This window comes from Notamacropus eugenii, chromosome 1 (assembly GCF_028372415.1).
Source record: "Notamacropus eugenii isolate mMacEug1 chromosome 1, mMacEug1.pri_v2, whole genome shotgun sequence".
NCBI classification, from domain to species: Eukaryota; Metazoa; Chordata; class Mammalia; order Diprotodontia; family Macropodidae; genus Notamacropus; species Notamacropus eugenii.
Window position 1 is genome coordinate 149,410,891 of NC_092872.1, and position 72,089 is coordinate 149,482,979.

Sequence of the window (72,089 nt, forward strand, 5' to 3'; positions counted from 1 at the left end):
TATTTTCTAAATAAAATTTCTTGTCCATAAGGCCTCTCTCTCTGCATCCCTGATTTCCAGGCTTGTGGGCAGTTAGGGCCCTCCTTCCCCTCCCTTCCCTCTGTGAGAGTGCTACCTGAGCACTGGTATTTTTACCAAATAAGAACAAAATGGACTGTAGTTGAAACTTGGAAGTTAATCAAATCTGTCTTTGTTTGATAGCTCCCTCTTCTCTCCCTCCCCTCTTCCCCTCCCTTCCTTTTTAGTTAGTTTAGTTGTAGAATAGCCACATCAGCAGTTAGTTATGTATTAGATAAGGAAGTGTGTCTTGTCTAGTTTTTCCGAGCTTAGTCTTTAAACCTGCCTCCCAGCCAATGGAGAGGTGGTATATTGGGGGGGGGGGGGGGGGGAGAGGGGAGGAATTCTCTGCATTACAGTTTATGATGGTGCCTTGTTCTCTGTAAACTGCCTCCTTCCACTAGTCCGGTTCTGGTGGAAGAGATGTCCCTTTCTCGCAAGAACTGAATAAAACATTTTCTATTCTTACCTCAAGAAGTCTCTTTATTTTCTAAAATTTTGGGAAAGGGTCTTGTACCTTACATAGTCCCATCTGGAGTTTTCTTGGCAAAGATACTCCAGTGGTTTGAGAAACTGAGGTAAACAGGATTAAGTGACTTGTCCAGAGTCAGACAATCAGTAAATGTCAGAAGTCAGATTTGAACTCAAGAAACTAAGTCTTCCTGACTCCAGACTTGGTTCTCTATCTGATGAGGTACAGGCCCTTTGAATCTTCCCACTTCATCTGGAGTTCGCCTGAGGCCATAAGCCTTTCATTAATGCTTTGTCCAATTGCTTCAGGCTACTTCCCACCTTTGATCCTATCAAAATCCCACTCTGTTGGTTCTGACCTCTAGTTACCCTAGTCCCATCAAGATCCTCCTTAGATTCCTCCTCAAGACCCTCTCTAAACCCCTCCTCTAGTTACCCCAGACTACTTGGCCAACCCTAGATACTTCCCACAATCTTTATGTATGTAAGATCCATCCTACCTCCATGAAGGCACTCAGATTCAATCTAGATGAGATTCAATCTGGCTCACTTGTCAATACAAGCTTCACAAATGCTCAGATTCCTTAGGAGTCTATTCATTGATGAGATTCCTTAAGAGTCTACCCAATATGGCAAATCTTTAATAAACTTTGTTTTTGTTTGACTGAAAGAAGACTTGAGTCGAATTCATTTGGGCAGGACCTGGTGTGTCAGTATTTTGGGGTCCTAAGCACCCCTAAACCCCAACATATCCATTGGGCCACCTAGCTGCCCCCATTTCTAACATTGTGAAATCCTGTAAAGTCCATTGGAAGTATCCTTTAAATGCTAGAGATGGAAGGGAACTTAATTATCATTAAGTCCAGCACCCTCATTTTACAGATAAAGAAACTAAGGTACAGAGAGGTCATTCTTGTGTTATACACCTTAACTTTACTTCAGCCATATATAGGAATGTTTTTAACCTTGATCTCACTGGCATGAGAGCTCTACTTTCATGATTCAGAGCTCTGATAACCTTCTGTTTAGCCACAAACTCCTATCTTTCAACTCACCTGATTCACTTCTTCTCCAGAAGAAGTCTTCACATGCTTGGGGTAGACACCACCCCACCCCACCCCCGCCTCATCAATAGGTTTGAGACTCCTTGGTTACCCTCAACTAGGTTTGGCCTTTCTGCTGAAACAGTTTATTGGGGTGTTGCCACTGCACATGCTGCAGCTTCTTGGAGCCACAGGTGAGAGTTGGGTGGAACAGGTGGACACCAAAGGTGGAAAGCAGCCCTGCAAAGAGCTTGACAGCCATCACACCAAAGGTACTGGTCCTCCCTGATTCCGAGCTTATATTGGTCTGGTCAACCACCGTTGGACATATTGAAACTTGAGTTTATGATGGTGATGTCATTTTGGTCCTCTTCAAGAAAGAAGGACCAACCAACCAACCAACCAATTCATTCCTTCTAAGCCTATTTTTCTTCATTGCAACTTCCAATAATTCCACCTCTCTCTCTTTCCCAGTCCACCTCTCTCTCTTTTCCCAGTCCATTACTCCTTCTCTGGCTTCTTTGTTACTTTAATGATACTGATCTTTTCATTTTTAGTTTTTTATTAGAATGTCAAGTAAAATCTGGGAAGTTGTTGGTATAGGAGGAGCTGGCAATCTCCACTATGTCCTTCCTTATCCCCAACTTGCTATGTTAGAAGCTCTGGGAAGTTTCCCCTTTGGATGAGATCTGGTACTCTATCTCTCTTGGTTGAGTTGAATTACCTCAGTCCCAATGGGAGAGTTCCTTCTTTTTGTATTGTCTGATATATTCTCACATGTATACTTTCTCTGTTTTCTGTTTTGCTATCAATTTGGAAAAATGGATTTCTTTCCTAAAAATAAAATCAGTTGGAGTTAGAAAACTATCTCTGCAAGAAATTAAAAACTCTAGAGAAATGCTGCCACTTAAGATAGATGTTCTACTGTTCTACTGATGCAGTTTAGTGTTGCTGGGAACCCTGACAACATGGTTTGGGGTTGCTGGGCACCCTGAAATGCCAGGGTACAGGGTGAGTCTGCCTGGAAAGAATTCAAGCACTCAAGCTTTTAGTCAAGGTAGCAAGGTTTATTGTAAACCTTGGGGGATCTGGATGAATTTGAAGTGTGGGGGAGGGCAGAGAATGATGCTTTTTAGTCCAAGCATTCAGTTTGGCTTCCAGCAGTCCCATAGTAACCTCCCTCATTGTAAAGCCAGCTGAGTGATGCTCTCTCTAGTTAGTTTTCTGTCCAGGAGTGTGATTGGTGAAGACAGAAGGACAGTCTGCCCCTGCTCCCACTGCCCCTACATCCCAAGGAGCCTTACACTGGTACAGAAGTTTCATGTAGTGGATTGAGAAGGTAGAAATCAGCTACTAAAAATGATTTTGCCCCACTGAGATCTAGGGAGACAGCTAGCAAGCCCTGTGACAGTATTATTATTTTTCTTTGGGCATGCACTCATGTTTCTGTGGATTTGTTTGTGTAGTGGTGCTCAGAAACTCTAAAATGGACAATGCACAGTAAGACAGTAGCTATCCAGAGCCTGGCTGGCTGGGAAGAGCTCTCCTTTGTGGGCCTGCAGAGCTCTGAGCACCATCCCTGAGGGAGTCGGGATGGGGGGACAGCATGAGGGCCTTCCACTCTGTGAGGCCCAGAGTAAGTGCCAAGGATAATCATGGAATGTAAGGTTTGTCTAACACCACTAAGGGATTTGTTTGGGGTCACTTCTGAACCCAACCTAGAACCAGTTCATGCTCATTTAGTTACTACTTGGAGAACAACATTGTAGGATACAGGAAGGCTCCTCTACACAGGTGTATACAGTGAACAACTGTAAAATGTAAGATGTAAAATATTCAACATTCCCTTTTATTTATCTTGTATTTTCCTTCACATTACCCTCATTTTTAATCAATAAAGAACAAATTGGAAAAAACGGGGGGTGGGGGGGGGCAGCTAGGTGGTGTAGTGGATAGACCAACAGTCTTGAAGTCAGAGGACCTGAGTTCAAATGTGACCTCAAACACTTACTAGCTGTGTGATCCCTGGGCAAGTCACTTAACCCCCATTGCCTCCAAATTAAAATCTTAAAGGGGGGGGGGGGGCGCAGCTAGGTGGTGCAGTGAATACAGCACCAACCCTGGAGTCAGGAGGATCTGAGTTCAAATGTGACCTTGACACTAGCTGTATGACCTTGGGCAAGTCACTTAACCCCAACTGCCTTGTCTTCACACCTCCAAAAAAAAACCAACAACAACAAAAAACCCTTAAATGCCAACAGGAGCCAGGTGAGATTCTTAGTGAATCTTCACCTGGATGGAGATGAGATATTTATATTAAAAAAAGGACACAGAAGATTTGGATGGGATTCAGGAGAGATAAACAGCAGGGGTAGTCCCGGTGTAACCTTGAAAGGATCTTGATGACATTAAGGAGTGTTAAATAGCCTGAGGTGGGCCAAAAGGGAAAATGAAAGCATTATCAAGTAAATTTATTAAGTGATCTAGGTGGGCTGGGGTGGCTCAGATTGGGGAGTGGGGGGGGGGTGCTTGTGATTTGGGCCACTGAAATGTACGAGTTGCTTTCAAAGACATGGTCTTTTTCTTTTAGGTGGCCAGGTCCCATCACCCCATTTCTTCCATGTGCCAAGTACTATATTAATCACTGGGAATAAAAGACCAAAAAAAAAAAGTAATTCCTGCGCAAAATACCTAACATTCTAACAGGATATATACACACATATGTGTGATCATAGACACATATACTACATACATGTATGCATATATATATATAGAATAAATACACATAGCACAAATACAAGGAAGTTGAGGGGAGGACACTACAAGTTGGACACTACAGTGTAGAAGGTAGCCCTTGAGTTGTATCTTGAAGGAAATGAGGGATTTGATGAGGCTGAAGTAAATACATGCATTTGGAACAACCAGGGAAAAGGCACAGACATGTGAAATGCAGTACTGTAAAGAGAGGCCGGTTTGGCTAGACCATAAGATTCAGGAAAGGGGGGTAGCAATGGACAATGAGACTAAAAAGATAGATTGGCACCAGATTATAAATGACTTTTTAAAAAGTTTATACTAGCAGTAATAGGATTTATTGAATAGAGGAGGGGCATGATTAGATCACGTGAGGAAAATCACTTTGGCAATTGGACAGTGGATTGGAGTTGAGGGACTTGAGTCAAGGATACTAATTAGAAGGCTTTTGTAATAGTCCACATGATAGCATAGGAGCAATGAAGGGATAGGGCCAACATAAATGTCTATGAGAGAACAGGTGGTCAGAGAAGGGGGCTAATCACCTAGTTTTCATATAATTCCACAGGAGCCATGGGAGTAGTAGACTGTCATGCCCTTTATAATAGCCAATGTTTATTTGATTATAAATCAGTGAGAAAGAGATTAAAAGCGGGGTGGGTTATGCTGCCTGCAACCAGTGCCAGCATCGGAAAGACAAGGGTGGGTGGAGTACTGGGGCAGAGTCGTTTAAAAGAAGAAAGGCTGAGTTACTCATCCTAGGTAGACGTAGTTCTTTAAGAAGATGGTCTCCATGAATTCGTGAGTGGGTGTGAGCTTTGCTGGAAGGTCAGGGTGAATCAGTTGGGTCTTGGTTCAGAGACTGGTGGCCTTGTGAGAGTAGAGAGTTGGCAGAGCAGAAGTCAAATTCCTGATCCCCTGACAGTTACACAGGGGTCAGGGCGGCCCTGGCATCAAGCTGAAGAGGTTCTCTATTTCTTCTCAGTCTTTAGAAAAACAAAATAAAACAAAACCCCTTGTTCTTTCTTTTCTCCTTCCTTTTTTCTTAAAACAAAACAAAACACCACCTGAATCCTCTCAGTAGCAGTTTTTAGACTTAGATTGAGGATGGCAGGGTCTTATCTTAGTTTATACTTTCTTACACACCTAGGTAAGAGTTTGGGCTCAGAGGATTTTTTTTTTTTTAATAAGAGCTTTTGTTTACTGACATTATGAGTAACAGCTGACATCACTTGATGGTTTGAAAACTGTTTTATCTGTACTATCCCATTAAAGATTTAAACCAAGTAAGTGGAGGACTTAAGAGTTAGACCTTACCTTAAAAGACTTATACTTCAACCCCTCCATTTTATATAAAAGAAAATGGAAAGTCAGCAAGATTAAGCAACTTCCCCAAGGGATACATAATACCTAGCAAGTGTTCCTGAAGGAGATGGCATTTGAAATGGACTTTGAAGAATGAGGAGGAATTAAGGAGGTCAATCAATCAATAAACACTTCTTCATCGACTACTATGTGGCAGGACACAAGGTTCAAGGTCTCCCCCATCTGGGGCTGTCTCCAGTCATCCTATTCCGTATCTGGGCATTGGACCCAGATGGCTCCGGAGGAGACAGTGAAGCCGGTGACGCTGCACAGCCTCCCTCGCTTCAATCCAATTCACAGGCAGTCATGGCATCACCTCCCTGATGCCACCCTCCTCTTCCACAACACAGGACAAACCCCTGTGCCAGGCACCGTGCTGCGGGCTGCGCTATAGAGAGTCCAAAGAAGGCTGGGGAACTGGAAGGGCTTACAAGACAATGGGTGACTGGCGCTGATAGAGCTCCGCGCCCGGAGCCAGAAGTACTGGGTACGAATCGGACCTCAGACACCTCCCGTGTGACCTTGGACAAGTCACTCCACCTCTTCCTGCCTCAGTTTCCTCATCTGTCAAATGGATAGATTAACAGCACCTAACTCCCTGGGTTCTTGAGAAGACAAAATATATATACTTTTAAAAACAACAGTTTTTGCAAAATGCTCTGCAAACCTTCAAGTGCTGTTTTATTCAAAGGTGACCGTGAATTTAGTGATGACCGTGGTAATTTAATGTCCAAGGGGAAGGCTCGGAGGGGTAGAGTTTAGGCTTCTAGGAAACCAAGCGGTCTGGTTCCAAGTCTGCAGAAATGGGGAATTTGGGGGGAGATTTTGGTCAAGCAGCCACAGTCCCCACTTTCAGTAGGGCAGCAGCCGCCGAGGAGAATCCCTCGAGAGGACTGCGCGTGCGCAAAGCTTCTCCCCAGCTACCCTGGCGACGGGACGAGCGCCGCGTCTCGGTGTCAGCGCGCATGCGCAAGGTCGGGCGGGCGTTGCAGGGGTGGGGTTTCCTCTCGTTTCCTTCCTTCCTTCCTTTAAGCCGGGCGCCGCGGCCCCTCTCCGCTAATTTGTGTCACCCCACCCCGGGCGAGGGAAGCGGAGCGATGTTGTCACTTCCGTCGAGGCCCCCATCTACATCCAGGTCAGCGCTCTTGCCGCTGCCGCTGCGGCTGGGGGACCTGGCTGGGGTCTCCGCCGCCGACCTAGGGGCTCTGGGGGAGCCCCGCGCAGGGCCCAGCTCCAGGCCGGTCCGCCCGGCTTCGCCGGCCTGGAGGGGCGAAGGGGACGAGGAACCGGAACCGGAGCCGGAGCCGGAGCCGGAGGCTGCCTCCCGGGTAGGTGCGGGATCTCGGCGGGGCCGGGGCGGGGAGGAGCTGCCCACCCCGGCGACTCCGGACGGGGTCGGGCCGGGCCTGGAGAGTGCGGCGGGCGGGGCCGGTCCGCCGACGCTCGGCGGCCGGATCATTGCTGCCCGGGCTCTCTTAGGGTGTTACCTGTCCCTTCCGTTGGCCCTGGGGCTGGGGGCAGCGGCGGAAGAGCAGCGCGTCGGGGCTGCGCAGCCCGGGTCCTTCCTGCCGTGGCCGGGCTGTGGCTTCCCAGGGCCATTTCCCGAGTTTCCTAGGCGCCTTGTGCCCTTAGGGAGTAGCTTCGGAAGAGGCGTTTGTAATAAGTGTGAGAAGCAGGGGATAATGAACGAGGGCCTTTTCTGGGAGCTCACCTGGCTGCCCCCTTTGTGGCCTCCTTAACCTTACGGAAAACACGTTCCCGAGAGGAGCCGCGGGGCTCCTGGAGAAAGTGCTTTGGGGATAGAGCTTTTCAACAGTTAAATTGACTCAAGTAGAGACCCACCTGGGCCGGAAGGCTCAGACGCTGAATCACCTCTTCTGTCCTTTTTGTGTCAGAACCTTCCTAGTCTGTAAGAGTCAGTTTCAAGCTGTTAGTACAGAGTTACAACCTAAGCTACTATGTAGCCCTTTATGTCGATTACAAGTCTCTTCCTCCTGTCCTTTGCGGCAGCTGGTGGGCTTACAGCTAGTTAGAAAGACGACTTCAAATGCAGATTCAGACATTTAATAGCTGCGTGTGACCCTAAGGAAGTAAACGTTTGCTTGCCTCAGTTTCCTCAACTGTAAAATAAGGATAACATAAACACCTACAGCCAAGGGTTGTTGGGGGTCTCTAAGGAGATATTTGTAAAAAGTGCTTATTGGTTCAGTGCCTGGCATGTAGTAGGTGCTGTGTAAAGTTTTATTCTTTCTCTCCTTAATTTAATAAATTGAAACCCCCAGAGAAGCCTGGTAATTCCGTTTTACAGAGGCAAAACTTAATGCTAGATTCTTTACTTCTACCTATTCTTAGTGATTAATCATTACTTGGCCTACAATGAACCTAAGCCTACAATTTTATTACTGCTGGTATTTCTTTTAAAATTGCCAATATACAAAATTAGCGTTTTATTTTACAGCCAAAATGTTTACATTTACTATTATACAACTAGATGTTAGAAAAGTAGTTGCTAAAAGTTATTACCCATTTTTTTCATGTATACCAGCAGTAGGGCTTTTAAGTCCTGCTGTTTCTTAGGTATTATACATTTTTTTCTTTTAATTGTACTATAATTAGTATATTTAGATTTCCAACAATTAAGCAACATCTTTGACTTTAAAGTTTTTGATTAGAGACTCCTTAATTTACTTTTCAACAACTGGAATTTTTTTTGCTATTTTTCCCTTGCCATGTAAGTGGGCATCATGTCAGGAAAGCATTTAAGATTTATCTTGGTGATTATGTGGTAATGTCCTATAATGTTACCAAAATTGTTGACTTTAAGGTGGGGAAATCTGAAAACATTTAAAAGGAGATAATGACACTCTTGTCTGAACATATCCTGTCTACCCACCATGTAATTTATTTAAACATACAGTACTATTATCAAAGTCTATTCTAGCAGTTATGACTAGACCTTGGTAAGAATGGATTTCAGTTTGAGCAATCCTGAATATACAAACTTACACTTTTGTCAGTTTTATTAATGGGGCTAACCTGTAGCAATTGCAGTATAGTTCAGAACTAAAATGAAATTGTAGGCATTATCCCACCTTCCCTCTCCCTTACCCCACATATCCAAATTATTTGAAAAGTCTTGATTCTGCCTCCTAGTCAGCTGGCACTTATTAGCACTTAGTGTGTGCTGAGCACTATGTGAAGTTCTAGGAAGTGCTAGGAATACAAAGGAAGGAAAAAACAACTCCTACCCTTGAGGAGCATTCGTTCTAATAGGGGGTATTACATGCAAACAATTATGTAAGTACAAGGTATGTACACAGTGATTGGAGGTAATCTCTGAGGAAAACACATCAGTATTGAGAGGTACTAGGAAAGGCCTCTGTTGGGAGGTGGGATTTGACCTGACACCTGAGGGAAGCCAGGAAGTAAAAGTATTCTAAGTAGGGGAGACATTAAATGAAAAGGCATTAATAGATTGTCCAGTACCTTGAGGGGTACAAATTATAAGAGTGGATAAGTAGGAAGGGGCCAGGTTGTAAAAGACTTTAAAAGTCAAATAGGATTTTATATTTGATCATGAAAGTAACAAGGAGCCAGTGGAGTTTACTGAGTAGGATGGTGACATAATTAGACTTGCGTTTAGGAAGATAACTTTGGCAACTGAATATAGGATGGACTGAAGTGGTGAGAGACTTAAAGCAGGGAGACCAACCAGAGCACTTTTGAAGTAGCCCAGGAGTGAAGTAATAAGAGACTAATCCAAGCTGTTTCCAAGGAGGAGAAGGGAGTATAGCCAAGAGGTTTTGTGAAGGTAGAATCAACAGGACTTTGCTATAGGGGTTCTGGTTGTTCAGCCATGTCCTGCCTCTTAGTGACGCCATGGAACATAGCATGCCAGGCCCTTCTATCTTCCACTGTCTCTGCAAAATCTGTCCAAGTTCATGTTCTTTGTTTCCATAATATTTTCTGTGTATCTCATCCTCTGTCCTTCCCTTTTCCTTTTGTCTTCAGTCTTTCTCAACATCAGGGTTTTTTTCCAAGGAGTCCTAGCTTCTTATCTGACCAAAGTATTTTAAGCTTCAGCTTCAATATTTGACCTTCCAGCAAATAGCCTGAAGTAATTTAAGTATTACTGACTTGATCTCCTTGTGGTCCAGAGGATTCTCAAAAGTCTTCTTGAGCACCAAAATTTGAAAATATCTATTCTACTGTGTTCATCTCAGCTCTCAGTCATGTATTGCTACTGGAAAAATCATAGCCAGCTATACAGATATTTGTCAGCAAGGTGATGTCTCTGCTTTTTAGTATGCTGTCCAGATTTGTCATAGCTTTCCTTCCAACATGCAAACTTTTTCATTTCATGGTTGCAGTTGCTGTCTGCAATGATCTTCGAGCCCAAGAATATAAAATCTGCTACCATTTCTTCTCCTTCTATTTGCCAGGAAGTGATGGCACCAGTTGCCAAGATCTTAGTTTGATATAAAGCTTCAAACTACCTTTTACCACTCTCCTCTTTGATCCCCATCAAGAGGCTTCTTAATTTCTCTTCATTTTCTTCCATCAGAATGATATTAATCGGTATCAGCCCTCCCTTACTCAAAATCAAGTGCAAGTCATGTCATTATTTCTCTGATGGCATGGTCTTCAGCAACGAAGGACGAACATATTAATCTGTATAGCTATTTCTCCTAGCAGTCTTAATTCTGGCTTTTGATTCATCCATTTTGGCATTTTCCATGATGTTCTCTACATATAAGTTAAATAAAGTGATAATATACAACTTTGTTTTACTTTTGTAGACTTAAGCCAGTTAGTTGTTCCATGTTCAGTTCTAACTGTTGCTTCTTGGCCAGAATACAGGTTCCTCAGGAAACAATGAAGGTAATCTGGTACTCCCATCTCTGAGGACTTGCCACATTTGGTTGTAATCCACACAGTCAAAGGCTTTACTGTAGTCAATGAAGCAGAAGTAGATGTTTTTCTGGAACTCCTTTGCCTTCTCCATAATCCAGTGAATGTTGGCAATTTGATCTTTAGTTCCTCTTTGAAAACTAGTCAGCTGATAATTCTTGGTTCACATTGCTGAAGCCTAACTTGCAGAATCTTAAGCACAACCTTGCTGGTGTGTAAAATAAGTGAAGTTGTTCAGTAATTTGAACATACCTTTTTTTAGGATTGGGACATAAACTGATCTTTTCCAATCCAGTAGTTGCTATTGTGTTTTACAAATTTGCTGGTATATTGAGTGCAGCACTTTAACAGAATCAGGGTTTTAAATAACTCATCTGGAATCCCATCACCTCCATAAACTTTATTGTTAGCTATGTTTCCTAAAACTCACTTGACTTTATTCTCCAGGATATCTGACTCTGGATCAGTAGCCACATCATTGTGGTTATATAATTCTTTTTGTGTATTCTTGCCATGTCTTAATCTCTTCTGCTTGTAGTATATCCCTACCATTTTTTTTCTTTTATCATGTCCATTTTTGCATGAAACTTTACCTTTATGTTCCTGTGGAGGGTGGGGGAGGTGATGTATTTGAATGATGACTGAAGGATAAACCTAAATTGAAGTGTGACTAAGAAGGGAAGGTTTGAACTGAAAGATGTTAGTTCACTTTTGGACATAATGAGTTTAATCTACAGCAGTAATGTCAAACTCAGGTAAGATAGGAACTACATTTTAATCTGATTCAGGCTGTACTTGGAGTGTTGTGAGCCATGTTTGACATGTCTGGTCTACAGGACATCCATTTCAAGATGTCCAAAGCCTTTGTTGATGCAGGACTAGAAACAGAAATAGGAAATAAGTTAGGGCTAGATAAAGAAATCTGAAGATCATCTGCCTAGAGATGATAATCCTTGGAGGCTGATGAGATTACCAAGTGAAAGAGTAAAAAAGGCAAAGGGGGCCCAGGTCAGAGCCTTGAGGGACAGGACACCTGTGATCTAAATAAAATATCCAACATAGACTGAGAAGGAGCAATCAGATAGGTAGGAGGAAAACTAGAAGAAGCAGTGTCACAATAATACAGAGAAAAGAGAATCAAGAAGAGGATGAAAGGAGAAGCTGGTGTCCAGAGACAGCCATTAGAGTTGGCAATTAAGGGATTGTTGGTAACTTCTCTCATTGGAAAGAAATTTCCATTGAATGATGAGATTAGAACACAGACTACAGAGTTGAGAATAAGAGCTTAGTTTAATAGGGGAAATCACATGAAAACTGTGTACAAACAAGATAAATTGGAGAGAGGTGATAGAGAGGGGAAGTCACTAGCATGGGAGGAGGGGTGTTGCAAGAAAGATTTGTCACAGAAAATGAGATTTTAGCTTTGACAAGAGAGGAGGAGAGAAAGTATTCCAGGCATGAGGGATAGCCAATGAAAATGCCTAAGTTGGTGAATGGGGGGAGTGTCTTCTGTGAAAAACTCTGGGGCCAGAAAGTATAAGGAGTGGGGAGTAAGGCATTTGAAAACTAGAAAGGTACAGGGATTCAGATTTTAAAGGAATTTGAATGCCAAGTGGGATTTTATATTTGATCTTGGAGGTGATAGCCAATGGAATTTTTAAATGATGTGGGGAACAATTGTTGACATGATCACATGTATTTTAGAAAGACGTTTTTGACCGCTGAATAGAGGGTGGACTGGAGTGGGGAAAGACTTGAGATGGGGAGATTAACCAGAAAACTATAGCAATATTCCAGGTGACAGGTGTTAGGACCAGATTAGTAGTGGTCGTGTCAGAGGATAAAAGGGGTGCATATACTAACAGGCTTTTATAATAATTTAGGCATGTTAGGAAGGGAGGGGTAACAGAGTGAGGAGCTGAGAATAACACCTGGGTTTTCAACCTAGATGACTGGGAGGATGGTGGTATCCTTAATAAGAGGGAAGTTTAGAAGGGGGGAGGGTTTGAGGGTGAAGATAATGAATTCAGTTTTGGATATATTGAATTAAAGATGTCTATGGGACATCCTCTTTGAGAGATATAATAGGTAGTTGGAGAGTTGAGACTTTGGGAGGTTTGTAGATAGATTAGGGTTGGCTAAGTAGATCTAAGAATCATCAGCATGTAGATTATAATTGAAACCATGGGAAGCTGATGAGATCTCCAAGTGTAATATAAATGGAGAAGAGGACCTAAGACAGACCTCTGAGGAACGCCTGGTGGTTAGTGGGTGTTACCTACAAAGATTCAACTAATAGAGACCCAGAAGGAGCAGTCAGACAAGTAGGAAGAGAGGATAGAGTAATGTCATGAAAATGTAGAGAGAAGAGGGTGATTGACAGTGTTGCCAGCTGCACAGAGATCAAAAAGGATGAAAATGAGGGGAGGACACTATTAGATTTGGCACTTATGAGAAAGATATGGGAAGAGAACTTGTAAATTTTATCCAGTGGGTTTTTTTTTTTTTAAAGGGGCAGATATGGTTAATGTTTTTTATGCAGCAGGAAAGCAGGCAGTAAAAGGGAGAGATTAGGATTAGTTAGTGGGATGATAATAGAGTCAGTCTGATGGAGAGTATGGACTGAGATCATGGGTGCTTGTAAAAGGGGTAGATTTGGCAAATCAAAGGATCAACTCTTCATTTGAGACAGTAGTGAAGAAGATAGTAGGGGGAAGGCATTTTTGAGTGATTTGAATTGAGGAGGGGAGAAAAGGGAGCTCTTGAGAATTGTCATATTTTCACAGTATCTTTCATCTATCACCTTCACTGCTTCTACTTCCCTAGTTCAGGTATTTATCACTTCCTTCTTTGACTTTCGGTAGCCTCCTAAATGGTCTTGTTTCAAGTCTCTTCTCCACTGCAGTCCATCCTCCACACAGTTGCCAAAATGATATTCCTAAAGCATTGGTCTAGCTAAGTTACTCTTCTACTTAATAAACTCCATTACCCCTAGAGTTAAAGTAAAAATCTTCTGTCATTTTGAGCCTGTCATAACCTTTCTCTATGCTATCTTTCCTGGCTTTATTATGCAGGACACTGTGGTCATACTGACTTACATAGCTGTTCCTGAATGTACTTCCTCTTGACCTTTGTCTCCTAGAATTTCTAGTTTCCTTCAGTGCTTCCCTCATATTCTACTTCTTACATGAAGCTTTTCCTGATCATCCCAGCTATTATCTTGTATATGTTTACATAGGTCGGTTTTGTTCCCTACACTAGAATGTAAGCTTGAGAGCAGTTTCATTTGTCTTTGTATGCCCGGCATGGTGTAAGAATACAAACTTCAAAAGCACTTGTTGGTAGAGGAATAATTTGTAAATATGTTAAGGTCTTACTGTGTGACCCTGGTCAATCACGTAACCTGTCAGCCTCAGCTTCTTAATTTGTAAAATAAGGATAATAATGGCATCTACCTTTCAGGGTTGTCAGGATTAAAATGAGATATTTATAAAGCACTTTGCAAACCTTACAATACCATATAAATGCTGGATATTATTACTGTAGTCTGACTTGGTCAGACCTTATCAGTGATATTAGATTTAGTTTAGTGTTACCCTTTGTGTAGATTATGGTCCATCTGGACTGGTTTTTTTGCCTCTCACACCTTTGCTCAGGCTATTCTTGTCCTTGTCCTTGAAATGTCCTCTTGGGCATTTGAATTCCTATATATTCTTGAAAACCCATTTCAAACAATGTCTCTTTCAGAAAGCCTTTCTTGATTCCCCTGGTCAGTAATGACTTCCAGTCCCATATTACCTAATGCCGTGAGTACAGTATGTACTCTGGCTATTTTTAAAGTGATGCCTTTTTTGTTTTAAAATCATGCTCATTTCCAAATATATCCCTTCCTTGCCTACTAAGTTTTCCCACGGAATAGATTTTAAAACACAAGTTCCACAAATGGATTGTGATAGTTTATTCTATATATGTAGTCCCTCACTTCTGCATAAAGGGAAGAACATTTTCTTATTTCTCTCTGAGGCCAAGCTTCATCAATTTTCCTGTTTCTTTGAATTTTTCATGTCTGTAATTTCTTAGGGCATAGTAATTTTAGTTTATATTATATACCACAATTTGTTTATCCGTTATCCATTCACTGGTACTCATCATCCTTTACAATCACAAAAAAGACTACTATGACCATTTTGGTATGTTTGAGACCTTTCTATATTTGACCTCCTTGGAGATACATGGTAAGAAGAGGGAGAAAATTGGAACACTAATGCATTGTTGGTAGAGTTGTGAATTGATCCAACCATTCTGGAGAGCATTAAGGGCTATACAAATGTTCAGACCCTTTGATCCATCAATACCACTGCTAGACCTATATCCCAAAGAGATCATTAAACAGGGGAAAGGACCCACACATACAAAAATATGGCAGCTCTTTTTGTGGTGGCAAAGAACTAGAAATTGAGAGGCTGCCCATCAATTGGGGAATGGCTGAACAAGTTGTAGTATATGAATGTTATAATACTATTGTGCTATAAGAAACAATGAGCAGATGGATTTCAGAAAAAAGATTTAATATGACCTGATGCTAAGTGAAGTGAGCAGAACCAGGAGAACATTGTACACAATAACTGCAACATTGTGTGATAATCAGCTTTGATAGACTTGGCTCCTCTCAATAATACAGTGATCTAAGACATTTCCAAAAGACTCAATGGAAAATGCTATCCACACCCAGAGAAAGAGCTATGCAGTCTGAATACAAATCAAAGCATAATATTTTCACTTTTTTTCTTTCTCATGATTTTTCCCTTTTGTTCTGACTAATGTGGAAATATTTCCACATGATTGTACATGTATAACCTACGTCAGATTGCTTGGCATCTTGGGGAGGGCGGAAGGGAAAAAAATTTAGAACTCAAAATCTTATAAAAATGAAAGTTGAAAACTTAGGATCTTTATATAGCCATTCTAAGAGTGACAGTTTCCACTCTTATCCATCTTCCCCAGTTTGCTATAGAAAGCAAAACCTCACAGTTGTGTTGGTTGCATTTCTCTTACCCATTTGGAGTCTTTCTTTTGATTACAACTTAATGTGTTTTGACCACTTAGCCATTTAAGAATGATACTTGGTCCCCTGAGCTTCCTCTTCTCCTCTTTTCCTCATCTCCTGTTACTCAGGTGCCGCCTGCCACTATCTGCTCCTTCACCTCACATAATGAAGTGGCCTTACTCCTTACCAAGGCTAACCCCTCTACCTGGTCAAACAATCCCATTCTGTCCTATCCTGTCTCCTCCAGCATGTTGCCCCCATAGTCATCTCCACTTTTTCATGTATTTTCAGTTTTTCACCATTTACTGGCCCATCCTTTGCTGCCTACAAACATTCTCATATCTCTGTTCTCCTGAAAACTCTCATTTTGATCCTTCTACCACACTAACCGGCATCCTGTATTTTTTCTGCCCCTTGTAGCTAGACTCCTTGAAAAGGCCTGCAGTAAGGGCCTCCATTTGCTCTCTTCCCACTCTTTTCTTAATCCCTTATAGTCTTGCTTCTAACCTTATCATTCCACAGTAAGTTCCCTCCCCAAAGTTGCCAGTGATATCTTAGTTGCCAGCCTCACTGTCTTCTTCTCATTCGTCATTCTTCTTAACCTCTGCAGCCTTTGACAGTGTTGTTCACCTTCTCTTACGTGACTCTTCTCTCTTGGTTTTTGGGGCAACACAATGCATTCCCCTCAGCCTCATAACCTAGGAGACATCCTCTACTCCTCACCATCTCTTATTCCCTCCTCCCATATCTAATCTGTTGCCAAGGCCTGTTGATTTCACCTTTGCAGCATCTCTTGGATGAAACCATCTCTTGGTGAAACCTTTCTCTCCCCTGACCCTGCCACCACAATAGTGTACAGGCCCTTATTACTTCATACCTGGACTGTTGCAATAGCCTACTGGTAGGTCTGCCTGCTTCAAATCTCTCCATACTTCAAAGCTGTCCTCCATTCAGCTACCAAAGTGATTTTCCCAAAGCCCAGGTCTAACCATGTTACCTTTGCTTAAAAAAAAAAGTACCAAGCAAACCAAAAAACTCCAGTGGTTCCTTGTCACCTCCAGAATCAAATATAAAATCCTCTAGAGCTCAAAACCCTTCATAACTTAGTTCCCGTTTTCCTTTTCCAGTCTTCTTACACTGTTGTCCCTGCTATATAGTCTTCTATACAGTGACACTGGCCTTCTTGCTGTTCCATGAACAAGAGATAGACATTCCATCTCAGCATGGGACATTTTCTCTGGCTGTTGTTTCAAATGTGATCCTCCTTTCTGTCTACTAACTTCCTTCACTTCCTTTAAGTCACATCAAAAATTCCATCCTTTACAGGAAGCCTTTTCCAACCTTTCCTAATTCCATTACCTTCACTTTGTTAATATTTCCTATTTATCCCATATATAGATTTCTTCAGTATGTTTATTTTCATTGTTTTCTCCCCATTTTTGCCTTTGTGACCCTAGCACCTAGTGCAATGCCTGGCACATAGTAAGCATTTAATTAATGTTGACTGTTTTTGTCCTACATATTTGTGGTAGTTTCCAAATATCTTGAACATTAGACAAAGGATTTTTAAAAAATATTATTGTTATCTTTAATTTTTATACCAGCTAAATTTCCCTTTATTTTACAGTGCCTAAATTTCCCTATTTTATATTACTTCCCTTTTGCCCTCCCAGAAAGCCATCTCATAGAACAAATAATTTTTTCAAAGATAACTGATGTAAAAATTTTATCACAGCTATTTTGTACAGTTTTATCCTCTTGCCAGACTGTAGACCACGAGAGGGGAAGGACCAGGTCTTCTCTCAGTGTTTTATTTTTAGTAAAGCACCATGCTTTACACACGAGAGGCTTAAATATTCTGCTTTGTCTAACCCATCATGTGCTGTCCGACAGAATCCATCATCTCCTTTCCCATTGCAGTCATCAGTCTGTTGTTTGTCTCCCTTTCAGTCTAGAACAAAGCTGTATTTTTTGACTCTACTTTTCTCTTTTCCCACATATTAAACCTTCTGTAGTCTAGCCTTTGACTACTACTTTGACTTCTAACCACTCTAGTAAAATTTTTCCCTTCCAGAGAATTATCTCTTGATAATTAAACAGTTTTTCTCTTGACTGCTGAATCTTGCATTTTATCTCAGTCTTCATTCTCCTTCACCTCTGCATTCTTTGACACTTGACTATACTCTTAAAGCTTATTCTCTGCTCCTGTCTTGAGACTTCTCGGTCCTTTTTGCTGGATCCTCATCCTTTTCTTATTTTTGCCCCGGAACACTGTTCTGTGCCTTCCTTTTCAATACCCACAGGCTTTAGAGAATGTAGTTAGAACCTTTTGGTGAGAGGCAGATTTTGACCTAGCATGAAGAACTTTTTAGTTAATGGTGTCCAAAAAATAGAAAGGGCTTCCTAAATACCTACTGTGTGCAATCATTGGAGATAGACAAAATAAAAACCTGTTCTTTTCTTCAAGGAATGTGCATTCTACTCAGGTGATAATATAAAACACAAATAAGTAGGGAATGATAAGTAATAACATTTATATTAAGTACTTTATAAATATTACCCTGTAAGGTAGGTGCTATCATTATCCTGATTTTTTTTTTACAGATGAGGAACTGGGCCTGGAGGAGGGAAGACCTCAAGTGAGTTGGAATGTGGCCTCAGACACTTAGTAGCTATGTGTCCCTGGGCAAGTCACTTTAACCGTTTGCCTCAGTTTTTCATCTGTCAAATAGTCTAGAGAAGAAAATAGCAAACCATTCCAATATCTTTGCCAAGAAGACTCCTAATGGAGTCATGAAGAGTCAGGAAAGACTGAAACAACTTAGTACTGCTAGCACCAGCACCACAGAAGAGGAAATAGGTTGAGAAGGTTATGTTTAGAGGTAAGAGAAAACATGGAGGTAGGAAGAATGGGGAAAAGGTTTTGCAAAGTGACCCTGGAGCAGACCCTTGCAAGAAGATAATTATATTATAAGAGACAGTGGAGGGAAGAAGTACATTTGAGGAGAGTGTCTGTGTGTCTGTGTGTGTGTAACCTTAGTGGGCTGCTGCTCCTCGCTCTGGTTTCTTCATCTCCACTGGATTCATCAAGTTATCCTCTACAGAAGCAGTATCTGGGAGGAAATCCTTAATTTATTGGATTATAAACTTAAGACATTTCTACTCTTATTCCTGTAGTGCTTTATTTATTTCTAGGCATCTCGTTTGCCTGAGCAGAGGGAGTCAAATTTTTCTCAACTACTCCCTTAATATAAATCTTCAGTGTTTACCTAAGTGAGTCATATGAACACCAGCGACCAATATGTAGTTTAACAAATCAAGTTAATCATGTTAATTTTCTTGATTGTTGCTGTCAGCATTTTCTTCTAATTTGTAATTATTTTTGAAGAAAAAAGTAGCTAGTCACAGGAGTTAAATTTATGAGTCAGTAGTACTTTGATTTCCATCAAAGCGGCTGTGTTTATACTAGCCTTCCTCCTTAGCTTCCTGTTCTTAAATCTTTTAGATGCTAATATTTCCAAGTACAGAACTCTGACTAAATTGGCCCATCTTGACTGACTAGTCTACTTCCTTATCTGAAAATTTGCTGTGAAATAGCAAAAATGTTAAATTTTGTTTTTGTCCCCTTGGGTTTTTACCAACCACAAAATAAACAAAACCCCCACCACATTAAGAAATATACTGTGGGTGTAGAACTTAAAGAAAAATCCTTTAGGTGCCTAATCCTGACACAAAGTTATAATTATGAATATTGTTTTTTGTGCTGTATAAAAATTCTAAAGAAGCCTATTTGTCCGTGTTCAGTTCAGCAAAGTTATCAAGTGCTTTCTGTGAGTGGGGCTCTCTACTTGGGTGTGAGAATACAAAAATGAATTGACAGACTTTGCCTTGAATTTTATCATAAAGTGGGAAATAGATTGGAAACAGATAAAGGTAACTGCAACCAAGGAGATGTAGTGATTAGGTGATTGTGCTCCAGAGGCCTTAATAGAGAGGACTGATAAAAGGTTTTAGAAAAAGAAAGTATAGGACTTGGAAACTGGACTTCAGAGGTTGAAGTAGAAAAGTCAGTTTTGAGTTGCTGAAGTAGGGACATCAAGAGGGTGTAGGTTTTTGAGAGAAGATGTAAGTTCTGTTGTAGACATCAGCAGGATATCCAGATGGAGAGGTTCTGGGGGTAGGCATGTTGAAATTGGAGGAATCATCTACATAAAGATGGTGATTGACACTTGATACTTTAGGGGAGGGATAAGGTCTAAAGAGAATAGAATAAACAGGGGGCAGGATAGGATGGAAGGAAATATAATTAATCTGTTATGGAAATCTTTAGCAAAACTACACATCTATAGCCTATGTTGAATTACTTGCCTTCTTGGTGGGGATGGGTGGGGAGGGAGGAAGGGAGAGAAGTTGGAACTCAAGGTTTAAGGAATGAATGTTGAGAATTGTTTTTGAATGCAACTGGGAAATAAGAAATATAGGCAATGGGATATAGAAATCTATCTTGCCCTACAAGAAAAGAGAGAAGATAAGGATTAGGGAAGGGGGGAGAGGTGTGATGGAAAGGAGAGCAGTTGGGGGAAGGGGCACGGTGTTTTGGAAGGGGAAAGATAGGGAGAAAATTTGGAACTCAGACTTGTGGAAATGAATGTTGAAAGCTAAAAATAAATAAAGGACAAAAGATGGTGATTGAAATCAGTAAAAAAGAAGTTCCTTGAGGTACAGTCACGTTTTTGTTGTATTCTCAATGCATTTAATATTCAGTTAGTCATATGAGGTGATGAGATGTCCTAAGGACAGAAAGAACCTTGGGAGTTGTCTACATTTATGGGGTGCAAAGACAAAGAGAAACCAGTGAAGGGCATTGGAATACTAAGAAAACCAACAAAAAACATCATGGAACCCCAAATAGAAGAAAACTTCCAAATGATTGATATTACTTTTGTAGGTTGGAGTTGGTAAATATGAATCTTTTCTCCTGAATAACTTGCTGTGATGGTCATATCTTGACACATTAGAGATAACCTATTTTTAAGAATTCATTTTTAAGTAGGTGAAAACATTTTAACAGACAGAAGGGGAGAATAGAGAAGAAATGAACTGATTATCCTAACAATAAAATCTTTGTCTTGCTCTATCGTAGGTCAGTGGTTCTCTGGATTACCAGGAATTTGTGGTTGATATTGAAGCCAGGCTAAGGATGGAAGGTGTGGAACTTAAGGAAGAATGGCAAGATGAAGACTTCCCAATGTAAGCAGTGCTTCACGATAAAAAGGAAATTTTTAAACCATTGTTAAAGCATGACCTCTGGCTTAAAAATTAACTTGATAATAGATGTTGAATTCTTTAAAATATAACTTATTTTTAGTTTTCAACATTTCCACAAGGTTTTGAATTCCAAATTTTCTCCGTATCTCTCACCCTCCCCCAGGACAATGTGCACCCCAACCATTCCTTTCCCCAAACTGTCCTCCCTTCTATCACCACCCCCTTCTCCCCTCCCACTCTCTTCTATTTTTCTGTATTTTCCTATAGGGCAAGATAGATTTACATATCCATTGCCTATACATTGGATAGCAAGTTGGATGCAAAAACAGTTTAACATTCATCTTTAAAGCATTGAGTTCCACATTCCCTCCCTCCCTTCACCCCCTCATTGAGAGAGCAAGCAAGTTGATATAGGTCATACATGTGTAGCCATTCACAACACTTCCATAATAGTCATGTTGTGAAAGACTAACCATATTTCTCTCAATCCTAGCCTGCATTTATTCTGTTCTCTTCCTTGACCTGTCCCACCACAATAGTGTTTCTTCTGATTATCCCTTCCCTTAGTTTGCCATGTTTCTATTATTCTCCCTCTCCTTTCCCTTTCTCTATTGCCTTCCTGCAGGGTAAGAGAAATTTCCATACCTAACTGATGTGTGTTATTCCCTCCTTAAGCCAAATCTGATGATTGTAAGGCTCACTTATTCCCTCTCACCACCCCCCTCCATTGTAAAAACTCTTTCTTGCCTCTTTTATGTGAGGTAATTTACTGCATTCTACCTTTCCCTTTCTTTTTCTCCCAGTACATTTCTCTCAGCACTTAAATTTTATTTTTTAGCTATCCTCCCTTCATATTCAGCTCACCCTGTGCCGTGTGTGTGTGTGCGCGCGCACACGTGCGTGCGTGTGTGTGCTGAGAAAGGTCTCATGAATTACAAATATCATCTTTCCATGTAGGAATGTAAACAGTTCAACTTTAGTGAGTTCCTTAAGGCTTCTCTTTCCTGTTTACCTTTTCATGTTTTTCTTCATTCTTGTATTTGAAGGTTGAATTTTCTATTCAGCTCTGGTCTTATGTTCATTTATTTTTAGCTTTCACCATTCATTTCCACAAAATTTTGAGTTCCAAATTCTCTCCCCATCTCTCTCCTTTCCCCACCCCAAAATACCGTGCTTTCTGATTACCCTTTCCCCCAATCTGCCCTCCCTTCTGTCACACCCCTCCCTTCCCTTATCCCCATCTTCTATCTTTTCTTGTATGGCAAGATAGATTTCTTATACCCCATTACCTGTATTTCTTATTTCCCCAGTTGTATGCAAAAACAATTCTCAACATTCATTCCTAAAATTTCGAGTTCCAACTTGTCTATCTTCCTCCCTCCCCACCCATCCTCACTGAGAAGGCAAGCAATTCACTATAGGCTATATATGTGTAGTTTTGCAAAAGACTTCCATAATAGTCATGTTGTGTAAGACTATTTCCCTCCATCCTATCCTGCCCCCCATTTCTTCTATTCTCGCTTTTGACCTTGTCCCTCCCCAAAAGTATTTACTTCTAATTACTCCCTCCTCCTATTTCTCTTCTATCATTCCCCCCCACTGCACTTATCCCCTTTTCCCCTATTTTCCTGTAGTGTAAGATAGATTTTCATACCGAATTGAGTGTACATGTTATTCCTTCCTTAGGCCAAATGAGAGTAAGCTTCACTTTTTCCTTCTCACCTCCCCCCTTTTCCCCTCCATTGAAAAAGTTTTTTCTTGCCTCTTTTATGAGAGATAATTTGTCTCATTCTATTTCTCCCTTTCTCCTCCCAATATATTCTTTTCTTATCCCTTAAGTTTATTTTTTTAGATATCATCCCTTCCTATTCAACTCATCCTGTGCTCTCTGTCTATAGAAATATAGGTATAGATATAAATCTATATATAGATATATATGTGTATAATCCCTCCAACTACCCAAATACTGAGAAAAGTTTCAAGAGTTACAAATCTTATCTTTCCATGTAGGAATGTAAACAGTTCAACTTTAGTAAGTCCATTATAATTTCTCTTTCCTGCTTACCTTTTTGTGCTTCTCTTAATTCTTGTGTTTGAAAGTCAAATTTTCTATTCAGCTCTGGTCTTTTCATCAAGAATGCTTGAAAGTCTTTTTCATTGAAATCCCATTTTTCTCCCTGAAACTATTATACTCAGTTTTCCTGGGTAGGTGATTCTTGGATTTAATCCTAGCTCTTTTGACCTCTGGAATATCATAATCCAAGTCCTCTGATCCCTTAGCGTAGAAGCTGCTAAATCCTATGTTATCCTGATTGTTTCCACAATACTTGAATTGTTTCTTTCTGGATGCTTGTAATATTTTCTCCTTGACCTGAGAACTCTGGAATTTAGCTACAATATTAATACTAGTTTTCCTTTTGGGATCTCTCTCAAGAGGAGATCAGTGGATTCTTTCAATATCTATTTTCCCCCTCTGGTTCTAGAACCTCAGGGCAATTTTCCTTGATAATTTCTTGAAAGATGATGTCTAGGTTCTTTTTTTTGATCCAGGTTTTCAGGTAGTTCAATAATTTTTAAATTATCTCTCCTAGATCTATTTTCCAGGTCACTTGTTTTTCCAGTGAGATTTCACATTGTCTTCTATTTTTTCATTCTTTTGGTTTTGTTTTATAATTTCTTGATTTTTCATGAAGTCAATTAGCTTCTATTATTTCCTACATTCTAATTTTGAGTGAGCTTTTGAACCTCCTTTTCCATTTGACCAATTCTCTTTTTTAAGGCATTCTTCTCAATGACTTTTTGGACCTCTTTTGCTATTTGAGTTAGTCTATTTTTAAAGGTGTTATTTTCTTTAGCATTTGTTTGGGGTTTCTTTTAGCAAACTGTTAGCTTATTTTTCATAATTTTTTTGCATCACTCTGATTTATCTTCCCAGTTTTCCTTCTATTCCTCTTACTTGATTTTTAAGATTCTTTTTGAGCTCTTCCATAGCCTGAGACCATTTCATGTTTTTCTGAGGCTTTTAATGTAGGAACCTTGACCTTGCTGTTTTCCTCAGGTTGTATGCTTTAATCTTCCTCATCATAAGAGAATACCTTTTCACCAAGAAAGCAGCTTTCCATAGTCTTATTTTTTTTTCCCCCTTTTTGGTCATTTTCTCCGCTAGTTACTTGACTTTTGAGCTCTTTCTTAAGTAGAGGGTGTACTGCCCCACGTTTCAGGGGTTTCATGTAGCTATTTTCAGAGATACGTCTTGGAACCGGTAAATTCTCAGTTCTTCTGAAGTGATATGATCAAAGGACAGGTGTTTACTCCTTCCCTGGCATGCAATCTGGTGTGTGAGCAACCACAAGCACTCTTTTCTGCCCTGGAACTGTGAGTAGGATTTCCTCTTCACAGTTTCCACCAGCTCTGCCACACGAGTATTTCTTCTCACCTCAGAACCACCACCAAGGACTGTGACCCAGATCGAGCATTTAATTTCCCCACTGTCTATAGGTTGAGAGCTCCAGAAGCAACCACTGCTGTAGCAGTGGCTGCCACTGGGGCTGGGGCAGGCCCGACCATGTTCCTTTCTCAACTGTATGAGATCTTTCCTACTGACTTTTGAAGTTGTCTTTGGTGTTTGTGGGTCGAGAAGTCTAGAAACTGCAGCAGCTACCAACATTTCAGTCCCCTCGTGCCTAGTCCAGCTCCATCCACACTGGTGTGACCTATGCCAAACTGCACTCTGCTCCCATCCTGGTGCAATAGACCCTTCCTGTCAGCCTTCCAGATTGTTTTGGGTTGGAAATTTGTTTCATTCTGTCATTTTGTGACTTCTGCTGCTCTGGAATTGGATTAGAGTCACTTTTTACAGTCATTTTGAGAGGTTGCGTGGGGAGTTCTCAGGTAAGTCTCTGCTTCTGCTCTGCCATCTTGGCTCCACCTCCCCAAATGTTGAATTTCTTTAGGTAGGATTTGCAAGGAAGGCATCCTGTGACTTTTGTTTTTAGGAGGCAAGGGATACTTAATTGATTTTAATAAGTACTTGCATGGGCCATCTCATTTGTGGTAGAAACAAGGTGTTAGTGCCTCATAGTTTACAATGTACTGTTACATGTATTATGACCTTACAGCAGTATGTTTCAGATGTCACTATCCCTATTTTATAGGTGAGGAAATGAACACTGAGAAATTATATGCTTAAGGTAAACCAGAACTGGAACTTGGGCCTTGTGACTGTTAATACAGTGTTTATGCTCATATTTATGTAAAATTCCACACTCAGTACAGTGTTTATTCCACTTTGCTGTAGCTGTCTGCTTATTGTGAATGGTTTATTGCTATTGGTGAAAAATAATATTTCCCCTCAGCCATTTTTCTAATCAGATGTATGATTCATTTAACCTCTGATAATTTCAACTAAATTTTCTTTTCAATCTGGCTAAATTTACAGTAAAACTCAATCCACATTATATATAACCTTTGCTTAGTTTCACAGTCATTTTTATTTCAATAAGCCACTTTATGTGCTCCCTTGTGATTGAGAAAAGGGTATGGTATCTGTGTCTTCCAGACCCTTACCAGAGGATGACAGCATTGAAGCAGATATATTAACTGTGTCAGGACCAGAAGACCAGCCAGGTAAGTATCTGGGGATTTATGTGAAATTCCCTACTCACCTCATTTTCCCTAAGAGAAAGGGCTCAGTTTACATAGTTCAATCCAATAAGCACTAGTTAAGTCTTTGGTGTGCTTAGCACAGTACCATGTCCTGGAATTCCAAAGGCATAATGAGAAACAGACTCTGCCTTCAAGGAGCTTCACTACTGGGATCTACATAAAAACCCATAAGCATATGTGAGATGAGGAAAGGCTGTCTCTAATGGAACAGGTGACACCTGAACCAAGTGGTTGTAAGCATTCTCAGAGGTGGAAGGGAAGAGAAGGCATGGAAGACAGTCTGTGCAAAAGCATTAAAGTGGGGTCTAGGATACAGTTCAGGGAAACAGTTGTTAAGCCAGTACAATGTGAAATGAGAAAAAGCCATTGGGTTTAAAAGTTAACAAACCATTGCTGCACTGGAGAGAGGATCTATATTACAGGTTGATAAAGAAGTAGAGGCGCTGTAGTATAATTTTCTTAATGGACTTTGGGCTATAAAAGGGAGGGACAGGGATGGGGAATACTGACTTGAGGGGATGGTAGTCTCAAGTGAAAGGTTCATTTTTAAGATGTGGGAGGGGTAGAACCTGAGAATACTTGGAAAGAGCCAGGAGATGGGGAGAGATTGAAGACGAAGGGATGATTAAAGGACGAGTTTTTAGAGGAGATTTGAGAGGTGGAGGGGTGCAAAGATAAAGGGCTCAAATGCAGAAGGTTTGGCTTTGGTGAAAAGATTTCAGGAGAGCCACCAAGTTCTGGTTTGGGTAATACAGATTGAATGTATGCCAGAATAGGAGAGGTAGCTGAGTGGTGGCAATAGAGAGTATGTCCAAGTGTTAGCACAGAGTAGACCCCCTCTTAGATGAAACTTTGGCAGCAATTTATGTCTTCTCCTCGATGGAGAATGATGTTCAGACTGGAAAGGACAGGAGAAAAGAGGGTAAAGGTTGTTGATAACTAAGTAAGGAGTATAGTACCTAATTGCCTTTGAACCAGCCTCCTTGGGTACTGAAAGAACTGTCAGGTGAGGTTTCTCAAACATTCCATGAAAGATAATGAAGAATGATAGAGGTCCCTTAGTGCTTTTATTTGTTGTTCAATCATGTCAGTCAACTCTCCATGACTTGAGGTTTTCTTGGCAAAGATACTTGAGTGGTTCCTTTTTCAGCTCACTTTACAGATGAGAAAACTGAGGCAAACAGAGTTAAGTGATATATCTAGAGAATCATGGTTACACAGCTAGTTAAGTGTCTGAGGCCACATTTGAATTCAGAAAGAAGAAATCCAACATAGCAACAAAAATCTTATTGGTTTCTTATATTGACAACTAAGGGATAAAGTTAAGGGTTCATCATTGTATAAAAACAGTAATGAAAAACATTTAACACTCTTAGTATACTATAACTTTCGACCAACAGTTTTTTTTTTTTTTAATGAAGCAGTAAAGTATGAACTCATATTCTCCATTACGAGCATCTAAGTTAACATTAATAGTACTTTGCATTTTCATTTTTTTTTTTGCAGGTCCACTAGAAGTAAATGGAAATAAAGTAAGAAAAAAATTAATGGCTCCAGACATTAGCTTAACACTGGATCGGAGTGATGGTTCCATTTTGTCAGATGATTTGGATGAAAGTGGAGAGATTGACTTGGATGGTTTAGATACTCCATCTGAGAACAGTAATGAGTTTGAATGGGAAGGTAAGTATTTTATTATTTTATATTGTATAACTAATGAAGTAATTAAGAAAATTAAAAGGTAAATTTATACACCACATACATTTCCACCACTTTTTGGTTAAGATATATTTTAAAAATAATTTTTTTCCCTTGAATATGCATATCTCTGTACCTCTATATTTGGTTTGCCAAAAGCCATTTTGGCTGCTGCTTAATAATAGAAAATTTTGGGGACATAAAATATTAACGCATTAGAAATTTTATTGCATTTGGCCTAAGTGGCCTCATTTTTACTTGTAGAATATTGTGTGTTTGTTTTCTCATGACTGGTCATTTTTATACTTAACAATGGAGTTTGCCCTTTTGGAGAGGTTGGTGTGTTGAAATAATTGATTTTTTTTCCCCCGGTTGATCTTGACAGGTGAGCCAGCTAAGAGGCTTGGAGGTTCATGCTTTAGTGTAACTGATATAAAGTGGTCAAAATTGCAACCCTCTGAAACAACCCCAGTTCGTTTGAGTTGATATCAAAATAGGAGGTCTGTGAAAGGGGCTTTCTTTAGGGAAGATTGGTTGGATAGATTATTGCCTGGGGGGAGAGGGAAACACCGGTAGACTTCTTGATCCTTTGAATCTCATATTAAATTTCATATAACCAAAGAAATTCACTATGTGCTGTTTGATGGCTTTCTTTACACCAGTTAACTTCCATGGGTTACTACCTTCTTGTGTAAAAATAAAAATCTTATAAATGTAGTTTTTTGCTGTGTGTATGGGAGGGGGAGAGAGATCATGCTATTGTGTAGCAAAAAAAAAAAAAAAAAAAGGATTTTAGATCTTTTTGGTAGAGAAAAAACACTTGTCATGTACTGACAGAAATTCAGTTAAATCTGTGTGGCCTTGAACCTGCTGATTTTCACATTTGCTACTTGGTTCAGGAAGTATTCCCGTTTGCAGTATTTTACAAAGATGCTGAAACAGGTTTCTGCCTATTTGTTTTGTCTTTTCTTCCTTTTAATGCTGCTGCATTCATTTCCTGGAAGGATATTTTCCGTTAACAACTTTGTCTTGGAAACACAACTAACACGCAGTAGGTTTTTCCTTTCTACCCTTCCCCTTCTCAACCTGCTCAATTTTTTTGGTAAGGACTATGATACTAAAATTTTAAAAATCACTACTTTATTAAAAAAATCAACCAAAATGTAATTGAGAAACATAAATTTCATTGAATGATTGGTGCTTGTGCTCTGGTTAATGTAATTTTAAATAGATTTATTTGCATGTGTATTTCAGAATATCATTAATGTGTTAATTGCTGCTTTCCCATAAACCTGTGATCAGATGAGAAATAATCACGTTAACCACTTTTCATCTAATGGATAAACATTTGGGGAATAATTTGCGTGATCTAAAAAAAAGGAAATTGGCTGTCGATCATTTTGAGTAACTTTTTCCCCTGTGACTAGAACCTGTCAAACTAACGGAGGACCAATACTAATAAAAAATGTTGGTGCTCGTTGTAGTTTTCTCTATTCTTACTAAGCTTGTGGGCATGCATCACACTCTGAATAGAGACTACAAAGAATAATAACAGTACACTTAGGAAATGGTGACCTCTAAAAGAAAAACATGAAATCAGATCAAATCAAAACCCACATTTTAAATGAGCATATTCTGCAACTGAGTTAAACTTAAAGTTTCTGCAGATTGTATTATAAAGAATTTATCCAAGTAATCCGAATAGATAGTAAAGTGGTTAACCTATAAATTGATTGTTATTATTGCAAAAATAAAAATTTATGTATCAATAAATTTACTTTGGCAGATGATCTTCCAAAACCCAAAACTACTGAAGTAATTAGAAAAGGATCGATTACTGAATACGCAGCAGCAGAGGAAAAGGAAGATGGACGACGCTGGCGTATGTTCAGAATCGGAGAACAGGATCACAGGGTTGACATGAAGGCAATTGAACCCTACAAAAAAGTTATCAGTCATGGAGGTAAGGGTTAATAAAGGTCATTAAACATTGATGTATTAGAGATTCAAATGTAGACAGCCTAAATATGATCTCAAAGAATAGTAGGTTTTCATATGTCATTAGTATAGAGAACAGAATCTAGTAACATTGAAATAGATTTTTAAAAAATTATTGTTTATTTTTGGTCTTTTTGGTTTTTGTTTCCATTTTGATGTCCAGATTCTCTCCCTTTGCTCACTGAGAAGGCAAGCAGTGTAATGTTATGTATATGATAGCATGCAAAAGATTTCTGCATTAGCTCTGTCACCAAAAGAAGTGAAGAAATTATACTTCATTTTGCACTCAGTCCCTTTCTCTCTCTGGAGATGGATAGCATCTCTCATCAAGTCCTTTGGAATTGTCTGGGATCCTTGTAATGATCAGAGTAGTGAAGTCTTCCTCAGCTCATCATCATTGCATCGTTGTCGTTACTGCGTACGTTGATTTCCTGGTTCTGTTCACTTCACTCTGCATCAGTTCTTACAGGCCTTCCCAGGTTTTTTCTGAAACATCCCCCTCATTATTTCTTAAAACACATACAGTTGTTATATATGCAGTTATATGCCACAGCTAGTTTAGCCATTTCTCAGCTGATGGGCATCCCCTCTATTGCCAGTTCTTTCCACCAAAAAGAACTGCTGTGAGTATTTTGTACACATAGGTCCTTTTCTTATTGCTATGTAGTAGTATTATTACTGTGATCTTTCTTAGCTACAGACCTAGTAGTGACACTGCTGGCTCAGGGTATGCACCATTTTATAGCCTTGTGAGCATCATTCCAGATTGTTCTCCAGCTCACAATGGTTGGAACAGTTCATAATTGCACCAGGAACACTTTATCCCAATTTTCACACCTCCCTTCTAGCATCCGTCATTTCTGATATGTATGAGATGGTGCGTCAGAGTTGTTTTAATGTGTATTTCTCTCATGAGTAGTGATGGAGGGCAATTTTTTCATGTGACTGGATAGCTTTGATTTCTTCTGAAAACTGCCTGTTCATATCCTTTGACTATCAGTTGGGGAATGGCTCTTATTTTTATTGATTTGACTGTTCCCTATATATTTGAGAATGAGGTCTTTATCAAAGAAACTTGCTATGAGTTTGTTTTATATTAGTAGTTTCCTGATTATTTTTTAATTAGGTCTGTTTTTGCTTTTGCTTTGTCTAAGATTGTGGTCGCTGCTTCTGCCTTTTTCACTTTAGCTGAAGCATAATAGGTTCTGTTCCATCTCCTTTAACTTTGTGGGTATATCTATTGCAAATGTGTCTCTATTAAATATATTGTTGGATTCTGGTTTCTGATCCATTCTGCTATTTAATTCTGTGTTATGAGTCAGTTTCTTTCACATTCACATATGATTACTATTTCCCTCCATTCTATTTTCTTTTGTTTATTCTCTTTTTACCCTGTCCTTCCTCAGAAAAATCTGTTTTACTTTTAACCCTTTCCTCCCTTAATCTGCCCTCCTTTTAATCTATGTTCTTTACTCTTTGAATCAGTTCTGCTGAGATTCAAGCATTACCTACTACCCTTCCCCCTCCATTTTCCCCTTCACCCTAAAAGCTCTTCCTTACGTGCCTCTTTTATGTGAGAACTTTCCCCATTTTCTCTCCCTTGCCCCGTTCCCAATCCTTTCAGTGCATCCCTCTTTCTTAACTCCTCAATTTTTTTTTTTAAGTTCTTCCTGACATAATCAACTCACAACCATGGGCCCTCTGAGGACTTTTGACTGCTCTACTAATGATAAAGTTCCTAGGAATTAAATGTATTTTGCCATATAAGAAAGTAAGCAGTTTAAATTTATTGAGTTCCTTCTGATTTCTCTTTCTGTTTACCTTTTATGCTTTTCTTGATTCTTGTATTTGAGGTTTAAATTTTCTATTCAGCTGTGGGCTTTTTTTATCAGGAATGCTTAAAAGTCTGCTATGTCATTAAATATTCTTTTTTTCCCTTGAAGGATTATACTCAGTTTGTTGGGTAGGTTATTCATGGCTGTAATCCTGGCTCCATTGCTGTCTGGAATATCATATTCCAAGCCCTCTGTTCCATTAATGTGGAAGCCACTAAGTCTTGTGTGATCCTGACTGTGACTCTACAATATTTGAATTCTTTCTGACTGCTTGCAGTATTTTCTCCTTTTCCTGGATGCTGATGTCCTCTTCAAGGACTAAGGACAAACCGCACACGCTGAATTGGGTTAGAATATTGCTGAAAGTTTTCATGTTTGAATCTCAAGACATGATTGGTAGATTTTTTCAGTTTCTAGTTTACCTTCCAGGTCTAAGATATCAAGGCAATTTTCCTTTATAGTTTCTTGAAATGTGATGTCCAGGCTCTTTTTATGGCTTTCAGATAGTCTGATAATTCCTCAGTTATCTCACCTTGATCCACTTTCCAGTTCCGTTGTTTCTTAAGTACTTTGCATTTTCTTTTTTTTTTCATTTTTTTGACTTTGTTTTATTTTGTTTCTTGATGTCTCAAAGCTTTCACTTGCTTACTTCTAATGTTTAAGGAATTATTTCCTTCAATGAGTTTTTGTACCTCCTTCCATTTGGTCAGTTCTGCTTTTTAAGAAATTTTTTTCTGCAGTGAATTTTAAGGTGTTACTTTCTTTAGCATTTTTTTGTACCTTATATATACCAAGCTTTTCCTCTTTTCATAATTTTCTTGCATCACTCTCATTTTTTCCTAAATTTTCCTCTACCAGTCATCTTTCTTTAGCTCTTCAAAAGAATTTTTGTTGAGCTCATATCCAATTAACTTTTTTTTTCTTTGTGGCTGTAGTTGTAGCTGTTTTCATGTTCAGTTTGTGTCTTGGTTTTCTCTGACACTTTTTATGGTCAGATTCTTTTTTGTTGTTTGCTCATTTTCCCTGCCTATTTCTTGACTTTGAATTTTATGTTAAAGTTGGGCTCTATTCACCCAGGGGTGAGGAGTCACTGTCTCAGGCTTTTTCTTCTGCTATTTTCAGAGCTAGTTCTGGCAGTTTCTTAAGTTTTCGTTGCTTCCAAGGAGAGGTGTGGTCGCTGGTGTCCTGGTCTTTACCTAGGAAGGGTCCTTGCTCTCTTGCAAGCATTACTACTTCTCTTGACCCTGAAACTGTGGCCAGGGCAGGTGATCTCTTGTTACGGAGCACAAACTCTCCTCTGTTTTGGAACTGCAACCCAGAACTGCTTATGGGCATTAGAGGTGCCAGTCAGCACCAGCTGTACCCACTATTAGTTAAAGGTCCCTTGTAACCTCTTTCATACCAGTTGTCCAACCCCCCTGTACCCTGCCCTTACCAAGGCCTCTGGGCTGAAAACTCTGAAGTTCCTGCAGGCCACCTCTAAAGCCCAACATTAGTGCTGTGGCCATGTGCACCTCAGGCCAAACCCTACTATATCATCAACCTCTCCTCCTGAACCCCTAAGTTGTTTTAGGTTGGAAAAATATCTCATCCTGAGTTTGTTGGCTTGGCCACTCCAAAACTTGATTCAGGGTATTATGTTAAAGTAGTTTAAAGAGGAATATTGGGAGAGTTCACCTGGGTTATTGTCACTCTATCTTCTCTGATTATGGTTTTTACTTTTCCCTAAAGCCCTGGATTTACAACTCAACTGTTACAGAACAGAAACAAAATCTGTTCAGCATGTTCATTCAGAAAATACTGATTTTAGTATCTAGGATATAGTGGGGGGAATAGGCAGAGAGAAATAAGACATAACACACAGAGACTGGTATAATAGAAGAGACAGATCGGTAACTTAAATTCAAGGAAGCATGTGATAAGGACTGTAAAAGTGACACAATTCAGCACAATTTAAAGATAAGAGAGCTGACTTCTCCCTACCTTGAGACAGGATATGTAGAAAAAACTTCATTGAGGAAGTATCATTTGAGGTATGTTTTGAAGTCTGGTTAAAATTTAGGAAGTGAGAATAAATCAGGATGATACGAAGAGGAAGGCATCATAGGCAAAGGAAATAACATTAGCAAAGGTGTAAAAATAAGAAAATGTAATCCATTTACCTAGTTTATCGATAGGAGGGTGGTAGAAGATTGTGCTGGAAAGGCAGTTTGGGGATGAGGCATGTCTGGGGTGCCAAGATGAAGAGTTAAGTTTTATGAGAATAATCACATAATGGGGGCATGTGATTGGCATCCATGGGGGAGAACAAATGCTAAAGAAGGCATAGGGTGAGTAAAATAGCAGTCTGGATAAACATTTCAAAATGACACATTTTTAAAATTCAGGGGTCCTTTTCACTGCGTTTGTTGTTATCCTCCTCCCCTTTCCCCCATTCAGTGTGTCAATGTTCTGAGATCTTTTTTAGGGACATTGGGGGTGGTGGTGATGAGGGGAAAGGGCATTCCAGTGAGAACAGAAACAAACGGTGGAAAGCTAAGGAATATGGTCAGGAATGTGTTCTTGCCAGACTGAAGGGAAGGTAGTAGAAGGAGGTACAGGGAGAAAGGATACAGTGGCCTGAATGGGTCTAAAAGCCGTTTGAGATCTTTTTAGGCAAGAGAAAATAGATAAAACTTACTCTTCCTAGACAATATAGGAAAAATGTCTTTTCCAGGAGTTTGGTTAGGAGTTTGTTACAGTACGAGTTAATTAGGGTCTGAACTAGGAATGATAAGGAAAGCTATAGATGATATCATATGTAAAGGAAGAATTTAAAAGCTTCCTTTGTCAACTCTAGGTAGATCCAGTGACTTGAATGAAGCTTAGCAGCTCCACTGCCATTCATTAAACTATATGGCTAAGCATCATGTAATACCAATAACAAATAACAGCCAAAGCATATAGAAAATTGTGAGGAGAGGATGGAGGCTCTTAGAAAGCTATTCAGCTCATCCACGAATGAGGTTACAGTGTTCTGAGCTTGGGTGATGGCAGAGTGGAAAGTGGTGACAGTTTGATGTGCTTGGTCTCTTCCTCTTCCTCTCCGAGCATAGCAGTAAGCCAAAGAGATTAAAGTACTCTAGGAAAAATCCTTCATATGTAGTCATTTTATTGGATTTGTTCACCATTTAGTGCAGCTTCTTTTGCTCTGTAGGCCTCATCTCTGAAAGCAAATCACTTGAATATGTTTTAAGTCACATTTTTCTACTTAATTAGATCTTTTGCAAATGCTAAAAATTGGATAATATGGATCAAAAAGTTGAGAAAATGTTGATGTAAGCAGTTTCTTCATGAGAAGCAAGTTTTAACCTGTGGGGTTTTTTTAAGCTTCTCTTTTAGAAAGGGCCTTTTATTTCATTTTTCAGAAGAGAAAAGAAGAAACTAAGCAACATTAACAATATCCTACCTGGCTATCCTGCTTAATCTTTTTGTTTCATTAAAGTTTTAAAAAAAATTGTGGTCCCAGTATACAGAGTTCATTCTGAACATGGAAACTCTTTCATGTTAAAACTGCACAAATGAAACTTAAACTAAAACGAGTTACACTTTTTAGACTTGGGTTCACAGTGCCTAGTTGTGAATCCTCCATCATCGACACTTCGGAGCCTTTCCTTGTTGATAAAAGTGGGGATAATACTTTGTCTGCTGGTGTCACACGATTATTGTAAAGAGAGTGTAAAACTACATTAATGGTGAATTATCTGAATATCAACTCCTGTTAGGATTTTTTTTAAAACATCATTAGACCATGAGCTTCTGTAAGGCAGAGACTTTCCTTTGTGTTCCTATCACTTCAGCACAATTACTGGCCCAGAGCCACTTAACTGACTTATGTCAGGAATTTGTTCTTATACAACTAAACATGCAGAGAGAGAGAGAGAGAGAGAGAGAGGTGGACAGGGAGCCTTCACTTCCCTCCTTTCTTTGCAGAGGTAGAGGATACTGGGTCTGGGGAATGTATCAGATACTCTCAGATTCATTCAGTATTTTGAATGAATATTCAAGTGAATTCAATTTGAATGAATATCACTTCAATATTCAATATTTAATTTTCTCAAAATGCTTCTCTTTTTAAAAATCCCTTGTTACAAAGCTTTCTAGGGAGGAGAAGGAAAGGATATATAATTGGAAATTGAGATAATTGGAATAAAAGTGTTAATAAAAATTTTAAAAATCAAAATATTAAATAATCTATGATATACATTTTTCTTTTTTCTACTTCATATGGTAGTATTTACTTCAAGTAGTACTTCATTCCTTTGTTAAACTTCAAATATTCTTGCAAAAGAAAAAATGAAAAGTTCATTAAAACTTGTTCCTGCCCACCCATAGCCAGTCTGTTGTGCTGCATATTGAAATAAGGCTTAAGCTGTCAGATATTCTAGTATTATGATAAACTATAGAAAGAAACTTGGAACCTTCAAATTTATGAATCTGGAACTTAGCACTGTAGGGCTTCTGTTTCCTTAATTTTTTCATAGACTTTTAAAAAAGTTTTATTCTAAGGAGTTTTTTAAAAAAATGAAAAGCCTGTTTGTGATGTTTGTGAAGATGAATAGTATGTTGGTGGATTGTCTTTTAATTTCAGGTTATTATGGAGATGGATTAAATGCAATTGTTGTGTTTGCTGTCTGCTTTATGCCCGAAAGTGGTCAACCTAATTACCGCTATTTAATGGACAATCTGTTTAAGTAAGTAATATTTAGGTTCATATAAAGGGTAATCAGATTTTAGCCCTCCTTTCCAAGACCTATTAAAGAATGTGGTAATTAAAAACTATACCCTCCCAACTTTCTGCCTCTTAGTTTCTTGTCTTTCTACCATGAAAGGAAAATTTTCACACTGAGTATAAAAGCATAGAATTGGGGGGCTAGAATAGAAATAGCCCCCCACCCACCCAATTTACACTTGGGGACCTGGCCTTGGCTCTGCTGCTCACTTTTTTTGTGATCTTGGTCAAATAACCTGGCGCCTCTGGGCCTCAATTTCCTGTGCATTAAGGGGGGCTGCAATCGATGATATGTCAGTTTCTTTTCAGTTCTGAATTATAGAATCAGGTCCAGCCTCTTTGTTTTACTTAGGAGAAATTGAAGTCTACCGAATTCAAAATCCTTTCTTAGTCATAGAGTCAGTTAGTGGGAGAGAATAGGTAGAGAGATTCCAGCTCACTAAACTTCTTGGAATGTGCTCTCCACATGACTGGTTTTATTTAAACTACTACCATTTTCAAAATCAGCGTTGGATCTGGTTTCCATACTTTTAAGCATAACTCAAAAGAAGTTCTCCGACATAATAAATATTTAGATTTTTTTCCTCCCTTTTTTGGCAGATATGTTATTGGCACTTTGGAGTTACTAGTAGCAGAGAACTACATGATAGTTTATTTAAATGGTGCTACAACACGGAGAAAAATGCCAAGTCTGGGATGGCTCAGGAAATGTTATCAGCAAATTGATAGAAGGTAATTTAAGCTTCAAAGATACTCTCAATAGCATCTCATTTGGTTAAATTTGCTTTTTAGGGTACCCCAGGAAGAAAGTAAATATATTTGTTTAGAAAAATTATTGGTCACATAGGAGGGTTCTCTTATTTCTCAAAATTGACAACTTACAACATAATGTAGTTGAAAAATGTTAAAAAGGAACAGTGTAATTCTTCTTAAAATGAAACTCATTTCTACTTCAACACCATCCACAATTTATAATGGGTTTTGTTTTGTTTTTTTGGATGGAAGTGGTCAATGCCATGTTGTGCTTCTAGTGCTTATACTCAGAATTGCTTAGGAAATACTCATGCACTATTCTTGAAAATTTTCATATGAGCTCTTTAAGCCCTTAGCATATTCGTAGAAGGAATTATGCAAAGTGGCATTAAATGCTTTTCACTCTAGTTTTATTTATAATTGTTGTTTATAATGAGGAAAATAGATCCACTTGTAGCATCTGTTACTTCGGCCAGTATAAACTATTTCTCTTATTTTTCATGTTTTATTTGTAATCTCCAAAAATTTGGAGGTAGGGCAGTGGGACTTAAAAGATTAACTATACCTTCTCCTGGTATTTACTGATGATTGGCATGATCCCAAGTGTGGTTAAAGGTGTATGTATAATTAATATATGCTGGGACTCTAAAGAAGCAGATCTATATTAGATATTATCTTGAATTCCTTTATGTTTTATTTTTTTAACTTTATAAGAAAACATGGGATCAGATATAAGACTAATGGTCATCTGGACCTACGCACTCATCTATAGACAGAGACTGAGTTAACTCCCAAGATTGAGTAACTTGACTAATGTCGTATAGGTAGTTAAAGAGCAAAGCACTGGGATTCAATTTCAAGTCAGTAGTACATTTTCCTTGACACCATTAAATAATTTTGAGAAAGGGAAATTTCCCCAAATTGAAATGTTTTAATCTATAGTCATTATGGAATAGTTTACTGATTCTTTTGTTTATTAATACACATTTTAGAATTTTTCTCTAACATCAGTATTTGACATTTCAATTTTTTTTCAGGTTACGGAAAAACCTAAAGTCTTTAATAATAGTTCATCCTTCTTGGTTTATCAGAACACTTCTAGCAATTACAAGGCCTTTTATTAGGTAATATTTTGGAAATCACTTTGTTTACCCTCGTTATCGATTTTTTTATTAACCCAAATGGTCACAATCAATAAGTAATTATATTTTTATGTTTTTGTTTTTTCATAGCTCAAAATTCAGCCAGAAAATTAAATACGTCTTTAACCTGGCAGAACTAGCAGAACTTGTCCCCATGGAATATGTTTTCATACCAGAATGCATAAAACAGTATGTTTTCATCTTGCCATTTTATACTTTGATGTGATTGATAGTGAATATTGCTTCCCCATTCTGTTTGCTGTTCCCCCAGACCATTTTTAGCCCCATTTTTTCAGGTCTGTATGGTGTGACAATATTTCAACAAAAATTTGGCAGAAGGGAAAACCTCCTTGGTGGGCTTTTGTTTAGGAAAGAAAGGAAATTACAGTAGAAAGCTGCATTCTCTCCATAGCTCCTTAAACATGCAGAGGGCTTCGTTCTATATGGGTTTGTACTCCCTGTCTTGTAACCCTTGTATTTGACAAGCTAGGTAAACAGAGGACTCTGCTCTCCACCTTTCATTGCTGAAAATTCATAATGATCTGGTTGGTAGAGTTGTGATCTTTGGCAAATAAATGTTGAAGAACTAAGGAGTTTTAATCAATCTCCAGACCCTAAAATTCACTTGATCTGCAAACCTAAAGTTTGGCAGAGGACTTCATGACAGCAGGACAATGGGCAGTATTATGCCATAATAGAACAGTTCTTTCATTTTCTAGTTTCATCTCATCATTTCATCTCTAGTTTCATTTCATCGTTTTTGTTGAGCCTTTTTGTTATAGGTATTTGTGGTTAAAACGTTGCATTTTTGTAGTTAGTTTTGATGTTTGTTAAACTAATGTAGTATATATAGCTACTAAAGAACCTATGCTTATGACATCCGTATTTCAAAACTCTTTTAAATTTTATTTGCAAGCTTTTTTATATGAACATTTATTTTTATAGTTTTATTTTTTGTTCTCAGTTTTTATTGGTCCTTATAACTTGTATGTATTTACTGAAATAACTTTTCCCTACCAAGGTATGAAGAAGAAAAGTTTAAAAAGAAACAAAAAAGGTATATGCACACCTTGACTGGGTTGCATCTAGACTAGTCCATTTGCATCGCACACACTAACTCTTTCCTGATTGGTTAGCTTGCAGACAAGGATATAGCATTTGTAAATATAAATATTCCCCAGAAGTATCTTTATTCCACCCTTATTTCCAGGCAGTCTCATGATGCCAAATACATTGCAACTTAGAGTTCTTGTGTATCTGTGCTGAGAATGACACTCGTCTCATCTCGTATTACCATAAATACTCATCTCATATTACCAACACATGGTCTTTATATATTTTAGGGACCATGTTTTATATGTAAATTATCATTATGTTGCCAATTAAAAATTGTTAGTTATATTTATTGGGATTGACGTTATTTTGGAAAGCCATATGTACGATATTTTGAAAACTCATTTGTACAATAACCCTCAAATGTCAGATTGTTTTCAAATATTACGTTTTAGAGCTCTGAATTGTACGTTAAATGCATTTATGTTTTTTCCCCTGGGGTCAGTGATTTATATTTGCAATGTGTATTTTCCTTTGCTAACCAATATGTTAAATTCTCTTGTATGCTTAAAATTAAATGGCCTGCTAACCAGTCAAGTAAATCATACATCTGATAAGCTACCTTTAAGTTCAGTAGTCACTGCTTAGCCACTGTACCATTTAACATTCAAAGTTCTCGCTTTACCTTTTAAGTTTGATTTTGCTTTGAGCATAACAGAAATTGTCTTCTATCAGTTTTTTGTAATAGGAGAGAAAAGGCACAAACACAAAGTGGTAGGCATATTTTTGCTATAACAAACCAGTCTAAGGTTAATGTTCTGATATGATTAAATATAGAACGTTTGAATTAGCCTGGAGTTCTAGTGAGACCCATTTTTATCAGGAAAGTTTGGTATTTATATGTGGGTGTTGGGTTTTTTTTTTTTTAATAATTGTTAAATTTGTGGAGAGAACAGCTCCTAACAACGTGCTTTTAAACAGTTTTCAACTCTTTCTGTTGTGAACTTTTCCTTATTTTGAACTCATTTTGGTTGTTTTTCTTTGAGTCTATTTCTTCATGCAATCTAATTTAAAGCTGATGTTTTTTCTAGTTTCTAAATTGTTGGTTAGTAGTAACTTAATTTTATATGCAAAGATAGTGTTATAGCCATGTCATTGGTACTGCAGATGCTTGGAGTTTTCCCAGTAATGTTTTCCCTTTTTTTCCAAGCTCAAGAGTATAGTTATATTGTTGATATTTAATATGGCTTCTCACATGAAATGCAGACTCCATATGTGGCATATTACAGCAGCGTTTGGCAATGGTAATACCTAACTTCATAGCAAGGTATAATTTGGATACTGTAGGAAAAAAGAGCCCATATTTTACTTTCTAAAATCTTTTTAGAATCTCTGATAGAAAGTACCAAGTATATATGCATGAGAATATAGTAGCATTTTATCATACCTTAAATTCTGTTGCTCTGATTTTATTCAGCTACAGTGGAATCATGACTTCACACTGTTTTTCTCACTTAAATTAATTTAAAAAAAAAAACCCAATCCATATCAGCCTTAGATTTTTTTTATATATATAGGAGGGGTCATTTTTTGAAGATAGGAGCTCTGATAAGTACTTAAATTTATTTATGTATGCGTAAGTGCTTATGATATAGTTTAAAACTTGGTGTGGCAGAGGTTGGGGGGAAGAACACTAGAAACCCACCAGTTTATTCCATTTAGTTCTAGAATGGTATTTTAGGTAAATGTTGGTGGCTCAGTGGATTGAGTGCCAAACCTGGAGTCAGCCAAGACCCTAGTTCAAATCCAGCCTCAGATACTTAATAGCTCTGTGACCCTGGACAAATCACTATTTGCTTCTGTTTCTTCATCTATAAAATAGGGTTAATAATAGCACAGTTTGTAAAGCCCTTAGCTCAGTGACTGGCACAATAATAGGTGCTATATAAATGTTAGCAGTTGTTATTATTAACATTATTAAAATGCTGAGGAATATATATGAGATATATAAAATTTTTCTAAATACCTGAAGTGTGAGTATATTAAAAGAGTTTTACATGAGAGGCATTTATAAGTGCTAATAATTTAATTAAACATACTATATAACTTCTGGAAGTGTTTTAGTGGAGGAATAGTGTGATGGTGGGCTTTCCACTTCTAATTATCCAATTATCACTAAAACATTATCAGATCACAATATAATGCAGCATAAAATATTCATATATTCTTCCCAAACCCTGCCATAAACTGTTCTAAGGTATTTTGGTGGGAAGTAGTTGTAGTCCTATAAATTATAGATCCAGGTAGAACACTTTCTGCTGATTAAATTAAATGCTAGTACTAGCATTTAAGCTCTCCCTACTCAGTGTGGCTGTGCTCTTTGAAGAAGTAGCATAGTATATTTACCTGGCGTCATAAGACCTGACTTCTCATCCTAGCTCATTACCTGTGTGGAGTGGGCCGGATACTTTACTTCCATCATCATACAATGGAAAGGATATTTGATTTGGAGTCAGAAGCCCTAGGATCCAGTCTTGCCTCTTTTACTTAACGCATGTATGGTCTTAGGTCCATCACTCTCGGCTTTGATTTCCTCATTTATCAAGTGAGTGGTTTGGACTAAAATTGAAGATCCCTTCCAGTTACACATGTTATCTAGGATTCAGCAAGCCACGGATTCTAATTTTAAGATGCTCAGACTGGCTTTGGCTATTTTGCTTTTTAAATAGATAACCTGTAATAACTTTTTTTAAGAAAAGCAAACATGGTTTAAGATCTTTCATCTTCTTAACTGGTTTTCTCTTGTTTAAAGGACTCTCTTGGTTTGGGAAATCAGTGTTGTTTGGTAAACTTTTGATTGTAACTGCACCTATTTCTTTGCAAATTTGTTTTTAACAGTATAATCCTTATACTAAAATATTCTTTGTAACTCTCTGTCTGAACTGTTAAGATGAAACTAAAAGCATTTGCTTTGAAAAATAACTGATTCAATAAGTCTGCCCCTACTGATTTTGTATTTCATTTTTCCTTAAGCAGAGTTGACCAGGAATTGAATGGGAAACAAGAACAGAAGAGTGAACAGTAAACTTGGGAGTCCAAACAAAAGACCTGAGAATGTGCAGATGGAATGATGTGATGCTCTTTTGCATTATAAATGCATTTATTGGCCTTTATTTCTTTGTCACTGTTACAATATTGACTTGATTTTCTTTAACGGACTTTTGTATAAGGGACTGTTCACTGCTGTATTGGTTTGCAAATCTTTTGAATTTATAACTTTAATAGCTACTTTAATGTTATTATAATCATTTTGTATTTTATATTGCTAAATGTAAAAGAACCACACTTTTTTTATGAGGTGTTTTTGCATTTGTTTTGTCTAAGTGGTGCATGTTCTTCAGTAAACTATTTATATGCGTAAAATGGTAAAGGAGAGAGATAATATATATTTTTATGATTTTTGAACAATATTTTATAATATTGCATACCTGCATTATAGAACAATATGCAGGTGAATAAGGCCATATAAATGACTGAAGTCATTATTTTGTAAAATGCATGATGGAAATTTTGTTTTTGTAAAGGGTTAAACACATTTCTTATGATTTTTAGAAAATTAGGGTGTTTTTGTGTATTGAGGGCTGGTTAGTCACAAATACATGAAGACTTCTTGTTCATGTATTGGTTACATGTAGATATACCATGACAAGCTTTCCCTCTTTGGTGTACATTTTTCCCCCTCATTATGAAAATGCAACTACACAATGCATTATACACTTTTTAAACAAGTCAAAAAGCCATTTTGTGAACTGGATAATTGAAGGGACTAGGAATTGGTGGGTATGCTTGCGTGCATATATTTAGAACCTTTCAACTAATGGCCACATATCAGAACTTTTCACATGTCTTAGGATTGTTCACAAATGTGAAATTAATTGCTTGTCCAAGATACCATTTTACTGGACTGCTGAGTACTAAATAGCACTGCAGAAAATGTGGCAAATTGTACACTTTCACTCTTTGTTCCATAGAGAACAAAAGCTTACTTTTATCTGTACCATCAAAGCAGGCACTTTTTAAAAAAATAGCTATTTACTTCTGTATGTCATTTTTAAAATTAGGTTTTTAACTTCATCCATCAACGTGTTTTTTTCATGTTCCATCATGTTTTACAATATCATAATAGAAGTTGACTGTAAATCTAAGTAATATTAAATTGCGTTGTTGTCAATTAATCATTTTATGAAACCGTGTAAACTTCTTCAATTTGGTAAGTGCATTTACTCCGCTTAGGTGAAATGGTACACATACAACTTGGAAATTAACTAGGAAAACAAATTGATATTTTGTGGAGGTTGTCTGATGAATTTAAAGAAACATCTCCATCACAGTTCCTAATGTGTCTGAGTTTTGTAAATTTCTCCAGCTTTACTGTAAAATCATTTCTTCATAGACTGCCTGGATTGGGTTTTGAATGGAGGTTATAAACTCTCCCAGATTGTGTGTGTGAGGTATTTGTTAGAGAATTTTATAGCAATTATTTCTTTTGCAAAGGACAATTTTTCTTCTCTACCTTTGTGGTTTTGTTGGTCATAAATTCACACAAAAGGGTTGTCCAAGAGGAAAAATTACAAAGCAGTCTCCTGAAGTACCAGGATTAAATATCTATAGATTCATGATCATGAGTCATTTTAGTTATTTCAGTGTCTCAGCATCATGGCAATGCTTTTGTATTTATTTTTAAGACAGATATATAATTCTCTTAAGAATATGGATGAGACTAGAGATGTAATTGACCATTTTGCAGAGAAATTAATAGACTCTTTGTGTCATAGTAAATTGTCTTATTTAGAATTAAACTGCCTCATTTCTCTGTAGTTACCAAGAATGGATTTGTTCATTTTAACAAATGCATTTGTTTTTCTCCTTATTTTGGATTCCCCAAATGCCCCTCCCTCCAAAACATTCAACTATAGTTATATGTAAATATTTGTTTCTTCATTTTTTACTCACATTCCAAGCTGCAAGCAAATGGTCATTCCAGAAATGACAAGGGGACTTCCCCCCAATACAAAAAATGCTAAATTTCTGAAGGGAAATACACTACAACTCCGATGTGGGGAAGCAGTAACACCAGAATTTTATTGGAAGTTATATCATCTTCATGTACAGGAAATCAGATTTGACGCAGAGTGTAATTGAATCCTCATTACAGTGATGTGCCTTTTAATGCTATTTCTATAAGCATTTTTCTCTTGAGTGTGTTAGAGGATTGTAATGATCCATATAAAACAAATTTCCTTTTTATGGTCTTTAGTTCTTTTAGTCCATACATAGACTTCAGTTATTAAAAAAGAAATGTGAATTAGCCTTTGCATGTAGCCATATGGACTCCTATGTTAGACTTGGATAGTGTTTTGGTTCTGCCTTGGTGGTTTTGATGTAGCCTGTTTGCATCTTTTATTTTGCAAGGTTTTACTATCTGGGCTCAGTTTGTTGATTCCAACATAAATTTGCTTATATGAGTAGAAGAGGATTTTGATTCCCAATCCTACAGCCTAGTGTTCATGAAAGAGTTGAGACAGATGAAGGAGAAGGAGAATAAGTGATAGGTTATCATGAGCAATTTACCTCCGGTATACTCAGTGGCCGATGTCAAGTAGGACATGGCTACCGGTAAAGGTAATAAGGTGCAGATGATATTTATTAACCGAGTTCTTTCTTTGTCTAGCCAGCAGCTCTAAGGAAATGAAGGAGGAAGAGGATTGTTAACCTGCATGTAATTAGAGCAGTCAATATACAGAATATATGAATAAACCAGGGAGCACAAGCAGTCCATTATACACAGTGAAATAAGAGACAATCAGACAAAGTAATAACAACGTTGAGAAATCCATTTGGGTTTGTCATTTTCTAATGAGGGGCAGCAGTCCTACTTCTGTTTCCAATGCTCAGCGAACTCATTCTGATTTGTTTGCCCATCCCTTCTCTGCCAACCTGCATTGTTTTGCCAAAATCTGATCACTTCTAAACTTAGTGCTAATGTGTACAGAAGAGCATGGCACGCTAAGTCTGAGCGGCTAAGAGTTTTACTTAATCTCTCAGTATGCCCTTTTTTCATGTTATTATGCATAATTCCCCATAGAGACAAATCCTAGTCAGAAGTGTGTAGCTTATGGCAGACAGAAAGGAAATCGTTCCCTTCTCCCCCACTAATTGATATTTTTCTCCACAGAACTATTTGTAAAGTTAAGCGAAGAAAACTTGGAAGAGTACGTATTTTTAAAGTAGTTAAAAAGAAGAATATGGTGGTAGTGAATCAACTTTAGCAAAGTAATCAGAATGTCTTGTTTTATTAAATGGAGCAGAAATTCTTTGACAGACTTGAGGTTAGAGTAATTGGAAGAAGTCTAGAAACTTAGCTCCACTGGAAGGCCTGCTGCTGGTAAGGCCTTGATGGTCTCATTTGGATCACTGAGAGGAAAGCAGGGCAGATGTCTATATGATTCATTTTTACGTACTACTAAGTGTTCTGTGTAATTCTTAGGAAGTGCTGTCCCAAAAGGGATGCCCTATACTGCCTCACCATTTTCTGTAATTGTAAATTTGGCATGTACCACAGGTATGTATGTAGTTCTTCAGTTTTATCCCTAAGGTTCTTAAATAGTAATAGGAAATATTCCACTATTTAACAGCAAGTATAATTGCAAAGGATCTCAGCATTACAGCTATATTCGTGCAGCTTTATTATATAATAGGCTCCCTTCTTAATTTGCTGCATATGTATTGCGTATATATAGACATCTATATATATAGATATGTATATTCTTAAATAACTATGGAAGATTCTCACAAAAGATGCTATACTCAATCAAATATAAGATGAAAACTAGGAAAGTTTCAAATTCACAAAATTATATTAGGTCCTTTTTAAAAATAGATAAACTGATTGTATACTGTAAGACATGTGATTTGGAATTATAGCGAATTTACATTCGAAGCTATTTTGGTATTTTTGTAATATGCAGATTGATTGAGAACATACTTAGAAATACCTCAAAAACAGATCTCATTTACTGGCCAAAAAACCAAATATTTCTAAATTTCTTGAGAATGATATCTACACCAAGTCTTGTACTCCCAATTTTTTTTTGTTTCATCCCTTAGATTTGTAGTGGTCCCATTTATTTAGAGGAAAATATATTTGCTTATGTAATCTCTTCAGTATTGCTGGTATTCATTTTATGACCTAGCTTGACTTTAAAGCACTTTGATTTTTTTTTTTTTTACTACAAGGTCCAAAAATTTAACATTTAATGCACTGTAATAGTTAACTTATCTAGATGTTTGTTCCTTAGTATAGGGATGAATGTGTAGAAAAAGTACTGTCATTGTATAGTATAAGAAATTCAGTTTGAGTGTATAATGTTTGTATTAAGAGTAACAGGAGGTTTTCGGCCAAGAAAACCCCTTTTTGGGGTTTTCTTTTGGCATGTCAGGAATATGGTAATTTGCAGTCTGTTGCACTTCATACTATTACAGATTTAATGAACCTTAAATAAATTAATTGGAAAAGTAATGTTATTTGACTGATTTTACCTCATTTACCTGATCCATTAAGCTAATTAATATATTCTGCTGCATATCAATTAGCCAGTTTTTTCAAAGGATCTTAAAATCTGATGTCATCACTTTCTCCATAAGAAATGTTATCTTATTTGCTGAAAGGTAAAGCTCATCTTTTATTTTAAACTTGTATTCTTGTAACATGGGATAATTAGAATTTTGTCTGTAAACTTTCCTTAATGTTTCAATAAGTGACTGAATAGCATATACAGTTGAAAACATAACTTACCCTTAAAAGGATAAGTTATATTTTCAGAAGTAGTACGGCTTTTATGTGTTTGTGATTTGCCCTTTTTTCCCCATTTGTTCCACACTTAACTCTCCTTAACTTTCCAACTAGCTTAATATTAAATTGCTATTGACTTTCATGCTGTTTTTTGCTAGTCCATATGATGGATCTTTAGAATTGTCACCTAAGGATTGTAAATTAGAAATGTTGCAAGTAGATACCTATCCTTTAAGGAATCATGTTCCCTTATTTGTAAAATGAGATTTGGAATTAGATGACGTCTGAACTGCCTTTCATCTCTCTGAAACTCATGATCAGATGGAGAAGATGGATCACAACTTGCTTATCTAAAATTACCGTGGCTTCATGCTTCAACTGTTAGTGCTATACCCTAGGCTCAAAATTTTAGAATCCTCTTTGATTGCTCTCTTTCTCCATCCCCAGTACCCCACATTGCCAAGTCATCATTTAGGTTGCATTATATCTTTCTCTATACCTCCTTTTTATACAGTCCTTTACAGATTTAAAAGCATTTAACTTAAAACAACATCTCTGAGGCAGTTCCTTCCAAAATAGGCACTTGGTTATTATCTCTCTCACAAAGTTGATTTGAGAGAGTAAAATGAAGTGATGTATCCAGAGGGGGAGCTGGAACTTGGTCTGACTCCCAAATATGATATACTTTCCAGTAGTCATTCTATTGTAGAAGGTTTCTAAATGGTCTCTCTGCCCATATTTTTCTTATTGGGCAAAGATGTTGAAGTGGCTTGCCATTTTTTTTCTCCAACTCATTTTACAGATGAGGAAACTGAGGCAAATAGGGTTAAGTGACTTGCCCAGGGTCCAACTGTTAGTGTCTGGGGCAGGAATTGAACTCAGGAATGTCTTCCTGACCCTAGGCCCAGTGTGCTCTGCACTGTGGTGCCACCTAGCTGCCCATCCTTGAAGTACTAGCATTGGGCAAGTTATCTGGACCTATGAAATTAGGGGCCTTAGAGATCTAGTTGGAAAGTCCCCTTACAACTTCTCATGATGCATGGAGAGGTGCTAATAGGGTTTAGGGATGGGAGGGATTTTAGGATCATTTAGTCCAGCTCCCTCCATTTTATAGGAGAGAATATTGAAGTCCCAAGAGGCTGCCACTTGCTCAGGACCACACAGGAATAGCTGAGCCAGGATTTTAACCTAGTAGATCCTCTGAATTCAAAGCCAGCGGTGATCATACTGCTGTGGTCGGGAGGACGGAAAGGAGGTCAAGACTAGAAAGATTCTTTGAATTATCTGCATACAGATGTCAGTTGAATGAATAGTGGTGGGAGTGAATGAGATTTTTAAGGGAGAGAGAGTGTAGAGAAGAGGATCCAGCACAAAACCTTGAGAAACAATTAAAAAAAAAAAGCATTCAACAAGTGTTTATTAGTATCCATTATGCTATGTGGCAGGCACTGTGGTAAGTACTGAGGATAAAAAGAAAAGCAAAAAATAGTCCCTCCCTGTTCTCAAGGAGCTCACAGTTTTGATTCAGTTTAAGGGGTTCAGGCACTCAAGGACTGAAGTACAGGAGAGGGTAGTCTGGAATGAATTCCTCACGGACTCAAGCAATCTTTAAGTCAAGTTGGCAAAAGTTCCTTCTTATGCTAATATGGCAGGCAGAGCTCCTTAAGAAACTGCAACCTAATGGGAATGATGCTAAAGCTTATGTAGGAAAAGTAATGGATTATCTGGCAGATATGCAAGTTAGGTAATAACATACAACCTTAATTGCAGGCATCATTCACTACTGGAAACCAGGAAAAGGGGTTTCTTGGGTGTATTTTTGGTCTGTTATGTCTAGCAAGATAGCTTTGAGAGTTGATGTCTATAGCTTGACCGCTGGGTTGTATACTGGGAATCAAAACATGATAAATTCTGTGGTTACAAGATAATCCTGTTCATGCAAGGGGGATTCTACAGAGGTCAGCTTGTTCTTTTAACAAGGAAAGATGGTTTGTCTTACTGGGGCCCACTCATGAGTTATTTCTAGGCATAGTGTCCTTGGGCTGGAAAGAAAACCGTTAGGTATAGAGGTTTGAGGCTAGGGAGAAATGTGATCTTGAAACGGGTCCAAGTACAAGCACCCCATCAGTCTAACAGGGGAACAAATCTCAAACAACTGTACAAACAAACGAAATAAAAATTGTAGATGACCAACAGAGGGAAGGCACTAGAACTAAGGGGGCTCAGGAAAGCTTGCAGAAGGAAGCCAGAGGAGGAGAGGGACAGTTCCAGGCACAGACGAGGTATGTTAGCACTAAGCGGACTTGCAACATTGTATTGCAAGGGTGAGAGGGGGGAAGGAGTAGGGGTCTTGAAAAAGCCAGGAGTAAAAAATGATAGGTTGTGAGCCTCAGGGGACTGGGAGGATGGTGGTACCCTTGAACAACAATAAGGAAGTTTAGAAGAGGAAAGAATTTGGGAGACGATGCAATAATTTCTGTTGTGGATATGTTAAGATGCCTACTGGACACGCAATCTGAAATATTCAATAGAGTTGGAAGCTAAAGACCTGGAGAGAGGTTAGGTTTAGATAACTACATCGGAGAAACATCTGCACAGGGCTAACTGAACCCATGGTGCTGACTCAGGAGTCAGGAAGGATGAGAGCGAACTACATTTTCAGCTTCAGACACTTCCTACTTGTGTGACCCTGAGAAAGTCACTTACCCTCAGCTTCCTCAAGTCTACAATACGAACACTTGGCCTCCCAAGGTTATGAGGATCACATGAGGTATTCTAGGTAAAGCACTTTGCACAGTCCCTATGGTACCGCAGGTACCTAACAACGTTGGACCTAACAAGTACAAGTAACTGGTATACTGCTTAACAAATGCTTGTTTCTTTCCATCCTTTCTTCCATTTGAGCTCGTGAGATCACAAGTAGAGAGGGGGTCAGAGAATGGGCGCGTTTGTAGGTAGGAATAAGGAAAAACGAAGATTATTGCGAGAGGTGAGGATACTGATTATTGTAATACATGACATGTATGATTATACACTATATGTAACATATATAATAATATACGATTACTGAGAGGTCGCTCTGCTGGAGCAGGCAGGACGGCATGGGATGGATTTTGCAGCAGAGGGCTGTTCTGCGAGACGAGGTGAGGAGGCGCTCCCGGGGCACGGTCCCCTCTTGGCACACGCTTTCTCTCTCCTGCGAAGTGTTTGGATCCCCAAGGCCACAGAGGATTTGAACCCAGGTCAATACCCAGAGAACTTCATTATTTATACAGCCAGGCATCGTGCCAAGCGCTTTACAATTTAAGGATCTCAGGCGATCCTTACAACAAACGTGAGGCACATAAAGGTCGAGACTTCCCCCGGGTCGCAGAGTTAGACCGCGTCCGAGGCAGAATCTGAACTCGGGTCTTTCTGACTCCAAAAGCACTCGGGAGGCCCCCTTGCCATCCCTGCCCTTCTCCACCGCCACGGTCCCGCACTCCCCCGCAGCCTTCCCTTCGCCTGGAAGCGCTAGCTAACGTGTATCGGGACGGAGCTCGGCACACCCGGCCCCAGGAACGCCCCGAGAGCTCAGCCAAGCTGACGTTCGGGCGCGTTTGCGTCACTTCCGCCGGGGGGGGGGCGGTCCCACGAGTACATCCGGGTCGCGCGCCCGGGTTTCTGGTGACCGGGGCCTCGGAAGAGGCGGCGGGGACGATCGAAGGGACCTCGCCCGAGCTGCGCGCCTCTTCGGCTCCCAGCGCCCAGCGGTGGAAGGAGGTTTCCCCGCAGGTACCGGAGGAGCTGGGCCGGAGCCGGGGCGAGGAGGGGGCCCGGCGTCCGGGCGGCGCGGCTCCTTCTCGGGGCTCGGCTCCGTGGGAGGCCCGGCCCGGCCCGTTAGCCCCGGGCCTGCGAGGGGAGGGGCGGGACGCCTCGGCCCGGGTGGCGGCTCCAGCCCGGGGATCGTGGACCCGTCTGGCCGGGCCCCGTGAGCCCCGAGCGCCGCCCGCTCTTTCTTGAAAGTGCCGGACTCTAACTTTGGTCCAGAGCGTCCGGCGGCCCCAACTGTGCCGCTCCCCGGCCCCCGCCTGCCCGGCCTGGTTTTGTTTCTCCCTGTATCTCCTGGGGTGGAGAGCCCCCCAGGCTGCGGGCTTCCACTCTGGCCTTGCCGTTGGGACCAGTCGGTGTGTCGTCGTCATCCCCGAAGGGCTGTTCCCTAGATTTCCTTGGCAGCAAATGGGCTGAGCGAGCTGCTTGGGAGGGAAGTTTGCAGGGCAGTTCCCACGTTCAGAGCCAGTGCTGAGCCGGGGCGTAGGATGGTTTAACCCAGTGATTCTGAACACGGAAAGCACTCAGCTCCTTCACCCCCTGCGGTGTTGCACGTTGCAGTCCCCGCCTTCTGATCCTGCGTTACTTTAGTCCGTGGTCCCTAATCGATCGATCCTCTACCCGACGGGCCTTTTTAGGTTTCCTGTTGGAGGGAGAGGTTAAGGGAGCAGGCAGGGTACCCTTACAGCTCACGAGCTGTTCCTAGCTTCTTCTTTTTTCGCAACCAATATCCCTTTCGATGGGCACATTTTTCTGAGAGATTTTTGCTTCTATGCATTTCCCACACACACTTTTATCTTATGTATCTTTTAATGGGTGACCTGAAACTTTGTTTCTTGGGAGGCTAGTTGATACCGTGCTTTGAACCATTATAGCTTCACCAAAAGAATTTTGGGGTGTGGGGGAGGGCAACCCTCCAGAGTTGTGATTTCATAGATCTCCATCCAGCTATGGAAAAAGAGTCCACCACTGCCAATTAACGCTTCCTTGTAAACTTGTAATCTTAAGCTGCTGGGCCACTGAGAGACTGAGTTGTCAGTTAGTACACACAGTTAGTATGTGGCAGAGGCAAGGTGTGAACCCCAAAGTGCAACATTTCATTGCAGCAAATTCTCTTAAAAAATAATAGGTATTGAAAAGATGGGTCTTTGTTTCAGGAAGTTTGGGATCATTAAAAATATTGTAATTTTCCAGGTGCAGTCCAGTCCTCTCCCCTCTTCTGTTCTTGGCATCAGTTTCCATCTGAAATGTCTGTCCAGGATGCATCAGTTCAGTGTCCATCAGTCCATCAGCTGAATACTTTAGTCTGAACCACAGGCACTTTTTATTCACTTGGTTTTCTTCCAGACCAGATAGGTACAATTTCTCAGAGATCATTGATGTCATTTAGGAAGCTCCACAATTTAGGAGGTCTTATAGTGTATCCAGAACTTGAGGTAATAGGCACAGTATCATTTACAAAGAACATGTGGGCCATCTCACCATATGTAGGGACTTCATTTTGGACTTTGTACTGAACATTTTAATGAAACAGACATCTTTGGTGAGCATTTCTCCATGTTATATGTCTTGTTTAATATTTTAAATTAGAGAGTCATAGAATGAAGTTATCTCTTCTTTTAAGAAATCTTGACTAAGGCACTCCTGCCTGGCACCCAGGCTGCTACCCTTCAGGGTGCCATGGCTGTTATGTTCTTTTGCTAGATCTGTTTTCCAACCCAGGTTGATGGGCTCCAACTCCTAACCTGGGGAAACTTTATCATTAAGAACATTCAGAATATCAGCACAGGTGGAGGAGGAGTGGAGATCAACAAGAATGGCCCTCACCAGCCTCTGTCTCCCTCCTTCCCCCTTACTGCCCCCCATCCAAATATTAAACTTTAGCCTAGCCGTTCCTCCTCTTTATCTTCCATCATTCACCCTTTTCACTCTGTCTCCTGGAACCTTAACTTTATAAATTCCATTTAATCTTAGATTTTTTATGCTTTGTGGGATATTTATCAGCACCCTTTTCAAGGGTAGCTGGAGCTTCTCTCACACTTCAGATACGTAGGTCTAAGAGAAAAGTTGATATAGTCCTTGTTCCATGCTACTCTCCTACTGTTTTCCCCATGATTCTCCTGCTGTCACTCATCAACAGCCTCTCTCTCTTTAGAGTTTACTTCATCTTGTCCAGAGCCTTGTATGTAGATCTCTAGTTCAGTCTTTCTCCTCCCTAATTAATTGAGTGTCTGGCTTAGAGTCAGAGACAGTTAGGTCATATGGTGGATAGAGCACTAGGCCTGTAGTCAGAAGCCCTGAGTTCCAATCCATCCTCAGACACTTCTAACTCGGTGAGTCTGGGCGCATCATTTAATGTCTCTCAGCCTCAGTTTTCTCAGCTGAAAAATGAGAATAATAATGGCACCTACTTCTCAGGGTGGTTGTGAGAATCTAGTGAGATAATATTTTTAAGGTACGCCTGGCACAGAGTGGGCACTTAATAAGCACTTACTCCATTTGAGTCATCTTTTTTACCCTAAACCCTTCCCAGTAGGAAAACCCTAGCTTCCCAGATGATCTTCTTCCTTAGCTCCCATAAGCTCTGTCTCTAGGTTACCTCAACACCTTCCACCCCCACCCCACAATTTGCTTCAGTTGCTAGAATGATTTCTAGCTATGGTTCTGCATAGTCCTCAAAAATGACTCAAAGCTTCTAAACATATCATGTTTTCTTATCTCAATTCAGTTTTCTATGCATGGATTTTGTAGGCATTTAACTGTTTATTGTGTGCTTGACACTGGCTCTCAGACTCCTCTGTATCACATTATTTGTGTATATATGACCCCTCTACCTGCACTTCCAGAGATTTTAAAATTTGGAGCAAGAGACAGTGTGGTAAAATAGAGAACTGGATGTGGAATTAGGAGATTTGAGTTTGAAACGTGCATTTCTTGCTTGTGTGATTTGGGGTGAGTCAAACTCTTAAAGCCTCTGTTACCTCTTCTGTAAAGTTAGTTGGATTAAACCTAAAGGATATCCAAGATCCCTTCCAGCTCTGAATCTGTGATCAAATGCTTAAAAAACTCTACCAAAACTCAAAACATTTAGGTAATCAGTATATCCAAAGCACAAAGTCCTTATATATTTAGTGCCTTGGATATTGTGAGTACTTAAATATTTATTGAAATGTATACTGTTTATTATTGGTGGTGTTTTATTCCATTTAGTTATTTTTCCTTTGAGACTGTCCTATAATTTTACTGTTGTGGGAAACTCCTGATGTGTAAAGGTGCTGGCCATTATGACAAATGCCTGTATTCCTTGCTTTTAGGGGAGGCTGAAGCTGGTACATTGCATGACTTTAGGTGTTCTGACCTCCAGTAGGACACTGGTGCAGTGTCCACTTGAAGTCAAATACTAAAATGGGGAGGGGGCGGGGTGGTGGGTACCAGGCTACTTAAGAGCAGCAAACTAGCCTAGGTCAAAGTTTCCAAGCTGATCAACCATAGAATTAACTGGTGAATGGCCACAACCTGGGCAAGATATAAAGACTAGTCCCAAAAAACCAAATTTTTTAAATGGCACTCTTGGACTCATAGCTTCGTGATCTGATGCTTGCTTCTAATTCACCAAGTTATGGTATTTCACTGTTATATATCTTATATTTATAATTAATGCTAATTTCTATATTCTTTAGGAAATCCATGAAAAGCTGAAATCTGTGGGTACTTTCACAGCTGGATGATAAGAAAAACTGAACTCTTCTTCTTAAGCCATGGCATATCAATTATATAGAAATACCACTCTGGGAAATAGCCTTCAGGAAAGCCTAGATGAGCTTATACAGGTGAGAAACAAATATAGAGCACTTTTATCTAGATAGTTTTACATCATCTCATATTTCATTGGTAAAGCACCTGATGCAGCTTTATCTAGCAAGTCAGTAGCTTCAGTATTTCAATGTATCTTTGATCTTATTGATGCTGGTATTCCCTCAAGCTGTGCTGGTCCTAAAACCCATCGGTGTCTTTCTATCCTGTGCAACTCTTGTCATCCCTAAATTCTGCAAAGAGAATTGACCTTGAGTAGAGTTCTTCCTCTGAAATCTTTCAACATTCTGTAGGTACCAAGTCCAGTCCATGGACCATCAATCAGTTAACCTGAACTTTCATTAAAAAATTAGCACACCGCCCTTTGTAGCCATACGTTTTGTAGATGATACCTTTTGTTTCATTTTTTGCATGCAAGTCTTCCCTGTAACACTTCAGCTTTGTATCACCAACTACGTCAATGGATTGATTTAATAGATAGCTAGGTCTTATGGTAACTGAAGGGCTAAACTTGGAGTCAGGAAGACCTAAGTTCAGATCTTGCCTTAGATATTTGCTAGTAAGCTTTGTGACCCTGAGCAAATCACTTCACTTCACCTCCCTGGGCTTGTTTCCTCTTCTGTAAAAATGAAAGGTTTAGAGTTAGCCTGAATGATGCATACATGATAGCTTATATGTTCCTTGTGTACATTAGACTTTATTTTGGATTTTGATGCAAACTTATCAAATGTTGGCCTCAATTTCACCTATAACTTACTGAAATGAACTTGCAGATAATACCAAATATAAGTAACTCAATTTAGAGCAAATGTGTCACTGAAAAGTTTGGTATAAATCAATTTTACAGAGTTGAATTATAGTGTATGTTTTAAAAACAGCTGCTGAAGATGAAGCTTCCTATGAGATTTTTTTTCATTTAAAGGAATCCCATGTGGAATCCCTAAGGTGGACAATCATAACCTGACGTATCCTTTTTTTTTTTTATTATTACAAATCTGAATGTCCCTAAGTTGTGTATCCTTTAAGTGATATGTACTTATAATCACTGTCATAGAATCATAGGATTAGCAGTAATATTAGAGATACTATAATCGCCTTAGAAGTTAACAAACTGAGGCCCTGAAGAAGTTAAATAACTTACCTAAGCTCTCAGTGGCAGACAGAAGACTAGAACCTGGGTATTCTAATTCCCTCACTTGGTGACCTCAGCAACTCTCATGGATTTAATTATCATCACTGTGCAGACAACTCTTAGTTGATTACAGCCCTAGTCTCTTACAGGAGCTCCAATCTTATATCACCTGTTGCTGATGGGACATTTCAAGCTGGATGACCCATAAATATTTGAAACGTATAAAACTGCACTCATTACCTTTCCTTTCATACCCACCTCTCTTCAGAACTTTCCTATTTCTGTTGAAGACACTGCCATCCTTCTAGTTACTGAGCTGTTCAGCCTCATGGTAATTGTTAACTTCTCACTTCCCCACTCCATATATTGATTCTGTTGAGATTTTTTTCTACATCCATAACTTTTAGTCCTTTTCTTTCTTCTCATACAGCCACCACCTTCGTTCAGGCCCTTATCACCTCCAGCCTGGACTGTTGCAGTAGACTATTACTCAGTCATAAGATTATAGATCTAGAGCTGTAAGGGACTCAAGGGCCATCTAATTTAGTTCAACACTTACTTGCTCAGTCCCCACCCCCACCTCCCACCTCTTGTTTTATAGATGAGGAAACTGAAAGGTAGGGAAGTTAAGTGATTCGCCCACAACTCGTAAGTATCTGAAATAGGATATGAATCTGGGTCCTCTGACTCTAGAATCAATTTCCCTTTCAGTGTATCACATCTTCCTTTCTAATATATTCTCCACACAGTTGGAAATTTGATTTTCCTCAATGTAGGTTTGACCATAACACTGCACTAACTCCCCATAGCCTATTACCTCTAGGATCAAGTATGAACCCCTCTGTTTGATATTATATCCCTTCACAACTTGATCCTCAGCTATCTTTCCAACTTTGTTATGTATTACTCCTCGTTTTTGGCAGTGTCAAATTGTAAAGTCAGTTTGTGAGTCAAATTAGCCTTGTTATTGTTTCTTCTACATACCATTCCATCTCCCATCTCCACACTTTTCCATTGGCTGTCCCTCTTGATTAGAATGCAGTCCTTTTCATCTCCACCTTTTAAAATCCCTAATCACTTCAGAAGTCAGCTCAACTTCTCCCTTCAACCTTTCCTGACTCCCCTGCCCCACCTTTCCACCTACTGATGTGTTCCCTCTCAAAGTCATTCTTTCTTTTTAAAAATATGTGACTTCCCTGATAGAATGTAAGCTCCTTGGGGGCAGTAATTTTGATTTTTATCTTTGTATCCTCGGCATCTAGCATATAGTAACCACTAAATAAATGCTTTTTGATTGATGTGTATGACAGTATTGACAACCAAGCATGATAATTGGGTAATTAATGTAATTTAGAAAAAAATTGAGGAAAGGAGAGCCAGGGAAAATTGTTATATTTGTAATCTTGTATGTTTTCTTCTCAAATTGATAGTTGGATCCAAATGTCTATATTTTGTCAGAAGATACTGCACAACTATTGTCAAATTTCACTTTTTTCCTAACTGTTGTCATGGAAATGAGGAATTTAAATGGGGTGGTGGTCAGGTGGGACAGTGGGAGGCTGTCACTGTAGTAGAATTTTTGGCTTACTTCAGATAAGCCTTGAGCATTAATTCCTATACGCTTTGATTTATTTGGAGTCCATAATGAAGGAAATGAATTGTGGCCTTTTTACTCAGTCTCAACAGATCACCCCCCAGCTTGCCCTTCAAGTCCTACTTCAGTTTGACAAGGCTATAAATTCAGCATTGGCTCAGCGAGTCAGGAACAGAGTCAATTTCAGGGTAAGGATACTTAACTAAACCTAGACTCTTGCACATTGTTACACGGAGTATTTTTAAGGCCCTTATACACTTATGTATCCATAGTACGGACAGAATTGATGGCTGTATAACACTTTGAAAACTCTTGTGTAACACCTAGAAATATTTCTGACTGTTGTTACTTTTTAGATGAGCTTACATATTAGGGTCATCCAGTATACATGAGGTGTAGTTCTTTAGGCCTTATTCTGTGTGTGGCGGGGCCATGTTGTCTTTTTGTAGCTGAGTTACCATTTGCCCAGAAACCTTTCAATGGCTGCAGAATCAAAGCTGTTTCATGTTTTATTAAGAAAAAAATTGTAAATCTCAAACATACACACTTTATTACAAGAGAGCGGAGAGTCACAACATGACTTCTAGAAACTCTGCTATTTTTTTCTGGCTTCTTTACTCAGCTAACTTTTGGGGCCCAGACAGGTAGTAGTGGTGGCCCTTTAATCAGTTTTGCCCTATCTAATCTTTTATACTGATGTCAACATGTTAAGATTGTAAGTTACTTACAACCAAATACAGATGGTGAACGCATGAAGTATATCTTCATTTTGCTGCAATGTAATATTGTCAAAGCAATATATTGAATAATATGACAGATAAAGCTAATATGACTAAAATTTGCTTATCTGTTAGACTTAAATATTCTTTACCTATATTTTACCTAATTGTCTAAATTGTTATTATGCTGTTATAAAGGGTAAATAGTGTGTTGTTTCCTAGCCCATTCAATGAAAAGGTGCCTAAGGACAACAGCCTACACATGGATATTCAGTAAATATTTGTTGATGATGAAAGTATGCCAGGTTAACCCTTCCCCTCCATATGAATGTTATCCCAAAAGCTACATATGTGTTGTTTGAATGTAAATACGTCATTATAACAGGGATCTTTGTTTTCTTCAGTATGGCCATATGCAGATCATAAGGAGTTGATGACTTAGCTGATAAGTCTTAAGATATTGCTTGAAGGTCAGAGAGGTTATTAAGTCCTTATAAGTATTATGACCAGCTAAGTGGATCACAGAGAAAGTGAAATAATATATCTACCTTATAGCTAATGTTGATGTGGCACTTTAAAAGATCCTAAAGCACTTTTCCATCTGTTACTTCATTTGAGTCTCACAACAACCCTGTGCAGACTTAAGTACCACAGATATCATGACTTCTGTTTTGTAAGTGGGGAAACTGAGGCTTGGAGAGTTTAAGTCACTGGCCTATGGTCACTCAAATAGTAAGTGTCACAGGAGGTTTGAACCTGTGTCTTCCTCAGTTCCCATACTCCTGTACCACGTTGCCTCTCAGTCTCACTTGATGACTGCACGTGCACACGAAAGACAAATCTAAAATGATTGTTTTCTTCTGGCCACAGAACTTGATCACTTTTGAGTTCAGGGTATTTGTATACGTGCCTCTCTTGTCACCTCTGCTGGGGAGAAACGTAGAGATGGCATTAGTGTCTAGGTAATTTCAGCAATTTCAATCATTATTGCTAAAATTTCACTTTAATACCTAGTGTATTGTTAGCTCTATGTAAGCATGGCTTTTCTGTAGCAGTACTTTTGACCAAAGTTCAAACTCTTTTGGAAAAAAAATTTTAACTTCCAATTTTATGAATTTTCCATGAATGAAATCATTTGGCTTTTAGAACAGGATTGGTTTTTTTTCTCTTGAATTAGAGTTCATTTTCATAATTTACATGTTGAAATTGCTGAAAGTATATACTCTAAGGTGAAATCTTTGCTATCAAATGCCTAGAACTGAACGGTTTGTTTTTTTTTTAGAGAAAACATTTGATGTGGTAACAGTACTTTAGTGTCTTGCCTTTGAATAAAACCTCTGCAATGCCTTGTAAAGATGTTGTGTTAGTAGATGAAATTAAAGGTATAATTCTGTTTGCATATTAATAATGTTCAAATTAAGTCCAACTTGTAACTTTGAGTATGTACAAATTGGTGTACTAAGAATCACACTTTATAAGTGTTAACTCTTCTGAAATCTTGAAAAAGGATCCATTCCTGTTGCAGTTTCTCTTTAAAACTACCAGCTATATTTCCTTATCTTTACTAAGATTTCTTTTCACACAGCCTAGTTACATATCTAACTTTCAATTAAAAAAAAAGGTTTCTTGTATTATAATTATGCCAGTTGTCTTAGAAAGTGGAACCAGTGAATATTAAATTTTTCCTGGAAAATACAGTATGAAAATTTATTTCAGTCACAAAAATGAAAAATGAACTTTTTCAAGTTAAATGAAATGTGTACTTGTTTTCATATATTAGCACCATGCTTCACAAATTGTCCACTAATATTAAAAAAAATTGTGAAATTGAGAGACCCTTAAGTGTTTAAGTGAACTTACACATTTCAGCCACATGGGGGCATTCAAGATACACATTTAAATCTAGTATTCTTAAGTGTCTGTACTTAGTATTTTGGAACTTTACAATTTTGCTTGAATTATAACTGGCAGCTTTTAGCAGTTTACACAGACTTTTGTTTTATATCTAACTGAATTAAATTACTATGAAATGTTCTTCCCATATTTCTACTCTTCCCTTCTGGAATAGTTCCATTGTACATTGAATCTCATATTTTTGTGTAGGTCCAGATTCCTTTCCAGAAAACAGTAAACAGTCCCTTACAGTTCTCAGTACTGCATTAATTATTCACAATTTCAATGTCAAACAAAGATGTGCTACTAGTAACTTTAATAAAAGTCCTTCTAGCTGGGCTCTTAAACTTCTAGTCCAGAAAGGTCAGTCCATTTAGAAGAACAGTCTTAAAGAGGATTATAGGACTAAAGGAAATTCTGATCTACTTCCCTGCTCTTTCTCCACCCCTAATTCACTAAATCCTCAGGAACCATTGTCTTCTCTCCCACTACAGCATGAAATGTGACGGATCTGTCAATATGGAATCAGGTAGGATAAGTGAATCAGGCTAGTGCCTGGCTGGTCTTATGGTCTCCTAAAGTTGTCTCCAAGTTAGAAAATGTTTAAATCTCTGATTTTCAGAACTATTGACATTGTTTGATGGACCTTTATCTGAAGTTTAAAAAGCAGTACATATTAAACATGAAATGTCATCAGTTAATGTTTAGTCTGTTAAAGATATTTAACTTTATATTTTAAGGATCCCATTGGTCTGAATTTAAGCTATACCGTAATGTAAGAGTTCTTTGAAAGGAAAAAATTTATATAGGTATATGTCATCTGCATGATTATACACCATTATAAGCTATATTCCAGTTTCATACAAGTTAGATTGAGGGGGCAAGGGTGGCCTTCTATTTGAACCATTCACATATTGACTTTTTTGTTGATTTCATCTAAATGGCATTCGTGAAAAGAAGGTGAATGTTTTCATGGTGGATGTAAATGTTTTCTTTTAAAGGGCTCTCTAAATACGTACAGATTCTGCGATAATGTATGGACTTTTGTATTGAATGATGTTGAATTCAGAGAGGTGACAGAGCTTATTAAAGTGGATAAAGTGAAAATTGTCGCCTGTGATGGTAAAAGTAAGTGTTCAAACCTCTTAAAAAAACCTTTCAAATTTTCTAAGTAATGACTAACTTATCATTGCCACATTGCATATATGTCTTTGTCACACATTGTGGCAGTTATCTTGTCCAGAAAAGAGTGGGGAAAAATAATGAACATATAATGTATTCAGTGCTTAGAGATGGAATGTCTAGTCTTCACTATAACTGAGCCTTCAGTCTATTCAGCCCACATTATAAATACCTATACTGTTCTTTACCAAAAATCCTTTATATCTGCTTTAAATATGTATTTTTTACATAAACCACATTATTGTCACTGAATTCTATTTATGCCTCATTTCCAATGACTTAACGTTCTTTTACCTTGTTTATGTTTTCTGTATGACAGTATATTTTTCGGAGTCGATAATTCCTGACTCCTTTGTATGAAAGGGAAAGCTGTTGAATTGCAAATATGGGTTCCTTTTTATAGGTGGTTGTAATGGCCTTTGAATCCATAAAGCAGGGAAAAAAACCTGACATTTGGTTAGAACCAAGTAATGATTGTTACTGTAAAATTCCCTGTTTAATAAAAGATGCTTAATAGGTTGCAGTGGTTTACTTTACATTCTCCTTTTACTCAGTTTTCCTCTCCTACTATACTCATTATTTATTTTTGTCTAACTCTTTTATGGATGGGGGAAGAGAAACTAAAGTGTGACTCATAATTTTATTGCAAAGGCTGTGGCCTTTCTGTAAGTACATAATGGAATAGCAAAAGCAAGAGAGGAGTGAAGTTCCCAGTCTTCAAAGAACAGATTGCGTCCTGAGGTCCTTCTGACCTCATCAGTGTTACAGGATAGAGTGTTTATGTTCTTTTGCTGCAGCAGTCATAGGAGCAGGTAGCTTTCCTTTAATTTCTGGTTTTAATATCCTTGAGCTGTTATAGCTATTAGAAGAAACAGTTTGCTTTGTTGATAATATTTAAAGAAAAAAATTATTGCTTATTTTACTTTGATGACATACATTGGCACCTTGATAGGATGTAGGCTTTTTGAGGATAGAGAATGTTTCATTTTTGTTTTTGTAGCCTTAGTGCCTTGAATGGTACCAGTATAGAGTAAACACTTATACTTGATGGATCAGAGAGAATTTCTAAATTTATAGAGGGAATTTTTTTCTTTAATGTAGGTTCTTGTATCATATTTAGGCCTATTAACTCTTTGCTCATCAAGTTTCTCTTGTGGAATAACTTTACTGTTGTCTGTTATAACAGAAGTGATTTCACAATATAGATACAGTTAGAGTAAAATCTCTTTTTTAAAAAAGTGACTTGTCCAGTAACTTCAACTACTTGGAAAATATCCAAGAATCAAAAAATAAACAAAAAAACCCAGCCAGAATCTTTATAGTCAAGATTGTGTACATTATTCATAGCACACCTTCTCTTCTTCTCACCTAGAGCCTCTTCATTCTTGTATCATAGATATATTCTCATGGAAATAAGATTATGCTTTTCTAATTAGAAACACCAAATTAGCATGGGCTACTTAGAGGCACCCTGAACTCAATATGTATAGCTGGTACCAAGGGAAGCGATGTAAATATAAAAGGAAAGAAGACATTTTTTGGAAAATAGTTTGAGCCTATTTCTTGTAGGAATAAAGAGCCTCAATACACTGACATAGCCCCTGAGGACCCCACTGTTAACATATAACAGTATAACGAATAACATTCATAATGATCCTAAGTACTCAAGAAAAGTTTTGATTAACTTAGTCTTCTAAGAAGGTAAGGAAATATGTGATACATTTTGGAAAGAATTCCATCCAAATTAATCAAAAACAGATTAATGTTTTTAATTCTCTTCTTTCCTTGACAAAACAAGACAAATGAAGCATTACTGTGAAATAAATCTCTGTTTAAAAAAACCTGGCTAAAAGAAAAATGTATCACTCCTGCTCAGAACCTTTAATTACCACTGAATAAAGTCTCAGTTCTTGAGCCTGACATTCTGCCTCCACCATCTGATCCTAACCAACCTTTCCAGCATGAAGCCTCCCATTGACCCTCTTTAGTCATAGCTGTGCTCTTTACTTGTCATGCTCTAATTCACACCTTCCCAAGCCTCTTCTTCCCTGACTTTTCCAGCTCAGAGTGATCTTTCCCTCCTCACATCTCTCAGCACTTTGGTCTATTCCTTGACTACATATTTTTCCTATTCCTTTTTTAAAAGTTGTGTTCTTTCCCATTGGTCTGGAAGCTCCCTCATGAATGGCCACTCATGTTTATGTTCCCAGTGTCTTGTGCTAAACAGGTGCTTAATAAATGTTAATTGAATTCTTAATACACTTGCTTTTTGATATATAATGTAAAAGTAAATGTTCATGTTGAGATATATATATGTATGCACACACACATATGTATATATAGTAAATGTATTTCCCCCTCCCCAATCTAGACCATCTTCTCTTAACAAAATTTACTCCCAATTATAGCCTTTTGTGGTAAAAAAAAAAAAAATTATGGGGGAGAGAATGTAAAAAATGGAAATAGTACACAATTTCAGAAAGAGAAGGTAAAAGAACTTGTTTTTCACAAATGCAAAACTACTATTCACTGAAATGTTCACATTAGACTTCATTCAAATCCTTTTATTCACCTCTAGCAGTGAATGTTGTTTTTGACGAATTATATAAATCATCTCTTAGTGCATTGAGGCTTTTTTCCTTAATAGCACCTGTTTCTTTCAAGAAAACTTATTTTTTGTACGTAGTTAAATATTTAAACATGAAAATCAAGTTGCTCTGTTAACTATTCTAAAAATATTGTATTTATACTTTCTACCCCACCTTCCTTTTTTTTTTTTAGACACTGGCTCCAATACTGCAGAATGAATAGAAAAATGGTTTGTCTGTGCCATTTTCTGTTAATATGCAGCACTTGTGAAGAGAAGCAAGGAAGAGACTTTAATTTATTCTAGCAATGCAGATATGACTACACTGTGCTAGACTATCTCTGAGAATGCTAGTAGAAAGCATAATTCTGTAGTGTTTTACATCACCTTTATTATATAGCATGAAGAAAAATACCTTTTTTAAATGACAAATCAAAAGTTGTTGCCTTCTTATGAACATTCTTTAATAAACTTATTTAAAAACTCAGTGTGAAATAGTAATTATTAAACATTGATGTAACAATTGGAAGTTATTGGGCAGATATGCATTCTGAAATGATAATATGGATATATTACATTGTAATTCTCTTCAGTGTTCTCCTAGCTTCATACCTTGGAACTTCTTTTGAAAGCTTCTGTATTAACATAATTAAGTATGGGTAGAATTTAAAGTAAAATTCATTTTAATTCTGGAGATAATTCCAGTGGTACACAAGTTGGTGCAACCTACTGTTGGGATGCTGGAAACATCACAAAAGTAAAACTGAATATTAGAGGTGCTTATGTTGTCAGATGACATCTGGATCAAACTTTAAGATAGTCTCCAATGGCATTAACTAGCTCCCAACATTAATAGAAAACGAAAAATGAAGTCTCCTGTGTTGATTTTACCAGTCATTAGGTTTTAAGACCCTTGCTGATAATTGCTTGCAACATATCTTAATATTGATCAGTTATCTATATATTTATAGTTGCTGAAAAGGCAGCTAGGAGGCTCTGGATAAATTGCTGGGCCTGGAGTCAGGAAGACCCAAGTTCAAATTCATCTTTAGACACTTACTAGCTGTGTGACCCTGGGAAGTCACTTAATCTCTTTTTGCCTTAATCCATTGGAGGAGGAAATGGCAAACCACTCCAGTATCTTTGCCAAGAAAACCCCACAGACTGGATTGATTCATTATGTTCCATGGGGTCATGAAGAGTCAGACATGATTGAAACAACAATGATAGGTGAAAGGATATGAAAGAACTTTACGTCTCTATCTCATCTGTCTGCAGGTGTATAAGACAAGTGAGACATTTCTAGAAATTTATGGTAAGTAATTAAAAAGCTTGAGAATTCCAATATTAACCTTTCAAAAGTGGTTGATGGGGTTAAGACTGGCTACTTGCTGTGAACCAATCAACTTACTTTTTCACAACAAAGCACTCTGTTGTTAGCATGAGGCTGTCTGTTCTTTCCTTCTAGATTCATTTTCAACTCCTGGAGAATATGAAGGGGAATATCACTAACATTCCTGCTATGATATTACTGGTAGTAATATATTTAATAATGTATTTCCATGCAACAGTCATTTGGAGTTCTGCAAATATGAAAGTCATGATGAACATACACTGTTCTGCTTGGAAAATGTGTTAGTAATAGATAAGATTAAGTATACACAATTAAATGTTTCCTTCCAGTTCCTAATTGCTTTCCTAGATTAGATAGAAAATATGAATTATTGGTAGTTGAAGCATAAGAGACAACCATAGTGGTTTTGTTTTGGAAAAAAAAAATTGAAGGCAGTGTGGATCATGGATTGAGAAAGATCTTGCTTGGGAGTGAAGAAGACCTGGTTCAAATAATGCCAGTGATGCTTAATAGCTGAGTAATAGGTTACCTAATCTTTGTGTGTCTGCATCCCTATCTATCAGTTGATAGACTTGTGCTTTTCCTCTGCTTGGAAGAGAGTTGGAGGCAGTTTCTGCATGGATAATTCACTAAGCAGTGTTTTGAAAGTAAAGGAGGGAGTAGTCAAGATGGCAGAGAAAACTCACCTGAGCTCTCCCAAAAGCCCCTCCATACAGCTTCAAATAATGCCCCCAAACAATTTTGGATTGGTAGAACCCACAAAAAGGAGTGAAACAATTTTCCAGCCTGAGACAACTTATAAGTTTGGCAGGAAAGGTCTGTTGTACCAGGGTGAGAGTAAAGCACAGTCCAGCACAGGCTGTGCTCCTGCAAACTAGCAGTAGACCTTAGGGATGACTGAATCAGTGGCAACAGTGGCAGTTTTTGGACTTCTCAGCCCACAGAAAGTAAAGGAGTCAAGACAGTCAGAAGGAGATTACAGAGTTCCCTTTACTGGCACCAAGGACAGGACTCTGTTGCATTGTCCATACTTGGATCTGGTAGCAGTCCTAGGGTGAGTAGGAATACTAACACACCAAAGTTTGTGGCCACAGGGAAACTGGGAGCATGGTCATAGTTCTAGGATGGAAAAGAGTGCTTGTGTTTGGTCACAGACCAGAGCACAGGCTAGGAGAGGGAGGGGTAAACACAGCTCTCTCCAGAGCATACTACCTTGGAAAAATGAACAAACAAAAAATTCTGTTGGAAAAGCAGCAGAAAAAGATCCTGACTAAAAAAGTTGTATTGTGACAAGATCAAAATAAACTTAGAAGGCAACAAAGTCAAAACTGCTACATCCAAAGCCTCAAAGAAAAATATGAATTGGTCTTACGTCCTGGAAGAGCTAAAAAAAAAAATTAAGAGATTTTAAAAATAAAATAAGAGGAAAAATAGGGAAGAGAAATGAGAGTGATGCAAGAAAATAATGAAAAAAGCCAACAGTGTGGTAAAGGAGACACAAAAAAATACTGAAGAAAATAAGACCTTAAAAAATGGATTAGGCCAAATGGTGAAAGAGGCACAAAAATCCAATGAAGAAAAGAATACAATTAAAAGCAGAATTGACCCAATGGAGAAAATAATTCCTTAAAAATTAGAATTGGGCAAGTGGAAGCTAATGATTATGAGACATCAAGAAACAAACAAAAAAATGAAAAAAAAACCAGAAGAAAATGTGAAATATCTCATTGGAAAAACAACTGACCTAAAAAATAGATCCAGGAAAGATAATTTAAGACTTACTGGACTACCTGAAAGCCATGATCCAAAAAAGAATCTCAACATCATCTTTTGAGAAGTCATCAGAAAACTGCCCTGATATTCTAGAACCAGAGGGTTAAATAGAAATCAAAAGAATATACTGATCATCAGAAAGAGATGCCAAAATGAAAATTCTCAGGAATATTATAGCCAAATTCCAAGTCAAGGAGGAAATATTGCAAGCAGTCAGAAAACAATTCAGATATTATGGAGCCACTGTCAGTATAACACAAGATTTAGTAGTTTCTACCTTAAAGGATCAGAGGGCAAAAGAGCTAGGATTACAACTAAGAAGTTGTCTACCCAGCCTACCCAGCAAAACAGTATAGTCCTTCAGGGGGAAAAATTAATATTTAAATAGAGGACTTTCAAGCATTCCTGATGAGAAGACCAAAGGTGAAAATACAAAATTTGATTTTAAAATACAAAAGAAGCTTAAAAAGGTAAACAGGAAAGAGAAATCATGAGGAATTCAATAAGGTTAAACTGTTCACATTCCTACAATGGAAAATGATCATTGTAACTCCTAAAACTTTCTCATTACTAGGGTATTTCGAAGGAGTATGCATAGACAGAGGGTATGGGTGTGAGTTGACTATGATGGAATGATTATTTTAAAAAATAAATTTAAGTGAGAAAGAGGAATGCACTGGGAGAGGGGAAAGAGTGGTAGATTGGGATAAATTATTTCACATAGAAGAAGCACAAAAGAGCCTTTACAGTGGAGGGGAAGATGGGGGAGAGAGGGAACCTTACTCTCCTTGGAATTAGTTCAAAAAGGGAATAATGTACACAGGTATAAAATCTATCTTACCATACAGGGAAGTAGGAGGGGAAGGGGATAAAAGAAAGGGGATGGGTGGGGGAGTTCTGATAGGAGGACTGCAGATTGGAGGAGGTATAAGTCAGAAACTAGACACTTGAAAATGGACAGGGTGAAAGGAGAGAGTAGGATAAATGGGGGAAATAGGATAGAAGGAAATACATAGTAATCATAGCTGAAAAAAATTTTAGAGCAAGTTTTTCTGTTAAAGACTTATTTCTCAAATATATAGAGAACTGAATCAAATTTGTAGAAATGAGAGCCATTCATCTTATAAATGGTCAAAAAAAAGGAACAGGTATTTTTCAGGCAAAATAATCAGAGCTATCTGTAATCGTGAAAAAAAAGTTCTAACTACACATTGAAACAACTCTGAGTTACCACTCCACACTGATCAGATTGGCTAATGTGATAGAAGAGGAAAATGATAAATGTTGGAGGAGAGGTGGGAAAACTGAGACACTAATGCACTGTTGGTGAAGTTGTATATTGATTTAACCATTCGAACGATTTGGAACTGATGCCTCCTTTGACCCAGCAATGCCACTACTAGATCTGTATCCCAAAGAGATTTTTAAAAAAGTAAAAGAACCTATATGTACAAAAATATTTATAGCAGCTTTTTAGTGGGAGCAAAGACATTAACATTGAGGAGATGTCCATCAAGTACAGTCTCCAACAAGACTGAACAAGTTCTGGTATATGATTGTAAGGAATACTGTTGTACTATAAAAAATGAGTAAGCAGGATGCTTCCAGAAAAACCTGGAAAGACTTACATGAGCTGATGAATTGTATACAGTAATAGGAATATTGTATGATGATCAATGGTGAATGACTCAACAATACCGAGATCCAAGATCATTGTCAAGGATTTATGATGACAGTGCTATGGATGCAGATTGAATCATCCTTTTTCTTTACTTTATTCTTCTTGTGGTTTCTTTTTTTGTTTATGTTTCCTTTCACAACCTAACATGGAGATATGTCTTGCTTAACTGCACATGTATAATACATCAAAAAAAAAAATGCTGGCTTTTTCAAGGTGGGGGAAGGAAGAGGAAGGGAGAGAATTTGGAACTCAGAAATTGTTTTAAAACGAAAGCTAAAAATTGTTTTTTTACATGTCATTGGGGAAAAATAAAATGTTATTTTTTTTTTAAGAAAGAAAGTGGGACTGATATAATGGTACAGAATAATAATAATAATAGCCTTTATATAGTGCCCACTGAGCACCTTACAGGTATCTTATTTGATCCTTACAACAGCCCTAGAGGGGAGATGCTATTTTTAACCCTGTTTTGTAGTTGAGGAAATTAAGGCAAATAGAGGTTAAGTGACTTGCCCAAGGTCACACAGCTAGCAAGTATCTGAGGCTTTATTTGAGCTCAGGTCGTCCTGAGAATGGAGGCAGTAAATATCTAAACATACTCAACAGCCTGGAGACAATATGCTAAGAAATTACCCAATTATTAGAGACACTAAGTTTTATAGGGTTTAACATTTTTTCTCCCTTCAAAGTAATAGCTTAAGCACAATTATCTTGATGAATATCTCTTGATAATTGGTTGAAATGTTTGCCCTTCCCCAAGCAGTTTGGGGTAGCTAGATGGCACAGTGGGTGTGGAACTGGGTTTGGAATCAGGAAGACACATCTTCATGAATTCAAATCCAGCCTCAGATACTTACTAGCTGTGTGACTCTGGGCAAGTCACTTGATCCTGTTTGCCTCAGTTTCCTCATCTGTAAAATAAGCTGGAGAAGGAAATGGTAAACCGGTTCAGTATCTTTGTTAAAACCCCAAAATGGGGTTACAAGGAGTAGGACATAATTGAAATGATGGATCCACAGTTTGAGAGATTTAGTTCTTTAAAATTCTAAATGTGTACCAAAAGGTTTCTATGAATAAGTTCTAGTCAGTTTTCAGTCCAAAACCAAAGCCTTAGTGAGCATGGAACAGTTACCTCCTTTCTGAAAGGGCTACAAGGGATCTGTAGACAAGCATACAATTTTAGGCTACTGTGCATTAGTATCTGTATGGTTTCCTAAGTCACATAAGATCAGTTCCTGTTTTATTAAATTTTAGTTTTTGGGAAATGCATAGAATTGCTGCTGATACAAGATGACTTGTAGTAACTGCCTGTCCCTCTTAATTCATGGTATCAAAATTGTGTTTCCTTTACTTGAAATGTTTTTTTCTGTCATATAAAATGATTGAGAAGGGCTTTTAAGATTGATCAACTTAGATTTTTTTGATTGACAGTGGTGTGTGAACTTATTCCTTTATGCTCTTCCAGAAAACAAAACGAAACAAAAACTTGTGTAGGGTCAGAAATTATCAGACAATAGAGGCCATTCATTGTAATTCTGCTTTTAGATATTCTCTTTCAGTTGTTATCCCCATAGAATATAAGCTCTTTTATTGCAGGAACTGATTTGTTTTCGCCATTATATTCTTCCCACCCCCACCCCCCCAACAGTATTTTGCATGTGGTAGGTACTTAAGTATTTGCTGAATTGAAATGTATCTCTGACTAGAACTGGAAACTAATTCATAATCTCATACAGAAGAACTAGATATTGATTCCCTGAAGTAATAAAGAACCTGATTATACTTCTATAGTCCAATGATTACTATTTTGTGCAAAATACATGTCTCCAAGGATCCCAAATGTATAGCAGCCACTTCCTGAATCTTTGTCAGAACAGTTGTAATATTGTCAGTGTTGGAAATTCCTCTTTTCTCATTGGCCTCCAAACCTGCAGGAGCTTTGGGATGATTGATGGTGTCCATCAGTACCCTCAGCTTGTTATATAGGAGGTATAGAGTCTTAGCATAGTCCTGCTGATATAGCTTTTACACAATACAATAAAGCAAGTACTTTTTTGAGGATCCAGGTATTATGATCTGTCTTGATATATGAAAAAAACTTGTCCTAACCCCAAAATAATAAAAGGGGGAAAATGAGCTTCTTGTTACAGCCTTCTCCCCACTCATGGATTAAAACTTGTCATCAAGAGGTACCTAGATGATCAGCATAGCACACCATTCAAATAAGCAAGTATTTATTAAGGACTTCCTGTGTCCCAGTCAGGATACCAGGTACTTGGGAATTAGTGTAGTTGAAGAGAGAAGCAAAGACTGAATTGTGGGAAAATAGCAGTAGCAACTTTGGTAATATGGTAGCACCTGGTATGAGTCATGATAATGCCAATTAAGTTCTGTAGCCCTTACTATGTGCCAAGTACTGTATAAGGTACTGCTTTATAATTATCTGATTCTCAGAACAACCCTGGGAGATAGGTACTGTTATTATTATCTCCACTTTATAGAAGAGGAACTGAGGCAAATAGGTTAAGGGACTTGATCAGGGCTGTACAACTAGTGAGTGTCTGAGGACGGATTTTAACTCGTACCATTCTTACTCTAGGCTGAGTGCTTTATTCACTGCTGCACCTGAGCTGCCCCCAGCTTAATCTGAATTGGCTTTTTCACATGTGTGCATACTCTAACCACTGATGTGACATGTATCTGTTAGGAGGGCAGATCCAAGTTTATAGGAAAATGTGTTGTCACCACCTTTTAGTCTGTGCTATTTCCACCATTGCCTTTGCTTTGAGCTGATTGTGTCAGCAGGATGACAATTAAAGTTGAATGCACTGGTGGGGACTTAGGAGTTTATTGTTTTAGTAGTGTGGACCCAAAGGGTACCTTGAACCTGAGGACAATAATCTTCTAGAGGACCCAACCTACTAATGCAAGTTGAAGGAGAGTGTTACCAAGAAGGATAGTCTTTTGTGTATATCCTAGTTATTACTATCCATTAGAGAAAAATTAGTATTTTTGTTTTGTTTTCAGATTGATTAGATACGCAGTTTTCCAATGTGTTTCATTTACAAATCAGATTATGAAACCAACTTTTATATAGTTAATGGCTCTAAGTACTTATATTTGTGGTGTGTTCGTGTTTATTATGATTATAGAAGTAAATGAGTATTATGTATGCTATATCCCTGAAACACTGGTGCCTAGCAATCCATGTAGTACACACTGGGGACTCATCCATTTTATTTTATCTTTAAACTTTTGAGCAGCACTAGATTGTCTTATTGTGAGCCTAGACTGCTTGATGGTCTTGAAATACAAAGTAGTCAGTTCCAATGGCATAATCCCTTTGGAGCAGACCCTCACCCCTTTCTTGCTTTTCTATATTCTATTTCATTTTAAGCTATCCTCCTTGTTCTCTTGAGGGTTGAATTCAAACCTGCACTTTAATGTCCTGTATGGTTCAGGGATCCTTTGGAGAAATTTTAGGCACCTTTTGTATGGCATGAACCCATTAGAGGAATTTTCCTCCCAAGACATTTGGGTTTCATTTCTGAAAGGGAAAAATGAACTTTCAATTGAACTCAGGTACCTAGTCCCTGTTAGAAGAACCAACTCCATATACTCTTAGTGTTCCTTTGGACGAGACTTACCTTGGGAGTGAGAAACTTCTATAACAAAAAGCTCATTTTCCCCCCTTATACTATTTTGGAGTTAGGACAAGTTAGAACAAGATAGGCCATAATACTTGGATCCTCAAAAAAGGACTTACTTTACAGCATTGTGTAAAATCTGTATCAGAAGGATTTTACTAAGACTATACCAAAGCATGAGGGAGCTACTTGAAAGGACAATGCTTGAGCCTCTCCCAAAT

At 38.3% G+C, this 72,089-nt stretch overlaps 2 protein-coding genes across 7 annotated transcripts; both read left to right on the forward strand.

The window, feature by feature from the left end:
- The first annotated feature begins 5,503 nt into the window (after positions 1–5,503).
- Positions 5,504–43,224, forward strand: BNIP2 (BCL2 interacting protein 2). Of its 6 annotated transcripts, none has more exons than XM_072616515.1 (12): positions 6,705–7,018; positions 18,253–18,287; positions 20,792–20,898; positions 25,475–25,542; positions 27,088–27,264; positions 29,066–29,242; positions 35,743–35,845; positions 36,484–36,615; positions 37,674–37,760; positions 37,869–37,967; positions 38,800–38,835; positions 41,865–42,041. In XM_072616515.1, the coding sequence occupies exons 3-12, from the start codon at positions 20,849–20,851 to the stop codon at positions 41,914–41,916; spliced, it is 981 nt and encodes a 326-aa protein (XP_072472616.1). In that variant the 5' UTR covers positions 6,705–7,018; positions 18,253–18,287; positions 20,792–20,848; the 3' UTR covers positions 41,917–42,041. The 6 variants fall into 6 exon arrangements, with proteins under 6 accessions (XP_072472608.1, XP_072472605.1, XP_072472613.1 ...); XM_072616519.1 differs by having other exon boundaries at positions 6,802–7,018; positions 18,253–18,530; XM_072616507.1 differs by lacking the exon at positions 18,253–18,287 and having other exon boundaries at positions 5,504–7,018; positions 41,868–43,066.
- A 7,099-nt stretch (positions 43,225–50,323) lies between these two features.
- On the forward strand, positions 50,324–63,900 carry GTF2A2 (general transcription factor IIA subunit 2). The gene is made up of 5 exons (XM_072616522.1): positions 50,324–50,457; positions 54,174–54,323; positions 57,116–57,220; positions 60,646–60,772; positions 63,608–63,900. Exons 2-5 carry the CDS (start codon positions 54,252–54,254, stop codon positions 63,631–63,633), a joined length of 330 nt encoding a protein of 109 aa, XP_072472623.1. The 5' UTR covers positions 50,324–50,457; positions 54,174–54,251; the 3' UTR covers positions 63,634–63,900.
- The last annotated feature ends 8,189 nt before the right edge of the window (positions 63,901–72,089 follow it).

Coding starts and splice junctions, on each gene's coding strand:
- BNIP2 (XM_072616504.1), top strand. CDS start 6,494: ATGGGGAATTTGGGGGGAGATTTTGGTCAAGCAGCCACAGTCCCCACT. Junction 35,846..36,483: donor TTAATGGACAATCTGTTTAA/GTAAGTAATATT, acceptor CTTTTTTGGCAG/ATATGTTATTGGCACTTTGG. Junction 37,761..37,868: donor ATTACAAGGCCTTTTATTAG/GTAATATTTTGG, acceptor GTTTTTTCATAG/CTCAAAATTCAGCCAGAAAA.
- GTF2A2 (XM_072616522.1), top strand. CDS start 54,252: ATGGCATATCAATTATATAGAAATACCACTCTGGGAAATAGCCTTCAG. Junction 54,324..57,115: donor GCCTAGATGAGCTTATACAG/GTGAGAAACAAA, acceptor CTTTTTACTCAG/TCTCAACAGATCACCCCCCA. Junction 60,773..63,607: donor TGTCGCCTGTGATGGTAAAA/GTAAGTGTTCAA, acceptor TTTTTTTTTTAG/ACACTGGCTCCAATACTGCA.